This window comes from Ursus americanus, chromosome 5 (assembly GCF_024610735.1).
Source record: "Ursus americanus isolate L20-20 chromosome 5, mUrsAme1.1.p, whole genome shotgun sequence".
Taxonomy (NCBI): domain Eukaryota; kingdom Metazoa; phylum Chordata; class Mammalia; order Carnivora; family Ursidae; genus Ursus; species Ursus americanus.
In genome coordinates, this window is record NC_142131.1 from 81,109,576 (window position 1) to 81,181,664 (window position 72,089).

Consider the following 72,089-nt stretch of genomic DNA (forward strand, 5'->3'; position numbering starts at 1 on the left):
ATCATATGTATCTCTGCACCTATCATTGAACACTTACATTGCTTCCATATATTGGCTATCATTAATAACGCTGCCACAAACATGGAGTACATCTATCTTTCTGAATTCAATAGAGATATTATCTCAAAAATTCAGAATAACTAATATCAAAAAGACAAGTAATAACATGTGTGGATGAGGATGAGTAGAAAAGGGAAACTTCAAGCCCTTTTGAAGGGAATGTAAATTGGTGAAGCCACTTTGAAAAACAGTGTGGAGGTTCCTCATAAAATTAAAAATAGAAATATCATATAATCCAGTAATTCTAATGCTGGGTATTTACCTGAGTAAAATGTCATCTGTTTATTGATTTTCTGTCTTGATGACCTATTCTACATTCAAAGTGGGGTATTGCTTCCTATTATTGAATTGGTGTCTATTTTTTTCTTCAGGTATTTTTATATTTGCTTTATATATTATAATATTCTGATGTGTGGTTCATATATATATTTACAATTCTTCTATCAACTTGGTAAATTGGCCCCTTGACCATTATTTAATTACTTTCTTTGTCTCTTTCAAGAGTTCTTGATTTAAAGTCTATTTTGTGTGAAATAAGTATTGTTTTTTTTTTCTATTTTGCTTACCATTTGTATGACATTTCTTTTTCATCATTTCCATTTTAACTTATATACTCTTAAAGCAAAATAAGCCCTTTATAGGTAAAATATAGTTGGATATTTTTAATTTTTAGCCAGTATATGTCTATTTATTAGACAATTTAATCCATTTATATATAAAGTAATTATTGAAAGGTAAATGCTTTCCACTGTCATTGTTATTTTCTTCCCGTGTTGGAGATTCTTTGCCTCTTTGTTTCTCCTGCTGTCTTTTGAGTGTGTGTGTGTGTGTGTGTGTGTGTATGTGTGTATGTGAAAACTTTGGTTAGCTTATCCTAATCTTTTGTGTACCTAAATAGGTATTTTCTTATCAATCACTATTTTATATATATATATATATATATATATATATATATATGATCAGTCTATTTTTATCTGGTAACAACTTAATTTCATGGAAAAATATATTTTACATTTTATTTATTTATATTCTGTGTTATTAATGTCACTATGATGTTTTATAACGTTTAAGCATCAATGAATATTATAGCTAAGTTCTCTTAATACTTTTGTGTTTTAACTTTTGCACTCATGTTAAAAGTGATTTCTGCATAAACATTATAGCTCCAGAGTATTCTGAATTTTAATGTATTCACTTTTTACAGCTATACTGCATACTTTCACATGTTTTCTTTTTTGTTTTTAAGATTTTATTTATTTATTTGACAGAGAGACTGAGAGAGTATAAGCAGAGGGAGCAGTAGAAGGAGAGGGAGAATCATGACCTGAGCTGAAGGCAGAGGGAGATCATGGCTTGAGCCGAAAACAGACACTTAACCATCTGAGCCACCCAGAACCCCACATATGTTTTCATGCTTCTATTTAGCATACTTTTGTTCCAACTTGAAGAACTCCATTTCGCACTTCCTGTAGGGTAGACCTAGTGGTTTTTGTTTGTCTGATAATGTATCTTTTATTTATTTCTGATATACACACTGTCAGGTAAAGTATTCTTGGTTGGAAAGTTTGCTCCTTCTGGGACTTCCATAATACTTATACCATTTCATTCACTGATATTCAATTCACACTGAGTCTTTCTGTTTGTTTATTTCTCTGACTAGATAATTCTAAGATTTTAAGTTATTCTTTCTTCTGTTTGATTATATCAGTTGCAAAACTTCTCTACTTAGTATTTGGTTCATCTTTATTTTCTTGAGGACAGCCACGGAAGGATTATTTTGTTCCTTTTATGGGCTTATGTTTTCATGATATTTCTTGGTCCTTAAAGTCTTGAATTGCTATTTAACATTGAAAGAGTTTTTGTTTTCCTTCTCCTGTCCTTGATGAGTGGCTTGAGAATAGAAAGATATTTACCAGTCAGCCCTGTTAGAGAAAACGTGTCTCAGTCATTTTCTACAGATGCACCCATCTCACTCTTTTTTTTCCCCCTTCTTTATTAATTGGGAGAAAGTCAGGGATTGCGTGCCTTTGTTCAATCTCACATATCAAACTGGGTGCTGGAATATTTTCATTTATTTTTCCCAGGGCAGTGCTCTATAGAGTTCAAGATTGCACACCTTCTCTCAACTCCACAGAGTCAAGCTGGCCACTGATAAACTTGTGCTATCTGAGCTGGTTGCATGCCATCTGTTGAAGTGCATATGCACCTTATGTGGAAGTTAACACACTTCCACACTTATGTGGAAGTATCATCATGGAGGTGTGTCTACAGTTTTGAAGCATGTATCATCCCATTGGAAGGGCTGCAAATGAGTCACCCCTCAAAATTCATGGACAGAGTCCCCAAGCCAGTTAGCAGAATGTGCAACTGGTTTTTGAGGTCTATGTGGTGGTTGCTGTGAGCCCCCCCAACACCTTTCCTCTACTCTTAGCCCCTCCAGACTATTCATCTATGCCTATCATCTCAGAAATCTGGTAAGACAAGACATATATGAGCCTCTTGGTCAATTTTCTGTGAAGCGGGAGAATCCAGGTCCTGACTCTGCTCTTGTTTTCTCCCATGGCATAGATTGCAAGTCAAGTGTGTCTCTTCATTCTAAGTGATATGCCCTTAGGGGAAAATGTCATAAGTAAAGTGCAACTATTCTTCTTACCCTCTTCCACGTGTCTATTCTTGGATTATTTGCTTGATCAGTGTCCTGGAATTTTTCTTCTAGGCTCCTGTGTTCTCTCAAAGGCATCACCATTTATGGATAGTTGTGAAAATTATTATACCTATAAAATTATGGGAGCTGGAATCTGTTTAGTCACCTTGCTTCAAATCCCCTGTTTTATATTATATATTCAAATAGATATATGAGACAAATTTATAGCCATAAAATTATTTTCATTGCTGTTTATTTAAAGATCATTGAAGGTTTAGGCCTTCTTTATGTACTGATTAAATACATTTTTTAACCCAAATCATCTATGAATGACCTTTAGTTTTGCAATAGTTTTACTCTTGAAGCACCATATCAAGGGCTTAGGTTATCAATGTTTTATTTATTTCTTTATATAAAAATTATCATATTACTAATATTGAATTTATTATTTTTTTATTATTATTTATTTATTATTTAGCCAAAGACATGTTCAAAATTTCCTCTACTGCTTAACTGGTAATTCATAAGGTAATATGATTAAAGTTTTATATATATATATATATATATATATTTATATTTATATTTATATTTATATTTATATTTATATTTATATTTGAATGAAATTATATATATATACATATATATATACACACATATATATATAACTTCATTCAAAATGTAAAACAACTTGTTTAACCAATGTCTGAGTTGATCTTCAGTAAAAATGTCAAACAATATTGTAAGACATTTCAGTTAAAGTGTAGGCATTTATTTATTTATTGAATATGTATTTATTTTTGAGAGAAAGAGAGAGCATGAGAGTATGGGGAGGGGTGCAGAGAGAGAGAGAGAGAATCCTTTAGTAGACTCCTTGAGTAGACTCCCTGTTGAGTGCAGAGACCCATGTGCAGCTGGATCCCAGGACCCTGAGATCATGACCTGAGCTGAAATCAACAGTTGGATGCTCAACTGACTGAGGCACCCAAGTGCACTGGCTTTCTTTTTTTTAAATAAAAAATGTATTATGGATATTATTTTATCGATTTCACCAATTTCTTCATATCTAAATGCTTGGAAGGGAATCCTGGAGGTGCAGTATTTCTTTAATAGTCTTTTATAACTGAAAATTGGAAAGATATAGAATACAGCATCCATAGTTGCTTATGAGATTGACAATGTTATGTCTTTCCTATTCATTGTGTTAAATGTTACATTTATAGTAAATAGAAGACCCATTATATGTGCTTTGGGCAAATTATAAGACTATAACACAATTCTCTAAATTATCTGTCAGTCTGTTAAGCAGAAATCTTTTAAAAATTAAATAATTTCTAAAAATTGACTTAATCCAGTCAAACGTTTAGGCATTACCAAGTTTTTCTCACATTACTGATAGAATCAATAACTGAAATTTTATTTTTATATCTTTTGTGAACTCTTCTCTGTAAATAACTTGGTTGGTTCTGGCTGAAAAATCCTAAATGGACTCCATGTCTCCATTCCCTGGTGTTATTCTGTAAAATAAGAGTAAATTTATTGCGCAACCATAATTAAGATCTCAAATCAGTAGATTTTAAGAATTCAAAGATAGATTATCTTTGATTGGCATTTCTTAACCAGTTGACACGTTTCATAGGAGGACTTAGGCTTTCCCTGAAATCACAGAAATTCTCATGCTGGCTTTGAAAAATAAGCAGACATATGTTATTCAGCTTCATAGAAATGATTCATTTCAACAACCACATAATCTTAGAATGTGACCTTAAGCTTCAGATAAAACTGCAACCCCAGCCAACACCTCGATTTCTACTTTGTGATAAGAAACCCTGGCCTATATAAACTGTGACATAATAAATGTTTGCTATGTATAGCTGCTAAATTGGTGTTAATATGATATACAGTGGGGATGTTGTAACCCACTTTTAACAGAACAGTTCATATTTATTTTAGGGTATAAAGGTTTTTCCTCTTTAGCCACAATAGTCTTCAGCATTATATATCTGTATCATCTATATCTATATCTATATTGATAATTATATAGAGTTAGTCATATATGAATATCTTTATAAAAATAAATTTGGAGTTTCCTACATGAGATTTGAGAATATGCAGCGTACAGGAAACCAAGACTTCCTCATTGAACAAAATATATTATGTTTTCATGCAATTACAGTACACAATCCATACAAAGATCAAGATACCCAAGGAAAAGAACTCCAGATTTTAGGATTCATATTCATATTTTAGTTTCCCATGTATAAGACTGATATTCATAGAAAAGGAAAATAAATAAGAACACCCCAGTCATCCATCATCCTGAAGAATAATAATGTTCAGAAAAATTAAGGATCAATAAGCCTATATCTCAATACAATACCTCTCTTTTCTCCAACCAGTTATGATAAATTCATTTTCATAATGACCCTGCATTCATTCCCATAACTTAGTATGTACAGAGATTGGTCATTCATTTTTTTTTTAAGGATCACTCCAAATGAAGACATTGGATTATTCAGAATTCTGTTTTTTTCCTTTTCTTTTTTTTTTTTTTTGCTAAGGTTAAGTTTATGACATGTTAAAAACACAATAAGTTTAATCAATGCAATGAAACAATTGGATGTTATCATGGGCATTAACCTCTCTTTGTTAACTGATAATATAAAAAATGAATAAATTGTGGGTCTTGTCTTGCAACAAATATTTCATTATAGCAATTGCTTGAACTTACCATACAAATGTAAAATATTTGAAGAAAAAATGCAAAGTGTTTTGATTTCTAAATATTATGTTGTTGTTTATAGTTCTACAAAGATCAGTAAATATTAGTTAATTATATTGATTGAATACATAAATTAGAGCATAAATCAAAGAATATAGTAGAAAAAAACAAAGCATAAAAATTATCAGGCAATTTCCTCTGCAGACTTACCCTTCCCCAGCACCTTCTTGAATGCTCTGGCCACTTCCTTGTTGTGGAGGCTGTAGATAAGGGGATTCAGCATGGGAGTAAGGATGGTATAGAAGACAGAGACCATTTTGTCCTGGGTGGGGGAACGATCTGAAGTGGGCCGCATGTATATGAACATGGCTGCTCCATAGTACATTCCCACTACAGTGAGGTGAGAGGAGCAGGTGGCAAAAGCTTTTCGGCGACCCTCCCCAGACCCCATGTGAATAACAGCCATGATAACACGAGCATAGGAAACAAGGACTACTGCTACAGGGCAAAGAAGCATAATAATACAACAGATAAATATCATCCTTTCAAATAACAGTGTGTTGGTGCATGAGAGAGTGAGAAGGGCAGGGACATCACAGAAAAAGTGAGGTATTTCCCGGGCTCCACAATATGAGAATGATAATGCAACTGTAACTACAATTATACCATCAAGGGAGCCAAGAATCCATGAAGAAGCTGCCATGAGACCACAGATTTTCTGGTTCATGAGAACTGAATATCGTAATGGGTGACAAATGGCAATATAACGGTCATAGGCCATTGTAGCCAACAGGAAACATTCTGCTCCAAGCAGGGACAAATATAAGAATATCTGGACTCCACAACCAGCCAGAGAGATGGACATCCTGCCAGACAAGTAGTTGAAGGCCATCTTGGGTACAGTGGTGCAGATAAGCATGAGGTCCATGAGGGATAGTTGGCTGAGGAGGAAGTACATGGGTGTGTGAAGCTGGGTGTCCAGATAGATGAGGAGAACCATAGCAATGTTTCCAATGAAGGCCACTGTGAAGATGCCCAAGACCAGAGAGAAGAGGAAGATGTGGGTGGGGCTGTAATTGAAGATTCCCAGCAGAATGAAGTCTGAGTTGAAGGTCTGATTCTCCCATGCCATGATAAATATGTTGCCTGCATGGAATACAAGAAGTGACACATGGCTCGGATTGTGTTATAGAAATATTAAGCACTTCCCTCCTAAGTCACCCTTTCTACCAAATTGCCTAAGTAAGAGAAAATTGTTTCTCTGGTCATATTTTGTTTTCATTTTTAGACTACATATATTAAAGCATACTTTTAGCTTCATATGATTTTTAACACAACATGCATTGTTGACACACAGAGTAAGTTACATGGTAAAAATATGAGAGTTTTCTCAAGTCATATAATCAGGTTAGAGTAACTAATCAACCCCTATGTGTAGTGTAGATTATCCATCCATAAAAAACCCATTATGATCATGAAAGGCATACATTTCTGAGAAGTTGATGAGGTTTTCTTTCTTTATGTTTCCCATAAAACTGAGCATAACAATTCTGCTGAAGAGTAGAGAGAATCATGTATTGATGGAAATGAGACAAGGTTAATCAAATGTCAGATAAATAGAAGACATTGAGAAATCAACAATCGGATGTCCATTAAGTAATATTTATTCTAATAAAGGTGAATTGAGTGGAAATAGCTCCTCATAAACGTACCCTTTCCTCATTCATCTCTAAAAACTATGTGTGTATGGATCACTGTGGTGGCTCAGTTGGTTAAGCAACTGCCTTTGGCTCAGGTCATGATCTCAGGGTCCTGATATCAAGCTCCATGATAGGCTCCCTGCTCAGTGGGGAGTTTTCTTCCTCTCCCTCTGCCCCTCTCCTCTGCTCATGGTTTCGCCCTCTTTGTCAAATAAATAAGTAAATAAACTAATAATAAATAAAATCTTTATATCTATATTCTATATTTTCACATTCATTTCTGTTCCTTTTTTTACCTCACCTGTCAAGACACAAAACATTATTTTACTTTCTTTCCTAACGGTCCCTGACCGATTTGAAAATACATGTACTGGGTGTTTTACGCAAGTAATGACTCATGGAATTTTACATCAAAAACTAGGGATGTACTGTATGGTGACTAACATAATATAATAAAAATATTATTATTAAAAAAAAAGAAAATACATGCCATCTCTACCAACTTTGTGTCCTCCTAAGCTCTTTATTTCTGCAGTACTCATCAATTCTGTGTATGTAATATTTCAGTTATAATTCAGGTATTCAATAAAGCCTACATTCTTTTTTTTTTAAAGATTTTATTTATTTATGTGACAGAGACAGCCAGCGAGAGAGGGAACACAGCAGTGGGAGTGGGAGAGGAAATAGCAGGCTCATAGCGGAGGAGCCCGATGTGGGACTCGATCCCGGTATGCCGGGATCACGCCCTGAGCCGAAGGCAGACGCTTTAACGACTGCGCTACCCAGGCGCCCCAATAAAGCCTACATTCTTAATCCATTATAAATTCTCTTAGATATATTCCTTACATTTATAATGCTTATGAAGAAGCTAAACCCACACAGTGTAAATAAGTATAGCTTAATTTTTCAGGTATTATTTTCTACTCTTCATACATATAATTGCTAATTAAATGCTTCTGACACAATCTTTTAAATTTATTCAAACGTGCCTTTATGCATATTATAGAAAAACCTTCAAACATTCTTACTGAAAAATGCACATGAGTTTTCAAGCTTCCTTTTAAAATATATTGCCCAACAGAAAATTATCACATCATTTTACTCAGTAGAATTTCAGTTCTTCTAAAAAGCAGTACGTCATTTCTATTTCACTGTTAAGTTTTTGTGTCTTTACTAAGAGGAGGAGAATGACTTCCCCATTAACATTATGTAGTCTATCTAGAACAGCCATATTGGTTCAGTTATCCTAATATGCATTCAACTAAACTCTCCTGTCTCACTTTTCTCTCCCTTACTCACTATCCCTCTCAAATTTCTCTCTAACTCATTCTTTTTCTTTAATATGCATACTGTCTTCCCATGTTCAGCTGATATCCACTGTCTTTATTTAGTGAATATTGCTCCTTTGCTGTGCTCTTCCTATCCCAATTTTTTAAATCCCCTTTCCCCAGTATGCAGTTCTTGAAGCTGATGAGTATAACAAAAATAAGTGGTGATGCCTTTGGGAAAGGCTCATCAGTATTTCTAAAAAGCCCATCTTACATTAAAGAGGGCATGTGATATGATGGGCCCTGGGTGATTTACTCAGCTAACAAATCACTGAACATTATATAAAAACTAATGAAGTACAATACCTTGGCCAATTGAATTTAAATTTAAAAAGCCCACCTTATTTGCATCATACCTCAATATTACAAACAAAATTAACTTTCTATTCTTTCCTTCACCCAACACTACTTTTAGGTTTTCCCAAAGAATAATTGTATTGTGTTGCTCCTCTTAAAACCTTAATTCTCAAAAGTCTCAAATATCTGTAGAGCAGATTTTCATCTCCTTTCTGGTCTTCTTTTGAGATATTGTAGAAAGTCATTTAAGACTCTAATATTCAAACAGATATCTCCAAGATATCTGTTCTCCATTTCCCAATATGAACTTTATGCATTACTATTTACATTTCCCAAAGATACAAGAAATAAATCTGAGCTTAAGTCTCTTTTTAGGAATGTCTGCTCTTCCACAATCCTTCACCTTTATAAATCACATCTCCCTTCAAATTCCAACACAGCAGTATATTTCTCCATGCCTCTTTCTTCAGTTTATAGCTAGCAAGCTCTACACATACTAAACATACAGGAGATGTATGACCTCTTCCTCTATTCTATATGAAAGGAAAATATTACAGACCTTCAGGTCAGAGAAGCCTGAGCTTATAATCGTGCTCTATCACCAACTTGTATGTCAACAGGTAGGTTAACTGATATCTGAGATTATATTTTTAAGCCCCTCTATCCTTCACAGTGTTGTTATAAAGTAGAATGAGTTAATTCTTTAAAGCTTCATCAAAATATGTGTATCATACCTTGAATTAATCATATGAACATTACCATCATTATTCACATCCTTGTCACACACACACTCCCGTCTTGCAATAATCTCCATTGCTGTCCCCCTTCATTAAAAAAAAAAAAAACAAAACTCCATTTTTCTTACTAGATTGTTGGTTCCTCTCTAGTAAACTATATGCTTATTTTATATGTGTCGAATCCAACTAAAACGGTTTGCAGAAAGATGAAGGCCATAAGATCGTCACAAGTAATAGGAAGCAAGAAAAAATTGACCACAGGGGCGCCTGGGTGGCACAGTGGTTAACCGTCTGCCTTCGGCTCAGGGCGTGATCCTGGCATTATGGGATCTATCCCCACATCAGGCTCTTCCGCTATGAGCCTGCTTCTTTCTCTCCCACTCCCCCTGTTTGTGTTCCCTCTCTTGCTGGCTGTCTCTATCTCTGTCAAATAAATAAATAAAATCTTTAAAATAAAATAAAATACCCCTTTAAAAGAAAAAATAGACCGCATGCACTCTAGAGGCTTGCAATGATTCTCAACTTAGCATTTATAACACTGTTCTAAATAATGCCTACGTTATTTAACATCTTCACAGGTATTATTTAATTTTATCTTCAAAAAGACCTGTTTCAATTATAAGAAACACATTAATTTTACAGAGAATATAAAGGTGAAATTTGCAGATTGACATGAAATAGTGCCCTCCTATATAAATGACTTTAAAGTATCACAATTTCTAATAATATAGCTTTTGAATAAATTTTGATTCTATTTGGTTGAACTACAGATTGTCATAGATATTTTGCTATATACAGTTTCCCTTTCTTACCTTCTAGGTGTTTTCAAGAAGATACTACAAGCAGAGTAACTGAAAACCTTTAAATTTCCAGAAGAAACCTATGCAAAACAATTTTACTAAGTCATCAGTGATTTAATTTTACAGTCTCTCCAGAGAATTCAGTCCCTGATCTTCAATTATAGTACTTTATGTTAGCATCCACTTTTCCTCTGAAGGCCTCAAACATAATTAGTTTTCAACTTGAAAATATGACTTTTATTGATATTTAAGATCAAATCAAAAGTCATGTCACCTTGATTGATAATTTGGTTCTCCTTTGTTTCCCAGTTCCTACATATATTAATTATGACATTTCCAACCTTTACCTATGTATTTATGTATTTATTTATTTGAGAGAGAGAGAGATCACAAGCGGAGGGAAAGGGTAAAGGGAGAAGCACACTCACTGCTAGGCAGAGAGCCCAATATGGGACTTGATTCCAGGACACTGGGATCATGACCTTAACGAAATACAGATACTTAATCGACTGAGACACCCAGGTGCCCTTTTTAATTTTTTTTTTAATTGAAGTGTTGGTTTTTATTCCTATGGCTAAAAAAATTATGTCACTGATGATTTCATCTTTTGTCATTATTCTTTTTAAAGTTTTATTAAGTCTGATTTTTCATTATTTTCCATATTAATCTTAGAATTAGTTATTTGTTTCCTTAAAACTGTGTGGTTTACATTGCAATTGCATTTATTGTGGGTTAATGAAGACTTTGAACAACCCCATGTTATCTGCAAACTGCTTAAATGTAGGAGTCCCTGGGTGGCTCAGTTGGTTAAACATCTGCCTTCAGGTCAGCTCATGAGCCCAGGGCCCTGGGATCAAGCCCTACATAGGGCTCCCTGCTTAGCAAGGGAGTCTGCTTCTCCCTCTCTCTCTGTCCATTTCTCTGCTTGTGCTCTCTCTCTCAAATAAATAAATAAAATCTTTAAAAAACCCACCAAACTGCCTGAATCTAGATTTTAACATAATAAAATTAATAATTTTGTATTTCAGTCACATGTGAAGTCACACAAGATACAGATGTAGTGAAAAGAAGGGGCACATGAACCCCAATGTTCATAGCAGCAGTGTCCACAATAACTGAGATGCCCTTCAACAGACAAATGGATAAAGAACCTGTGGTCCATATATATAATGGAATACTACTCAGCCATCAGAAAGGTTGAATACCCACCATTTGCATCAACATGGTTAGAACTGGAGGGGATTAGCTAAGTGAAATAAGTCAAGCAGAAAAAGACAATTAGCATATGATTTCACTTATATGTGGAACATAAGAGTACCATGGAGGTCATTAGGAGAAGAAAGGGAAAAATGAAGGGGTGAGAAATCAGATCAGGAGATGAACCCTGAGAGACTATGGGCCCCAGTTAAGAAACTGAGGGTGTCAGAGGGTAAGGGGTAGGGGGAATGATTAGCCCAATGGTGGGTATTAAGGAGGGAATGTATTGCATGCAACACTGGGTGTTATACACAAACAATGCATCATGGAACACTATATCAAAAACTAATGATGTACCGTATGGTGACTAACATAACATTAAAAAAATAACAGTGGTGTGAGTGGGCATCTCTACCTTGTTCCTGACCATATAGGAAAAGCTCTTATTATTCTCCATTGAGGATTACATTGATATTAATTTTTTCATATATAGACTTTATTAAATTCAGGTATGTTCCTTTTTTTCCCTTCTTTGTTGAGAGTTTTTATTATGAATGTATGCTGTATTTTGTCAAATGCTTTTTTGCATATATTAACAGGTTCACATGGTTCTCATCCTTTATTTTATTAATTTGGTGTTTCATACAGATTTATTTGCCAATATTGAACGACCATGAAGCCTGGAATAAATCCCACTTCATCGTGCTGAATGATTCTTTTTCTCTTAAGATTTTATTTATTTATTTGAGGGAGAGAGAGAGCGTGAGTGGGGTAGAGAGGCAGAGGGAGAGGGACAAGCAGATTCCCTGTTGACCAGGAAGACTGACATGGGGCTTGAACCCAAAACCCTGGGATCATGACCTGAGCCAAATTCAGTCAATGAACTGACTGAGGCCTCCAGGCACCCCCTGAATGATTCTTTTAATGCATTGTTGGATTTGATTGGCTAGTATTTCGTTGAGAATTTTTGCATCCATGTTTATCAGGGTTATTGGCCTATTGTTCTTTTTTTAGTGGACTCTATTGCTTTGGAATCAGGGTAATGCTGTCCTCATTGAATGAGTTTGGCAGTTTTCCTTTGATTGATATATATTTTTTGAATTGCTAGAGAATAGGTATTAACTCTTTAAATTTTTTTTATTTACTTGAAAGAGAAAAAGACAGTGTGATTGGGGGAGTGGCAGAGGGAGAGGGAAGGAGAGAATCTGAAGTAGACTCCCCATTGAGTGGGGAACATGATGCAGGGTGCTCAATGCAGGACTTCATCCCCTGACAACAAGATCATGATTGGAACAGAAACCAAGAGTCAGATGCTCAACTGACTGAGCTACCCAGGTACCCCTAAGTCTTTTTAAAATGTTTGGTAGAATTATTTGCATAGCCATCTGATCCTAGGCTTTTGTGTGTCCATAAATTTTGATTACTGATTCACTATATTTGCAGGTTATTGGTCTGTTCAACTTTTCCCATTTTTCTTGTTTCAATTTCAGTAGTATATATGTTTCTGGGAATTTATCCATTTCTTCCAGTTTGTCTGATTTGGTGACATATAATTTTTCATAATATTGCCTTATAATTGTTTTTATTTCTGTGATGTTAGTTCTTATTTCTCCTCTCATTTGTGATTTTATTTATTTGGTTCTTTTCTCTTTTTGATAAGTCTGTCTAAGGGTTTATCAATTTTATTCTTTTTTGAAAGTACCACCTCCTGGGTTCATTGATCTGTTCTCTTTTTTTTCCTTTCAGTTTTTATATCATTTATTTCTCCTCAAATCTTTATTATTTTCCTTCTGCTCACTTCAGGCTTGTATATTGTTATTTTTCTAGATCCTTTGGGTGTGAGTTTAGGTTGTTTACTTGAGACATTTTTGTTTTTTGAGGTAGGCCTGTATTACTGTATACTCCCTCTTATGACCACTTTTGTTGCATCCTAAATGTTTTGGACCATTGTATTTTCATTTTCATTTATTTTCATATATTTTTTGGTTCCTTAATTTCCTGATTGACCTATTCTTTCTTTATTAGTATTTTTTTAACCTCCATGTATTTGTGATCTTTTCTGATTTTTTTTTTCTTTTGGTGGACTTCCAGTTTCATGACATTATGGTAGGATGTATGTATTCATTCATTCTTGTACTTGTTGAGGCCTGATTTGTGATGTAGCATGTGATGTATTGTGGAGAATGTTCCATGTACACTTGAAAATAATGTGCAGTCTGATGCTTTGGGATGAAATGTTCTGAATATATCTGTTAAGTCCATCTGGTCCAGTGTTTCATTCAAAGCTATTGTTTCCTTGATGATTTTCTGCTTATATGATTTTTCCATTGATGTAAGAGGGGTGTGAAAGTCCCCTAATGTTATTTTATTATTACCAACGAGTTCTTTTATTTTTGCTATAAATATAAATATAAATATAAATATAAATATATATATATATATATATATATATATATATATATATATATGAGTGCTTCCAAATTGGGGGCATAAATATTTATAATTGTTAGAGTGTCTTGATGGATAGACTCCTTAATTATGACATAATGCCTTTCTTCATCTCTTGTTACAGTCTTTGGTTTGAAATCTAGTTTGTCTGATATAAGTATTGCTACTCCAGCTTTCTTTTGATGCCCATGTGCATTAAAATATTTTTCCATACCCTCACTTACAATGTGCAGGTGTCTTTAGGTCTAAAATGATTCTCTTGCAGTCAGCAAGATGGGTATTTTTTAATCCATTTTGACATTGTATGTGTTTTGATTGGGGCATTTAGTCCATTTACTTTCAGAGTAATTATTGATAAATATGTATTTAGTGCCATTTTACCTGTTTTTTTTTATTGTTTCTGGAGATGTATCTAATCATTTCTTGCCTTTTGTCTTTGCCTTTTCTCTCTCTTATTCTGGGACTCCTATGATATGAATGTTATTACATTTGATGGAGTCACTGAGTTCCCAAGTCTACTCATGATCCATTATTTTTCTTTCTGTCTTTTGTTCAGCTTTATTATTTTCCATAATTCTATCTTCTATACCACTCTCTTATTTCTGTGCTTCTTGCATTCTTTTGGTCATTACATGCAGCTGATTTTGAATCTCAGTTGTTGTATTTTTCATTTCTGTCTGATTGGTTTTTGACTCTTTTTATCTCTGCAGTAAGGGTCTCCCTGATATTTTCCATGCTTTTCTCAAACCCAGTGAATTTCTTTATGTTTGGCTCTTTAACTACTCCATCAGAGATATTACTTTTATCTGTTTTGCTTAGATCTCTGGCTGTTATCTTTTATTGTTTTTATTTTTATTTTGGGATGAATTCCTGTGTCTTGTTATTTTGTCCACTTTTCTGTCTTCTCCTACCTAATTTCTTATTTTTCCTCCCGAAATTTAAAACTGTTCCAGGGGATTTGGTGAGATGGTGGTATAGTAGAAGGACACTAGCTTATTTGTCCCTTAAGCACAGCTAAATAACTATTAAGTCATTCTGAACCTGTGCACTGACAGAGCAAACTGCACAACTAGAGGGAGAAAAGAGGACACTTTGAGGAAGGTAGGAAGTGGGGAGATGTTGTTTTGGAGAGAAATGGATTGTGGGTGATGCAGAGGAGAGAGAGACTTGGTCCTGGGGAAAGACAAGAGAGAGAGGAACTTACAGGGGATTGTACAAGGAAAATACTTTCCCAAAGTCATTGGCTGGGAAAATAAGATGGGCTGATTTTTGTGAGTTTTTGCAACCAGCAGGGCTCAAGGATGAGTTTTAGAGGTCTGTGACTTGGCTGGGATAGAGCCCTGGAGTTGCTGCCCTACTCCTGGAGAGAAGCCAAACAAGCAACACTGGGGCTGACTGCGTGATGAGAGGATTGCTAAAGGCACACAGGGAGAGACTGTTCCCTCTTCTTGGAGTACATCTGTGAGAGGTGGTATTGACCTAACAAGGAAAAAAGAACTGGCTGGGTGCCATTTCCCTCCCCTGCCCTTCAGCATAGGCACACAGACAGCTGCCAAGGGTTGCTAACCTGGACACTAGGTATTTAGCCTGCTTTGCTCCAAATCCCATGTCCCTGCACTCTGGCACAACTGCCTTTCTGTGTCAAACCTGCATCAATCCCAGACCAGTGAGACCTTTCCCAGAAGACCACTGCAGGAGCTTGCCATACTAGTTACCAAAAGTTTGGAGTTTTAAAAGTCAGCAGGCTTGGTTGGGATAGAGCCCAAAGTATGCTGCACTGCTCCAGGCAGGCAAACAACATGGAGACAGTGTGAAAACAGCAATCTGAAAAATGTCTGGGATTCAGGAGGGCAAGTAATATGTTTTTCTGGGAGGGCTTCCCTAAGAGCAGCAAGCATGGACTCCCCTCTCCAGAGCTGGCAGGAACCATGTCCCCCCCCACCCCTCATCATAAACTAACTTCAGTAAATAGCACAAGGCCAAAACTGGCTGTTAACCTGCTTACACCAAGTCCCGCCACCTGTGCTCTGCTGTAACTGTTTTTTTTTTTTCCAGAAAGTGTGCCTAAAGATTAACCCTATATGCATCACATCTGCTAACCATAGAATTCTGCAAAGCTTCAGTTCTTGTGGAAATAGTATCAGGTCTTATTTAACAAGCAGACCAGAGCACACCTAGTTAAACTTGTCCTACTCTAGACAAGGTCCAAACGTTGTCCACTGCAGACAAGGAGACAATTGATGTGAACAACCAAACACAGCAGCAAATTGCACACAACACACACCAGGGATGCTTCCTGAAGTTCCAGGCCCTGGACATTATATGTCCTCTTCTTATAAAGTAATTACTCTCAGAAGCAGGAAATATGCTGGAATTGTCTAACACATTCAAGAAGACAAAAATAAAAAAGGTCCCTCTGCCTATATATATATATATATATATATATATATATATATGAAATCTTGTATTGTTTACTGCATGGAAATATTGCATTTAACACATTTTCTTCATTTGTTTTAAGTGTGTTGTAAATACCTTCTATATTTTTAATTAAAATCTATTATTTAATAATCTGGTTTAAAATAAAGGCAACTAAGCAAATTTTAATATTTTATGCTTGTCATTCTGTGCTCTTTAGGTCTGTTCACAACAATCTTTTTATTTACACGTTTTCATTTAAAACTTCCTGTAGTTTGATGGGCGCCTGGGTGAATCAGTCAGTTAAGCATCTGCTTTTGGCTCAGGTCATGATCCCACAGTCCTGGGATTGAGTCCCACACCAGTCTGTCTGTTCAGTGGGGATTCTGCTTCTCCCTGTCCCTCTCCCTCTGTGTTCTCCTTCTCTCTCTCTCAAATAAAATCTTTAAAAAAAAAGAAGAAAACTTCCTGTAGTTTGAGACCCTTGATGATTTTAAATTATCAATATTAGCCATAATTAATAATTTTTCTTTGTTAATGCAACATATATTTAATGAGTGCTGTGCCAAGGTTATAAATTAACCAAATATACACAATTCCTCCCTAATTCATACTTAAGTAAACACTAAGGACAATTAAAATATATCCTAATTTAATAAATTGAATTAACCTATAAGTGATTTGGTCCTTAGGTTTTATAGGGTAACTATAGATAGTTGTAAGAATTTGACAGAAGTGCCATGACCTTGCCTTAGAGATCAAATAAAGATCCCTGAATCTCAGATACTAGATCTAAAATTGTTAGATGGAGGAAGCCTTTACCTTGAGGGTGGGCTTGACCAGAGTTTGTCATGGTTGGGAAGAATAAATTGACATAATGAATTAGGGATATATTTGTTAAGAATGATAGTTTTTGTACCATGTTTAGTCACCCTATAAAGTATAAATATAAATAAACCTAAGTGTTTACATGTGGTTATTATTCCCACCATTAGTTCTTTAGAACAGCAAATTCTGCTTTCCCTTGTCCAATGTATTTCCTTCTTTTTTTAACATTTATTTTTTATTTACATATATATATTATTTATTTATATTATTATTGATATATTTTATTTATTTTAGAGACAGAGTGTGCATGGGGGAGGGGCTGAAGGTGAAGAGAAAGAGAGAGAGAGACCCTCAGTTTGTTTCCCAGAGTCCGTAGTCTCTCATGGTCCATTCCCCCTTCTGTTTACCGTCCCCCCCTTTCCTCTTCCCTTTCTTCTCCTACCGATCTTCCTACTTCTTATGTTCCATAAATGAGTGAAACCATATGACAATTGTCTTTCTCTGCTCAACCTGGAAGAAATGGATGCCTTCCTGGAAACCTGTAAACTACCAAGACTGAAACAGGAAGAAATTGATTTTTTGAACAAACCAATTAATTATGAAGAGATTGAAGCAGTGATTAAAAACCTACCAAAAAATAAGACTCTGGGGCCTGATGGATTCCCCAGGGAATTCTACCAAACATTCAAAGAAGAAATAATATCTCTTCTCCTGAAACTGTTTCAACAAATAGAAACAGAAGGAAAACTACCAAACTCATTCTATGAGGCCAGTATTACCTTGATCCCAAAACCAGGAAAAGACCCCATCAAAAAGGAGAATTACAGACCAATTTCCCTGATGAATATGGATTCCAAAATTCTCAACAAGATCCTAGCTAATAGGATCCAACAGTATATTAATGAATTATCCATCATGACCTAGTGGGATTCAACCCTGGGATGCAAGGGTGGTTCAACATTTGCAAATCGATCACTGTGATACATCATAACAACAAGAAAAGAGTCAAGAGCCATATGATCCTCTCAATAGATGCAGAAAAAGCATTTGACAAAATACAGCATCCTTTCCTGATTAAAACCCTTCAGAGTGTAGGGATGGGGGTACATTCCTCAATTTCATCAAAACCATCTATGAAACACCTACAGCAAATATCACTCTCAATGGGGAAAGCTGGAAGCCTTTCCCTTAAGATCAGAAACATGGCAAGTATGCCCACTCTCGCCAATATTATGCAACAGCATTCAGACAACAAAAAGGGATAAAAGGTATCCAAATCAGCAAAGAAGAAGTAAAACTGTCTCTCTTCACAGATGACATGATACTCTACATGGAAAATCCAAAAGAATCCACCCCCAAAATAGTAGAAGTTATAGAGCAATTCAGTAATGTGGCAGGATACAAAAATCAATGCTCAGAAATCAGTTGCATTTCTATACACGAATAATGAGACTGAAGAAAGAGAAATTAGGGAATCCATCCCATTTACAATAGCACCAAAAACAATACATTACCTTGGAATTAACTTAACCGGAGACGTAAAGGATCTATATTCTACAAACTATAAATCACTCTTGAAAGACATTGAGGAAGACACAAAAAGATGGAAAAATATTCCATGCTCATGGTTTGGAAGAATTAACATAGTGAAAATGTCCATGCTACCCAGAGCAATCTATACTTTCAATGCTATCCCGATTAAAATACCGATGACATTTTTCAAAGAACTGGAACTAATAGTCCTTAAATTTGTATGGAACCAGAAAAGGCCCCGAATTGCCAAGTAACTGTTGAAAAGGAAAAACAAAGCTGGGGGCATCACAATGCCGGATTTCGAGCTGTACTACAAAGCTGTGATCACAAAGACAGCATGGTACTGGCACAAAAACAGACACATAGACCAAAAGAAGAGATTAGAGAACCCAGAATGGATGCTCGGCTCTCTGGGCAACTAATCTTTGATAAAGCAGGAAAAAACATCCGGTGGAAAAAAGACAGCCTCTTCAATAAATGGTGCTGGGAATATTGGACAGCTACATGCAAAAGAATGAAACTTGACCACTCTCTCACACCATACACAAAGATAAAATCCAAATGGATGAAAGACCTTGATGTGAGACAGGAATCCACCAAAATTCTAGAGGATAACATAGGCAGCAACCTCTATGACATTGGCCAAAGCAACCTTTTTCATGACACATTACCAAAGGCAAGAGAAAAAAAAAAGATAAAATGATCTTGTGGGACTTCATCAAGATAAAAAGCTTCTGCACAGCCAAAGAAACAGTCAAAAAAACTAAGAGGCAGCCCATGGAACGGGAGAATATATTTGCAAATGGTACTACATATAAAAGACTGGTATCCAAGATCTACAAAGAACTTCTCAAACTCTATACGCAAGAAACAAATAAACAAATCATAAAATGGGCAGAAGATATGAACAGATACTTTTCCAATGAGGACATACAAATGGCTAACAGACACATGAAAAAATGTTCAAAATCATTAGCCATCAGGGAAATTCAAATCAAAACCACACTAAGATACCACCTTACACCAGGTAGAATGGCAAAAATTCACAAGGCAATAAACAACAATTGTTGGAGAGGATGTGGAGAAAGGGGATCCCTCCTACATTGTTGGTGGAAATGCAAGTTGGTACAGCCACTCTGGAAAACAGTGTGGAGGTCCCTTAAAAAGTTAAAAATTGAGCTACCCAATGACCCAGCCATTGCACTACTGGGTATTTACCCCAAAGATACAGATGTAGTGAAGAGAAGGGCCGTATGCACCCAATGTTCATAGCAGCATTTTCCAGAAGAGCTAAATTGTGGAGGGAACCGAGATTCCCTTCAACAGATGACTGGATTAAGAAGTTGTGGTCTATATATACCATGGAATATTACTCAGCTATCAGAAAGAACGAGTTCTCAACATTTGCTGCAACATGGACGGCACTGGAGGAGATAATGCTAAGTAAAATAAGGCAAGCAGAGAAAGACAATATCATATGATTTCTCTAATCTATGGAACATAAGAACTAGGAAGATCAGCAGGGGAAGAAAGGGATAAAGAAAAGGGGGGTCATCAGAAGGGGGAATGAAGCATGAGAGACTATGGACTCTGAGAAACAAAGTGAGGGCTTAGGAGGCGAAGGGGGTGGGGGAATGGGATAGACTGGTGATAGGTAGTAAGGTGGGCATGTATTGCATGGTGCACTGGGTGTTATACGCAACTAATGTATCATCGAACTTTACATCAGAAACCAGGGATGTACTGCATGGTGACTAACATAATATAATAAAAAAAACATTAAAATATAAAAAAAAAACAGAGAAAATTTTGCTTTCCCTTGTCCAATGTATTTCCTTCTTTTTTTAACATTTATTTTTTATTTACATATATATTTTATTTATTTATATTATTATTGATATTTTATTTATTTTAGAGACAGAGTATGCTTGGGGGAGGGGCTGAAGGTGAAGAGAAAGAGAGAGAGAGACTCTCAAGCAGACTTCTTAGTATGTTTGGAGCCCAATCCTGGGCTGGATCTCACAGCCTTATTATTATGACCTGAGCTTAACTGAAGAGTCATACGCTTAACTGACTGAGTCACCCAGGTGCTCCCATTGTATTTCTCCCTAATAAGGTTTATATTCTTTGTTTTTATGTTTTATTTTACTGTATGCTGCCATGTTCCCTGTGTCTCCCTTAGAATCTCTATTTAGTTAAGAGCTGCACCACCATCAACTACTTCTGAGACTTTATCAACCATACGGGTAAGGGGAACATCAAAACAGGACTTTCTTCCATTTTCCACACCATCTACATTTCAATCCTTTAATGCAAGATTAGGGTCTTAATACCTTACATATTATTTGAGTAGAGGCAATTCATGAGTAAAGCTATAACTAGGTTGGACGTATGTAGAATTGAGCAGAAAACAATTGTTAAAATTGTATTTTAAAGTCTGATGGTGAGGTGCACTGGGTGTTATACATAACTAATAAATCATTGAACACTACATCAAAACTAATGATGCACTATACAGTGGCTAATTGAACATAATAATAATAATAATAATAATAATAATAATAATAAAATAAAGTGTGATGGTTGCTTCATTGAACACTTTACATTTATCTCATATATGAAATGAGTGCTTTAAGCCACTATTATTTTTCAAACATGAAATATTCAATAAATATTTTAGAGCTTCTTTTCTGGCCAAGATATAAAGATAAGCTCACAGTCATTGATTTTGAATGACTAACAAATTTGTTAAGTTAAAAACACATATTCAATGAATAAGAATAGGATTAAGTAAGAAAGTGTACCATAATTGTTATTTTTTTTAATTGTGAAAATAAAATATGAAAATATATTATAGTGCAAAGTGCTACATATTTTTTCATGATAGACCTGTAAAGCAGATAAGAGGATTGTTACTATTATTTCATTATCACAATTATACAGTTGACATAATAAGAATTAAATAATTTAATGGCATATGCAAGGTCGAGTGTTCATATAGATCTTTCCTCTATTAGTTGCATAACACAGAAGAATGCACTTGCATTCTAAAGTCAAAAATTTTAATCCTATACCAACATCTTATATATTTCTGTTTTTGTATGTACTCTTAAAGTCTGTATACTTCTGAGGCAATTATATATAAAATATATACATAAATATATTATATATAATGAGCATATGCATACATGTATAGCTTTTAACCAGAGTTCTTCCATGTAATGTTGATCTTCAACAGCACAATAAACAATTATTTTCCTTAATTTGTGACCCATTTTAATGTTCCCATTATTTTTCACAAAGTTTTCTAAATTTAAACAACTGATCTTAGATTAAAACCTGAAGCTTATTGTATTTTCAGTTACATATTTTAAGCACCTTTTTCTTTTGTGCTACCAAAATTCAAACATGATTGGTCTGAAAATAAACTCATTACCTTCTTCACTTTGTCTATATATGGAGCTCCAGGATTAGCCTCTAACACTTCCTCCACTGTTTCCTCCTCTCTCGCCTTCCTCCTCCTAATTCTTCCTTTCTCCTTTTTAAAAATTGGTTTCAGAAGTCAAATTTAGTGATTCATCAGTCGCACATAACACCTAGGGTTCATTACATCAAGTGCCCTACTTAATGCCCATCACCCAATTATCCCTTCCCCCGACACAGCTACCCTCCAGCAACCCTGTTTGTTTCTTAGAGTCCCTTTCAATTTTTAACTTATTTTATTTTTCTTTCCCTTCCCTTATGTTCTTCTGTTTTGTTTCATAAATTCCACATAATGAAATCATATGGTTTTTGTCTTTCTCTGACTGACTTATTTTGTTTAGTATAATACCCTCTAGTTCTGTCCACCTCATCTCAAATGGCAAGATTTCATTCTTTTTGATGACTGAGTAATATTTCACACCACACCACCCACCCCCCCCACACACACACACATTTTACTTCTTTATGCATTCATCTCTCAAAGAACATCTGGGTTCTTTCCATATTTTTACTATTGCAGACATTTCTGCTATAAACATTGGGATGCAGGGGTCCCTTCAAATCAGTATGTTTGTATCCTTTGGATAAATACCTAGTAGTGCAGTTGCTGGGATGTAGGGTAGTTCTATTTTTAACTTTTTGAGGAAACTTCATATTGTTTTCCAGAGGGGCTGCACCAGTTTGCATTCCCACCAACAATGTAGGAGGGTTCCCCTTTCTCCACATCCTTGCCAACATCTATTATTTCATAAGTTGTTTATTTTAGCCATTCTGACTGGTGTGAAGTGGTTTCTCACTGTGGTTTTGATTTTTATTTCTCTAATGCCAAGTGATGTTGAGCATTTTTTCATGTGTTTGTTGGCCATTTGTATGTCTTCTCTGAAGAAATATCTGTTCACATATTCTGCCCTTTTCTTGACTGGATTTTTGTTTTTTGGGTGTTGAGTTTGATAAATTCTTTATAGATTTTAGATACTAGCCTTTTATCTGATAAGACATTTGCAAATATCTGTTCCTATTCCATAGGTTGCCTACATTTACTATAATGTTCATGTTCTCCCTTTTAATTTGATTTCCCCCTACCAACTAAAAATAGCTGCCTTTTACTTCCAGAATGTATGCCAGTTCTAGACAATGTATCTATTGAAAATCACCAGTAAACTCTTCATGTATCACTTACCTTCATGCATCATTGCCTGACTGAAAACCTCCAATAAGCACTTACAAATTACCTATTGGATTGATTTCAGAGTGTTTTACCAGCTAATCATAAGTCAACCTTGTAAACATCTGTCTATGAGAATCCCTTTGGCAGCATGAGCAAAGATATAAATGCAGATATAGGACCAGTATACTGTGAATGTGGAGTACTCAGCTAAAAGACAATGTGTGAGTGGGAATAAAAAAGGAAAAGTTGGGACTTAGGACAAGAAAAGAGAAAATGGAATTAATATGAAAAATGGTGAGGGAAGGAAAAAAGGGAGCAAATAAGGTAAGAAAACCAAGCACTCCATAAGAAATCATCTCAGCTGATATAGAACTAAAGGAAGTCATTGAAATTTAAATAATCTAATTAATGCATACGCTTACTGATGAAAAAATAGATTTTACCCATATACAAAAATGATTTTCAAACAAACCAAAGTATGGAAATGATTGGAAAGAACATGGTGTGGTCCAAACATACTTTTTATTCTCCAAATATCTGTAAGTGAAAAAAGTGGGTAGATTAGCCCATTTATTGGTAAGGATTTTGGGGAAATAGTACCTAGTATCTAGTAATGACTGGGATGACCATGAAGAATTGTAAGATTTCTGTATTTTTTATTTATTTACTTTTTTATTTTTTAAATATTTTTTATTTATTTGTTTGATAGAGAGAGCAAGAGAGCACAAGCAAGGGGAGCAGCAGAGGGAGAGGGAGAAGCAGGCTCCCCACTGAGTAGGAAGCTTGATGTAGGGCTGAATCCCAGGACCCTGGGATCATGAACTGAGCCAAAGGCAGATGCTCAACTGACTGAGCCACTCAGGTGCCCCAAGATTTCTGTTTTTGAATTGGAAACAGAATCAAAACCAATTACTGCCAAACACACAGATTTTATTATTTAAGAATTATGAATTACAGGATGTAAATATGAAAGTGATAATAAAGGTAGAAGTTTATGTGGTATTTACTTAACGCTTCTATAATTTGTCATATATATTCTTTGTACTTTTTCTCCTTTCCTTATTTTTGTATCAATATTTGACTACTAATTATTAAAGATAACATTTTAACTTAGAAAATATTTGTTCAAAGCTACCTAAAATTGCACATCTAGAAGAATAAGGTTAAATTGCCTTCATGAAAGAATAGAGCAACTCAGTTCCATTAAGGAACAAAAAACACTTATTTTTCCACAATAGTGCATACACATTTTACAAGAAAAAATAAGGTATAAAAATGTTACCTTTAATTTCTATGTAAATTAGAAATCTACATGATGCTCATGAGAATTTTACTGTAATGGAAACCTTCACTTCATATCCCTATCAAACTTTGTAGGTTTAGTCTGAAAACACAAAATTTTATTTATTTTTTTAATCTTAGGAGAATGTATGGCTATAGGTCATATTATATTCTTCCCAGCAGCATTGTTTTTATTTTTGCAATTATAATTTTGATTTTTTTTATTATGTTCAATTAGCCAACATATAATGCATCATTAGTTTTGATGTAGCGCTCAAAAACACGAGAGACTAAGGACCCTAAGAAACAAACTGAGGGCTTTAGAGGGGAAGGGAGTGGGGGATGGGATAAGCTGGTGATGGGTAGTAAGGAGGGCACGTATTGCATGGTGCACTGGGTGTTATGCGCAACTAATGAATCATCGAACTTTACATCAAAAAATAAAATAAAAATTAAAAATTAAAAAAAATTCCTTAGTTGCCTTGTTTTTAAATAAAAACAAATAAATTATTAGTGGGAAAAATGAAGTGATACATGATACTCTGGATAATCATTCTTAATATCTTCCCAATTTACATTACATAGGGTACCCCTTTCCTGCCCCATCTTCAACTAACTCACATATCAGTCAACAATATGTGATGTGAAATGTTTCCTTAATAATAGTAAATTTCCATTTGAGGGTAATGTATGCACTAAATGCATTAAGAGAAAAAGCTACCCTCCTCACTCTAGACTTGGTGCACAGCCAATGCATTGCTGTGGTAGTTGTAGTCAAGGACTCAGGACCCATTGGCTGGTCATGCTATTATGTGTTTCCTTTCCTGGCTCTGATGGCTCTTTAACTGCTAATTCTATTTATCAGAGTTCCTCTTCAGGTGGCTCTTCCAAGACCTCCTTACCGCAGGAAAAATGGGGAAAACCGTAAGATATTTTTCCCTGTTCAGACTCAACACCAGGTACTTTTCCATTCCTAGGCTTTTACTCTTACCATGTCCCCCAACTCTAGAGTCCATAAAAGAATTTCTTAAATTTCCATAATCAAAAAGTTCTCACAACACTGACAGGAAGAGTTATTATAACTACCTTGTTATATCGTTTATAAATAGCAGTCTGGAATTTATGTGGGTGTGTGTGGTAGACAGAACCCTAAACATTCCCCATGATTTATTTCTTCTGGCATTGCTCCTATGATGAGGTTATTATATAAGGAAAGAGTTAACTGAGTGTACCAATGTAATTAAGATCCCAAATCAAGTTATCTAAGGTAGATTATCTTGAGTTTGCTTGTCTTAACCAGTTGGTAGACCTTTAAAAGAGGACTTCAGGCTTTTCCTTAGGTGACAGACTCTCCTACTGGTCTTGAGGAAGTAAGATAATGAGTTTTTCAGGTGCAAAGAAATGAATTATTTCAACAGCCATATGAGCTTGAAAGATGACCCTGAGCCTTAGATATAACTGCAGCTTCGGCCAACACCTGGATTGCCACCTTGTGATACCTTAAGCAGAATACTCAGGTTAGCCATGCCAGAATTCCTACCTATATACACTGGGACTTAATAAACAGTTGTTATTTAAAGCTGCTGAGTTTGTGTTCATCTGTTAGGCAGAAGGAAAAGTAATTCAGTTTCATTTCATTCAATTTCAAAACAATAGAGTTTAAAGAAAATAGCTAAAACTCAGATAATGGTTGCTCCTCATAAAACAAAAGAATCCCCAGAATTGCACTACATTTCATATAAATATTACAGCACTACCTATAGTGATGTCAAACATGACATGTGATTTATAAAAAAAATCCAGACTTCAGAAAACCTAAACTTTTCTATTTATAAAATTGATCACTTTTCCATATAATTATAGTACACAACCCCTATAATGATCAAGACATGTAAACATGAAAAGACCAGACTTTGAGGAATCACATTTCATTCTCTCATGTTGAAGGCTGATGTCTGTTAAAAAAGGAAATAAATAGGCATTCCCTAAACCTCTGATATCCTGACATAGACTCAATATGCCTAAACATCAATCTGATGCCTCTTTTCTCTATCTAGGTAAAGTATATTAATTTTTATAATAATCTTATAAATCTATAACTTGGAATATAATTAAGTTGGTTTTTCACTTTAACAAATTGATCTATCCAATTCCAATGTATGATATTGGACTCTGGAGAATTTTTTGATTGGCCAAATGTAAGACTACTATATATTAAAGAAAGTTTATTAGTGCCCTATTTTATTTTTTATTTTTTTTATTATGTAGTATTGTGATTGGGAAATATCTTTCTGTTGCTAACTGGTATTGCATAAGACAGTCAGACTATACATTGTGCATGTTACCTTACAGCAAATATTTACTTATAGCCACACTTTGAAGTTTCCATAATGAAAGAAATATAATATTTGAATAAAAAAGCATGCAGACAGTTTTTCACTTTCTAAATCTTGTGTGCTTGTCTAATAAAACTTTTGATACAAAGAGGTAAATATTGGGGGCTGAATTGCACCAATTGAATACATGAATTTCAGCATAAAGCCAAGAAGATAGAAAAAAGTTAATTAAGCAATTTGATCCCCAGACTTGCCCTTCCCCAACACCTTCATGAATGCTCTGGCCACTTCCTTATTACGGAGGCTGTAGATGAGGGGATTCAGCATGGGAGTAAGGATGGTATAGAAGGCTGACACCATCTTGTCCTGGGTGGGGGAACGATCAGAAACAGGCCTCATGTATATAAACATGGCTGCTCCATAGTACATCCCTACCACCATGAGGTGGGAGGAACAGGTGGCAAAAGCTTTTTGGCGACCCTCCCCAGACCCCATGTGAATGACAGCCACAATAACACGAACATAGGAAGCAATGATTACTGCTACAGGAAAAAGAAGCATAATTACACAGCAAATAAACATTAACCTTTCAAACAGCAATGTATTAGTGCATGAGAGAGTGAGAAGGGCAGGGACATCACAGAAAAAGTGGGGTATTTCTCGGGCACCACAATATGGAAAGGACAGTGCAACTGCAATGACAATTATACCATCAAGAAAGCCAACAATCCAGGAAGAAACAACCATAATACAACAGATTTTCTGGTTCATGAGAACTGAATATCGTAATGGGTGACAAATGGCAACATAACGGTCATAGGCCATTGTAGCCAACAGGAAACATTCTGCTCCAAGCAGGGACACGTATAAGAATATCTGGGCTCCACAACCAGCCAGAGAGATGGACTTCCTGCCAGACAAGTAGTTGAAGGCCATCTTGGGTACAGTGGTGCAGATAAGCATGAGGTCCATGAGGGACAGTTGGCTGAGGAGGAAGTACATGGGTGTGTGAAGCTGGGTGTCCAGGTAGATGAGGAGAACCATAGCAATGTTTCCAATGAAGGCCACTGTGAAGATGCCCAAGACCAGAGAGAAGAGGAAGATATGGGTGGGACTGTGATAGAAGATTCCCAGCAGAATGAAATCTGAGTTGAAGGTCTGATTCTCCCATTCCATGATATTCACTCTAGAGAATATAACATATGAAGTGGTCAAGACTGTGCTCATGGAAATATCAAGGACTTCTAGCTTAAATCACCACACCTACATTTCTACATATAGAAAAATATTTCTCTGACCATACTTTTTTTATTTATAAACCAGGAATATTAAAGTTTATTGTTAGCTTTATGTGATTTTTAAAAAATAAATGTAGATAACACACATAGTAAGTTTCATCGTTAGAACATAGGAGGTTTCCCAAGATGCATATAATCTCATTTTAGCAACTAGTGAACTCAACTGTGTAATGTGGATTATCACTTTGGAAATGCACTAAGAGTCACAAGAAAGCTCATGAATTGCTGGGAAGTCAATGAGATTTTCCACTGAATTTAGCACATCACCCTATGATACTAATATAAATGTTGTCTACAAAAGTGTAAAAGGAATCATGTACTAGTTGAAATGAGATGGGATTACTCAAACACCAAGTAAACAGAAGACATTGAGAAATCATCAGTTAGAACTACACAAACAATGAATCATGGAACACTACGTCAAAAACTAATGATGTACTATATGGTGACTAACATAACATAATTTAAAAAAATTACCTTAAGTAATACTTACAGCTAATAAGGTAAGTTGTAGTGGAAGCAGTACCTCACCAATATGCCCATCCCTACTCCATCTCTTAAAATCTGATGTACCTATGAGATATTCTGGCATGGGTCATTTTACAGGAGAAGTAGTCCAGGGTATAGTGAAAAAGCATAGTTCAAAGGGCTCAAACATTATTTTTCTGTGTAATCTTATATAATTAATTTCTCCAAGCCTCATTCTCCACTCTCTTAATTTTAGTATTTGTGAATATTGGCATTGCAGGTGCTATTAAGACAAATGAGATCACATTTGTAAACTACAAACATAACTTTGAATATATTTTGTAACATATTTTTAAAATAAATACTATTGAAGAAAAGAGAGAAGTCTCCTACTTTATCTTTAGACTATTTTCCTTTGTATAAAATAATCTCTCTCATTTCCTTAGCAAGAGTCTTGGAGGGGATTTCTTCACCTATACAATAGCATATTTTTTATTTTTCCTACTTTCACAATCATTTTTTTAAATCTCTTGTTGCGCTCTTCAATGATCAAGGCACTGGCTTACTTTATTTTTATATTTATGGATCTACCCACCTCCAGAAGTCAAGGAAGTGTGCTTGATGTTTTAGTTTGAGGCTTTGGAAAATGAAAAATTTCCATGTGTTTCTGCCCAGTTTACTAAAAATGTACATTTTATTTGACAAAAACTGTAATTTAAAACATGATTTTACTATCCATTGTTTTACCTGTTTTGTAATATTTTAAAATTCTAAGTAGAACTTTAATAACTTGGGTGTGGTTTAGTACTTAAAGGTTTAATGGTCTAGACTATAGGAACAGAGAGAAGGGATCAGTTACCTGTTTTGTATTAATGTCTAGCAAAAGCAATGATGTTAGCTTAATACCACTAAAAAGGCCCTTTTATTTTTTATTTTTTAAGATTTTATTTATTTATTTATTTGAGAGAAATAGAGACAGTGAGAGAAAGCATGAGTGGGGAGTAGGAGAAGCAAGCTCCCTGCTGAGCAAGGACCCTGACACAGGCCTGATCCCAGTATCCTAGAATCATGACCTGAGCTGAAGGCAGATGCTTAACCAACTGAGCCACCCACATGCCCCTAAAAGGGCCTTTTTAGATTTAAAATTTACCCCAAAGGTATGGACCTAGTGAAGAGAAGGGCTATATGCACCCAAATGTTCATAGCAGCATTGTCCACAATACCTAAATTGTGGAAGGAGCCGAGATGCCCTTCAACAGATGACTGGATTAAGAAGATGTGGTCCATATATACAATGGAATATTACTCAGCCATCAGAAAGAATGATTACCAAACATTTGCAGCAACATGGACAGGACTGGAGGAGATTTTGCTAAGTAAAATAAGTCAAGCAGAGAAAGAATTATCATATGGTTTCACTCAGATGTAGAACATAAGAAATAGTAGGGAGATCAGTAGGAGAAGGGAGGGAAGAATGAAGGGGGAGTTAACAGAAGGGGGAATGAACCATGAGAGTCTATGGACTCTGGGAAACAAACTGAGGGCTTCAGAAAGGAGGGGGTTGGGAGATTGGGCTGGGCCAGTGATGGGTATTAAGGAGGGCACATATTGCATGGAGCACTGGGTGTTATATGCAAACAATGAATCATGGCACTCTGCATCAAAAACTAAGGATGTACTGTATGGTGACTAACATAACATAATAAAGAATTTAAAAGATAATAATAAATAAATAAAAATGAAATACATCAAACTGTAATGAACATGTTATCATGCAAATAAGTGTGAACATGTTTGAAATTAAGATCATTGATTTTTCAGTGTATTGAAAAGTATTTCAACCAATGTACCTATACTTTAACAGGGAAGGAATGTATACATTATATATATAATATTGTATGCTACATTAAAGTATTGTATGTTACATATACAATCTGATTACAGCATATTCTGTGCTGCTAAATTATTTTTTTGTTTTGTTTTGCTCTTTTGCTGCTAAATTATTTATGAAAAATTGTTGTACCATAACTTTCACATATGAACTAATTATATAAAATGTTTTAAATGAATTGCTAATGAAATAAATGTCTATGGCATAAAAATATTGCTGCATACTTATTTTTCATCTTTTAACATCATCAGTAAATAGATGTATTAATTTTATTAGGGATGGCTTATATATAATATGGCAATTTTATGTTGTTGTCTCCTGGTATTTGTACAAACATCTTATGGAAGTGAAACGTATGTGTGTGTGTGTGTGTGTGTGTGTGTTTATCTATCATCTATCTATCTATCTATCTATCTATCTATCTATCTATCATCTATCTATCTATCTATCTATACATATACATATACATATATAGAGGTTAGGTGACTGAATTCATCTTAAGTATACCATGGATGAAATTTGATACATGTTTGAACCTATGTGGCTACCACTAAGATATAGATATGGATTTTTTCCAAAAGATTTCCTCCTATCCTTTCATAGTCCATCACCCCCCCCACATGATACATATAATTTAATAATTATCTCTAAAGTATGTTTTGCCTGATTTTTTACCTTGATTGCACATAAATAATAGAGCATATTATCTTTTGTGTCCTCAATATGGAACCTATCACCCTCTTACCTTCATCCCCTCTACCTACTGATTCTTTGACTCGCCTACCACCAGCCACACTGGCCTCCTCATTTCTGGAACACACTTGGAATGCACTAACCCAGTGAGTTTGTACTGGCTGTTCCCTCTAACCATTCTCTATACCTTAGACCAATTACTCACCACTTTCAGGTTCTTACCTAAATGCTTTCTGCTTCATAAAGCCTTTATGGCCTCTTGCTAAATATTATTTTGTTTTTATTCTCCTCAGTATTTCCCACATCTGGCACCAAACTAATTTATCTGATTTTTTCCTGTTTTTCCTCATTAATACGTAAATTAAATGAAGGAGGAGATTTAATGAGTCATATACAATAGATACTTAGTGAATCGAGGCATACTTTTATAGGAAATGATTGTGATTTTTATTTGGGGGTCAGATGTTTTCCTTTCTGCTCTAGCCCTGGCTTTCCTGCAAAGGGGGTGACTGGTTTAGAAGTCCTGTATTGTGTGCTGGTCTGAATGATTTACTAAACTTTATGTTGTGGCTGTGGAAATGGATTGTTGAACTGGGGGGACAAGCATCAAAAGGAGAAAAGCTTTCTTGGGCTGCTTATATTAATCCTAGAAGCCTTAGCACCCCCCGAAGTAGTCTGATTAATTTAATTCTAACAGAACTTTGGCCATTTTTTTCCCTACAGGGTATGATTTTAAGCAATTGGGCTGCATCCTTGAATTATACACAGCATGTCAGATTCATTGACTCTTTCAAGTTGGACCAGAACTATATAATTAACTAGTCTTTAAATTAGGAGATTAGGGGTGCCAAGAAAGCTACAGAGCCTGAGAAACTCCATGGACCAGGTGCCTTTTTCTTTTCTTTTTTTTAACCTGTATCCAATTGTCTTTTTATTTATCTTTCTGCTTAATTAGGGCCATGTACTGCTGTTAAGACCCAATCTTCTTCCACAGCTGGAATCATTGGAGGAACTGAAATGTTTCTAGCGTCCCGCAGTTCATTCTATGTTCAAACTCATAGATTAAATTTCTTTGGAGTAGCTTATGAAAGAGAAATTGCTTAAGGAAGGGTTGTAATCATTTAGCACTGTGCTGCCCTTGACTCTATTATTAATAAATGACAGGAACTGACTCTATAACTAAGTCTCATTTGCCATCCCATTTTCTGCTCCTAACTGTATTTTACAATCCATGTGCACTAACAAACTCTAGTGTATTTTAATACTATGCCTCTTCACAGTCTCTTCACATAAGCAAAATCATCTTTTCATTTAGTCCACAAGAGACCCATTGAATAATAACAGCGTGGGAAAAGTAGGACTAATCAAGACTGGACAGTCTCTATTTACAAGACACAGTTTTGAATTGTTATTTATCAACAGAACACTGCAATATTTAAGTTTAGTAAGTGGAGAGATAGAGCCTGTATACTCCATCCTCTTTTAGATATATAATATATGAAGGCTTGCTACAGATGTTAGTGGTATGCACTTCAGGATATAATGCACATCATTTCACTATATATGTAGTATAATAGTTTCCTCACAAACTTATTAACATCATGAATTATCAAATCCTCACATTTTGGAATAAAAAGTCATTGTTTGCCAAAAATACCTTGAAAAATATACAACATAACTATAGCTAAACAGTCGTGTGTGTATATGTGTATATATATATATATATATATATATATATATATATATATATATATATATATATATATTCATATTTATACTTACAGGTTAAAAGGGAAATTAAAGTGAGTGAGGTGGGCAGAAAAGAGGAGAGTCACATTGGCTAAGTAAAGACAGCACACAACAGAATATTGAAAGGCAGTGAATAATAAAGGAAAAAAATCTTCGACTGAAGAGAAACTGAGAGGAACAAGGGAGAAAAAAAAAGCAGGAGATTTTTTGTTTGAATTCAGATCGTGGTCACTGAGCCCATTTCTGTGCTAAATGTGATGCATTCAATGAGTGATCATTATGATCCCACCACCAGACACAAGGACTAGGCACTTATGTATAAAACAACATGCAACAACTGCCTTTGCCTCCTAATAGAAGATTAAACCACTTCTCACAAAAAGGATTGCTGATGCCTTTTGAAAAAATTCATCAGTACTTCAGGGAAAAAAAATCTTATTTGCATCTGTACCCACTGACATTATGCATAAATCTGATTTTCTATTTTTCAGTCATTTGACATAGTCCTTTTGGGTTTTCCCCAAAGCACCATTGGATTATATTATTCTTTTTCTCAAAAGCATTAAATGTCTCAAATCTTCTGCAGCATCTCCTTATTGATCTTGTTTGTGAGGTATTGCAGAAAGTCATTCAAGCCTTTATTTCAAGTCATGTGTTCTCCATTTCCCAATATCAACTCCACACATTTCTGCTTAGAGATCCCAAAGATACAACACATAAATCTGAAGGTAGATTCCTACTCAGGGTTTACTCAGAATGTCTTTCCTCTGGGCTTCTGGGTGGCTCAGTGGGTTAAGTTCTGCCTTCAGCTCAGGTCATGATCCCAGGGTCCAGGGATCCAGTCCGCATCAGGCTCTCTGCTCAGTGGGAAGTCTGCTTCTCCCTCTGACCATCCCCCCAGCTCATGATCTCTCTCACCCACTCTCTCTCTCTCTCTCTCAAATAAATAAATACAAGTTTTAAAAATCTTTTAAAAAAGAATGTCTTCTCTGTTCCACAATCCTTTGCCTTGGTAAATCATATCATGTTTGTCCTTCAAGTTTCAAAGCACATGCATCTTTCTTTATTTCCTTCTTCATTCTGTAGACAGCAAGCCTGAATATGTTAAATTTACAGAAGATGTGTCATCTACCTCTGTTCTATATAAAAACCTAATATTGTGGACCTTAAGATCAGATAAACATGAGTTTTCAGCCTTGCTCTACCATTAACTCCTGCATCATCAGGCAAGTTAACTAACCTCTCTGAGATTGTTTTATGCTCCTGCCCACATCATAGAGTTGTTATAAGATAGAATATATTAACGTTTACAAATTCCTCATGAAAGTGTCATTCAGGCTATGTTCATGAGATCAGAATTACCTTTATTGTACATATCTTATCACACTTTTTAAAATACTTGCAGTAAGTTCCACTGTTATTCACTTGCAATTATTATTTTTTTAATATTTTGTCTTCCTTACCAGAGTGTTGGTTCTTGATTGGTAAACTATATATTTAATTTTTATGGAATGAATAAACAATAGATGTGTGCATACAGGTGGAATTCATAAGATTCCCATAAGTGATTGAAAACATGAATAGAGTAGCTCCACTGGAGTCTTGCAAAGGTCCATAACTAGCATATATTTTATTGCTCTCAATAATGTCTTACACTAACTTTGCATCATTTCAGTTATTATTTAACTTAACATTCACAATTCCCTGTATTAAATATAAGAAATACATTACTCTAATTTTACAGATAATATAAAAATATAAGTTGCAGGTAAACTTGGAAAATTACCTCTCTATTTGGAGGACTTCAAAGTAACAAAATTTCTAATATGTAACTTTTGAAGGACATGTAGTTCCAGCTTACTGAACTTCAGAAAGGCAGTTCGAAATATATACCATCTTCCTTGGACTTACCTTCTAGATGTTTCTAGGGAGAGAGATATGGAACTACTTACTAAGCAACTGAAAACATTTAAATTTCTAGAGAAAACCTAGTAACACATCTTGCTAAGTCATCTGTGATTTCAATTTGCAATCCCTCCAGGTTATCCAGTCCCTAGACTTTAATTATAGTAATGTATGTTATTACCTACTTTTTTCTCCCAAGGCCTCATATAAAATTATTTCTCTATTTTGAAAATGTGGATCTTTTTAAAATAATAATATTTTTATTATATTATGTTAGTCTTATTAATATTTGTGATCAAAATAAAATGCAGTTACATCCTAGATTAATAGTATGACCCCCTTATTTTTCTCCCTGTGTCTCTTGGCTCGTTCATATATTGATGACTCCATTTGCAATTGCCTTTTAAAATTATTTTCATAATTTTAAAATATTTCACTACTAACTCCACAAGATGGACAAGTGACAAACAGGCAATTGGTTTCCTGATTCTAAAATAAAATGAATAGAGATACTCATTGAGATTTGGGCTTTATTACCTCTAAGTAGAACTCTTTTAAAATTCACTATTATTTCCAAATTGATTATTCAAGTGCTTCCATTTGAGGAGTCATTTGACTTGAGATTTCTACACTGGAGATTTCAACACAATTTTAATTTCTTTACCTTTTCTTATTTAAACACTTGCTATTTGTGGTTATTCTATTCAGATTCTAGTACTGGTTATCTTGTCATTATCTCCAAATATTATGTGCCTGGTTAATTTTTCCTCCGTGGATAATCAGACTCCCCCAAGTTTTCAAAGTTGTCCTTTTCGTTTTCTTTGGTTCATGTTTATGATCACTGCATCTATATATCTTCATTTAATAGTTTTTTTCCCCTAAATTCCAGAGGCTACTCAATGCCTGCTATTTATATTGTTTTGACATTCTTTCTGCATCTCATATTGATCATGTTCAGTTCCAAACCATTACTTCCTTATGAATCTACTGCTCATTTAATATTGACTTCAGCTTCTAAGTAACCCTTCATTTTGTTAATGATGTTCTCCACTTAAGAGTTATATAGGATAGAAACAATATCCGAAAAGGAAGATGTCTGGGTTTCCAAAAATACCATCCACTTGTATGCAAGAGAATTTGGTAGGATTTTATATTTTCTCCAGCAATACAAAGAAAAAAAGCATTTTCTTTCACTACATTGTCAAAATCATTTGTTACTGCTTTTTTTTTTTTTTTAACTTTTATGAACCTAGCGTTGCCTGGGTGGCTCAATTGATTAAGCAGCTGGCTCTTAATTTCGGCTCAAATCATCATCTCAGTGTCCAGGGATTGAGCCCCACATCAGGTTCCTTGCTTGATGGGGAGTCTGCTTGAGATTCTCTCTCTCTCCCTCTGCCCCAAATCATGCTCTCTTTTTCTCTCTCTAAAATAAATAAAATAAATCTTAAAGAATCAAACTTTTGTGAACCTATTTGTGAGAGATTGTTTCTCATTCTTATATTAATATGCATTTTGTTTTTACTGATACAGGTATTTGTCTCATATATTTACTGGGCATTCAGATATCCTCTTCAATGAATTGTCTTTAAAGTCATTAACATATATCTTGTGAAAGCAAAATGATAGTATAATTTCATATTTTTATATGGATTTTCCTAATCCACAAAATTATGTCTTGCATTGGACCCTCTTTCTACAGTGATTTATAATGTCATTTAATATTTATCACATTTCCACACATGAAAGTACCTATTTGAAGCCATTGCTTAATTTATTTATTACAATATTACCTAGTTTTTATTTCCATGGCTTGAAAACAATTCGTGATGTCCTTGAAGATGTCATCTATTGTTTACTTATTTAATCTAAGATTTCTTAGGAAATGCTTAAATTTTATCTCCCATCACAAACTGCTTAAATCTAGGCATTTTTATTAAAAAAAATAAATAATTTTGTGATTAAATCACAGATTTTGGGGAACCTGTTATTCATAACTGGAAGCAAATTTGAAGTTATTTGCATTATTTTCATTATTCAGGTATTTCTGAGAATTTATTTTTGTGTAAATGACCATGAGCACAATTGCCGAATCTTAAATATAAATTAACCGATACCAGTAGATTGTACCAAAAGATGCCAATATCCAATTATGTTACAAGTGGCAACTGAGAAAAATTTTATATGCCCCCTTTCATTGCACCATTTAACATTATTCAGCCTCCGGAGTTTTGCTATTCTATTTAACACAGTGGTACTTCATTGTTATCTAAATTTTATTTCCTTGATTTTTAGTTAAATTGAGGTATTTTCAATGATATGCAGACACCTCTTTTTTTTTTAATATTTTATTTATTTAACAGAGAGAGACAGCCAGCCAGAGAGGGATCACAAGCAGGGGGAGTGGGAGAGGAAGAAGCAGGCTCACAGTGGAAGGGCCCGACGTGGGGCTCGATCCCAGAACGCTGGGATCATGCCCTGAGCCAAAGGCAGATGCCCAATGACTGTGCCACCCAGGCGCCCCCAATATGTAGACACTTCTTAAACATTTTAGATTTTATTGTTTTGTTTGTTTTAGGCAAGTAGATTATCTTCTTTCAGTCCGTATCATTGTGTTGACTTTGGCCATGATATTTTTTACTAGATAAATGTTCATAATTTTAATGTAATTAAATAATATTTCCTTAATCTTTTGTTGAAGAAATCTGTCCATTCCTTATAAGAAGTAGATTATTTTATGTTACGTTCAAATAATTACATAATACAGCATTCCTTATTGAAACATTTAATCAACAGGGATCATTTTTCTGTATTTTTTTAAATAGGAACCTAAATTTATTTTTCTCTGTGTCTGAGCAAGTTTTCTCTACTCAAGATAATAGTAATTTTTGTCCTTTTAATATATAATTTCTCCTTTATCAGATTTTAAGATTCTATATACTCTAAGTCAGGTTTTGAGATCGATAGTGTCCCAATGGTTTCTTTGTATACTGTTATGATTTAACACTGAGTAATATTAGATGTGTAAAATAAATATTAAAAATATATATGAAAGAGAATTGACATTGTGAAAATATTGTAATGCCATCCTTGAACAGAGAATGCCTATTTCTTCTAGTCATCTTGCACATCCTTTATTTTATCCATATAGGATATTTTTGTATTGTAAATTACATTGAAATATTTATTTTATACTAACTTTTTATTGTAAATAGTATTTTATTTTCCTGAAATCACCATTGCTGGTGTAAAGGAAATGCTAAGGAATTTTGTATACTGATCTTTATGAACCCTCTTTTTAGGCTACTAAAAGGATCTGTTGATTTGGTGTTTCTAGTTAGATGATTATTTCTTTGAAAAACAGGAGTTTTTTTGCTCTATCTGAATCGTAAAGCTCATATTTCTCCTATTTTTCTCATGATAACAAATATGTTCCTGAATACCCATCACCCATCTAGCCTATCCTTCTCACATGTCCCTCCTTCAACCCTCAGTATCTTCTCTATAGTTAAGAGTCTCTTATGGTTTATTTCCCTCTCTCTCTCTCTTCCCCCCCTCTATGTTCATTAGTTTTGTTTCTTAAAATTCACCTATGAGTGATATCATATAGCGTTTGTCTCTATGTTTTGTTTCTTAAATTTCAGCTATGAGTGAAATCATATGGCTTTTGCCTTTCCCTGAGTTATTTCACTTAGCATAATACACTCTAGCTCAATACATTGTGAATGTAATATTTCATTTTTTGATGGCTGAGTAATAGTCCATTGTGTATACATATCACATCTTTTTTTTACCCATTCATCACTCAATGTACATTTGGTTTTTTCCATAATTTGGCTATTGTTGATAAGGCTGCTGTAAACATCAAGGTGAATGTAATTAGTATTTTTGTATTCTCTGGTCAAATACTTAGTAGTGCATTGCTGGATCAAAATGTAGTTGTATTTTCAACTTTTTGAACAACTTCCATACTGTTTTCCAGAGTGGCTGCACCAGTTTGCATTCCCACCAACAGTGTAAGAGGGCTCCCCTTTCTCCACATCCTTGCAAACACCTGTTGTTTCCTGTGTTGCTAATTTTAGCCATTCTGACTCATTATAGTTTTGATTTGTATTTCCCTGATGATGAATGATGTTGAGCATCTTTTCATGTGTCTGTTAGCCATCTGGATGTCTTCTTTGAAAAAAATGTCTACTCATGTCCTCTGCCCATTTTTAACTGGCTTATCTGTGTTTTTGGGTGCTGAGTTTTATATATATATATATATATATATATATATATATATATATATATGTGTGTGTGTTTTAGAAACTAACCCTTTACCAGATATGTCATTTGCAAATATCATCTCCCATTCTGCAGGTTGCCTTTTAATATTGTTGATTGTTCCCTTTGCTTTGCAGAAGATTTTTATTCTGCTGAAGTCCTAATAGCTTATTTTTGGTTTTGTTTCCCTTGCCTCAAGAGACATACCTAGAAGTAAGGTGCTATGGCAGATGTCAAAGAGGTTGCTGCCTGTGTTCTCCACTAGTATTTTGATGGATACTTTAGGTCTTCCAAGCATTTTGAATTTATTTTGGTGTGTGGTATAAGAAAGTTGTCCAGTTTAATTCTTCTGCATATAACTGTCCAATTTTCCCAGCACCATTTATTGAAGAGACTGTCTTTTTTTCCATTGGATAATCTTTCCTGCTTTGTCAAATAGCAGTTGACCATATAGTTGAGAGATAATTTCCAGCTTTTCTATTCTGTTCTATTGATCTCTTTTTCTATTTTGTGCCATTACCATACTGTCTTGATCACTACAGCTTTGTAATATAACTTGAAGTCTACAAATGAGATGCCTCCAGGTTTACTTTGCTTTTTTAAGATTGTTTTGGCTATTTGGGGTCTTTGGTGGTTCCATAGAAATTTTAGGATTGCTTGTTCTATCTCTGTGAAAAAAATGCTTGTGGCATTTTGATGGGCATTGCTTTAGATGTGTAGATTGCACTCGTAATATAAACATTTTAGCAATATTTGTTCTTCTAATCCATGAGCATTTAATGTTTTTTTCTCCCATTTCTTTTGTCATCTTCAATTACTTTCATCAGTGTTATGACTTTCAGAGTACAGATATTCTACCTTTTTGGTTAGGTTTATTCCTATGTATCTTCTGGTTTTTGGCACGATTATGGATGGGATTTATAACTTGATTTATCTTTTGGCTGCCTCATTATTGGTGTATAGATATCAAACAGATTCCTGTATATTGATTTATACACTGCAACTCTAGGATTCATGTATCAGTTCTAGCAATTATTTTGGTGGAGTATTTTAGGTTTTCTATATAGAGTATCATGTCACCACAAATGATGAAAATTTGACTTCTTTTTTCCAATTTGGATGTCTTTTATTTCTTTGTGGTTTCTGACTGTTGTGGTTACAATTTCCAGTATCATGGATATTACTGTCTTGTTCTGACCATGAGGGAAAAGCAAAAAACTCTCATTTGTTCCACATTGAGGATGGTATCAGCTGTGGGTTTTGTATATGGACTTTATTATGTTGATGTAAGTTCCCTCTTACACTCTTTTTTGAAGGTTTCCATCATGAACGAGTGTTGTACTTTGTCAAATGTTTTTTCTGTATTAAAATTATCATATGGTTCTTATCCTTTTGTTTATTAATGTGGTGTATCACCTTTATTGATTTGTGAATATTGGACCACCCTTGCCTCCCAGGAATAAATCCCATTCGATCATGATGAATGATTCCTTTAATGTTCTGTTGGATCAGTTTGCTAGTATTTTGTTGAGAATCTTTCCATATATGTTCATCTGGGCTATTGGCCTATAGTTCTGTTTTTCAGTGTAGTCTTTGTCTGGTTTCGGTATCAGGGTAATGTTGGCCTCTTGGAATGAGTTTGAAAATTTTCTTTTGATTTCTATATTTTGGAATAGTCAGAGAAGAATTTGTATAAATGTTTTTAAAATGTTTTGTAGAATTCATTTGTGAAACCATCCAGCCCTGGACTTTTGATTGTTGGGAAAGTTTTGATTACTGATTCAATTCCTTAACTGGTTATCAGTCTGTTCAAGTTTTCTATGTTTCCTTGTTTCAGAAAAGCTGTGAATTTTTAAAGTTGTTATTTTCCTGGCCAGCATGGACTATAGGGAACTATTCAGTATTGGATTAGCCTTTCTTAAAGGAATGTTTACAATACAGATCCTGTATCATAACTTATAAGCCCTTCAAATTTCCAGCCTCATACATTTATTTGTTTTCCGGGTCTTTGGGCAACTTGAAATATTGTATCCCTTGGCTAATTTGGATCTATATCACTTTTGCTGTAATAAAACATAACTGTGCACTGGGTGTTAGATGCAACTAATGAATCATCGAACTTTACATCAGAAACCAGGGATGTACTGTATGGTGACTACCATAATATAATAAAAAAAAAACATTAAAAAGACATAACCATTGGCTAAAGGCTTTTCTGAATTCTGTGAGTATTTATAACAAATTACTGAATCTGAGAATGGTTTGGGGGACCCACAAACTTTCAGTTGGCATCAGAAATGAAGATGGTCTTTTGAAGTTCATACACTGTGCAGGAACAGATATTTTATACAACAACAATGACAACAAACGGGCTTTTAGATTACTTGAATTTTGTGAAACTCCAGCTGAAAACTATACTCTGTTCCAAAGTCAGTTTATTTATTCCAAATGAAGTAGAGAGAAAACCCAAGGACTCAGAGAGTGAAGTCCTGAGCTGTTTAGAAATATTCCCAGGCCATGATACTAAGTTCTAATAGATCATCTGTACAGAGGATCAATAGGTAAATGAATAACATGAACATGAACACCACTATAGACTAAATGTACTTAATGAGCATATATAGAACTTTCTACCCGACAGCAGCAAATATACATTTTTCTCAAAGATACCTGCAACCTTCTCCAAGATATATCATACATTAAGTCAAAGAACAAGTTGTAACAATTTTGAGAGCATTGAAATCACACAAAATATATTTTTTGATCACAATGAAATAAAACTAGAAATTAATAACAAAATAATATTGGAAAAGAGTCAACATTTGGCAATGAAACAGCACACTCTTACAACCTATAGGACAAAATAAAATCAAATTTGAAATCAGTACAATCTTATAAATACAGAAATGTAACACAACAGAGCAAAACTTGTGTTACTCAACAAAATCATAATTTAGAGGGAACTTTATAGTATTAACTCTGTCTGTATCAAATAACCTCAGTTTAGGACTCAAAGACTATTTTTTTAAGTACAAACTGAGCCCAAAGTAGGATGAAAACCATAGAAATTAAAGCGTAAATAAATACAATAGAAAATAGACAAACTCCTATATTTCTAAACCAAGACACTAATCTGTACAATGTGGGAACATTATCAGTTACATGAGGTTATTGAAGAGTTGATAAGATAATGCATTAAAAGGCTTTGTACAATTCATGCTACTTTCTGTTGCCCTCATTTTGCTCTGAAAAATTTTGTTATGATGTGATGGCTTAGAATATGTACAGTGATCATAATGCTAATAATAACTGCATGGACAACAGGCATTCAGAATCTCACATTTCATCCTTTCAGTTAGGAGATATAAATCATTTCTCATACTTAATGGCATTATTGTTCATTTCCCCTTCTTAGAGTTTGTGTGGATTGCCCACCTCTCCCTTTGACAGCAAGTGTGGCCATGTGACTTATTTGGTCAATAAAGTGTGAGCAAAAATGACTGGTAGAGACATAAAGAACTGGTGTGTGCTTCTCTACATTTTCTTGCTCCCTGTGACTGAGTCTTGACTATGGTATTCTGTTTTCCCATACTTAAAATTATTTTGTTTTTTAAAACAGTAAAAATTCTGCCATGACTCTCTTTGTTTTCCTATATAAGTCAAAATTTCTTTTCACATGAATGCCATATCTTTGGTATTGTGATTCTCCTTGAGGTCAAAATATATGTTTGAATCTCTTCTCAAATATATAGCTTACATTGTTTACTACTAAAACCTGTTTTCAGAATGCATACTTGGATTTCTTTTTAATATTTGTTATATGTTTGTCTCCTTGAGAGTTCAAGTTTCTCCACTGTAAAGCCAAAATCCTCCTGGAAGGTGTCCAGAGTTACTTTAAATTATATCCATATTTATGAAAGAACCCACACAGCTGATATTTTCAGGTCAGCAGTAGTCACATGGCTTCTGATTGGAGAACACTCCCACCCGTTCTATTTGCATTTTTTAAAGTAAATGTTTAAAACTCATACTTCAATGTGACCGAATTCTTATTTTCAATGTCTCTGTCAAATGTATCCAATTCAGGGAGCCCCCGTTGGCTGCCATTTGGCATATGCTATGAGCTAGAGGTAAAGCTTTGTTCCATTAAACTACTAAAACTCTGAGGTTGCTAATTCTTGCAGCATAATCAACCATATAATGGCTTATAATATTGACAAAAAATATAAATATTTTAGATGACGGTATCAGAAAGCAAAGTAGCATTATATTCACTTCTTAGTGGTCTTAATGGATGTATGGAGAAGCATATGATGATAAGTGGCGAGAGAAAGTTTGTATATTCCTGTAATCAATCTAGCAAATAATGTTTAAAGCATAAGCAAGTAAATGTATTCCTAAGCCACTTGAAAATACTTTTTAGCAAAATTTTGGTCTGATGACAAGTATAATGTATCTATATTTCCCTTGCCATGTGAACAAGTTGTATAAAATATTTCTGATCCTCTCATACATGACTCTACATTCCCGCCAAATTCACTTCTCATTTCATAGCTACACTGCATTCATATAAAGTGGTATTCAGAAAAAAACTATATTTTCATATTTATTTTTGAATGATTGTGACTATTTCTTCTATACTACTGTTTAATACTAGGTTTTTAAATATTTAAATTGTGAATAAATACAAAACAGTAGTTTAATAGAAAATACTTCTAAGGATAACTTTTTTGTCTTTTTAGACTAAAATTTTTAGCAAGTGTTCTTAAGTTGTCAAAGCATGAATAGGGATTTCTTATTCATAATACCAGATCCTTTACCCAGTGGCATATTCAGATAAGTCAACACTTCAGAAGGGAAATTATATTGATAAATGATATATTTTAATGACATTATATATTAATGTCAGTTATATTGATAGAATTCCAATCAATTTCTCAATTTATTGCTGAAAACATGAATTTTATTCAATAATTTAGGGTGAGCCTCAGCAATTTCCTATACATTTCCTGAATAAACATTCTCTTCATTTTATTAATGGCATATTTTATTTGCTCATTTCTAAGACCATAGATAACAGGGTTGAAGAGTGGGGGGATTATGGAATAGAAAACAGAAAGGACCATGTCATGAATAGTGGAAGAGTTTTCAGATGGCCTCAAATATACATAAAAGCCTGAACTGAGGAAGACAGACACCACCAGGATGTGAGGGACACAAGTAGAAAAAGCCTTTTTCCTGTCTGCTCCACTTGGAAACTTGAGAACAGTAGAAAATATGTGAATGTAAGACCTGATGATGAAGATGAAACAGCCACCACCAATCCCCAGACCAGAGGCAATGGTCACCATCTCTTTGCTAAAGGTGTCAGAGCAGGAGAGCTTTAGAAGAGAGGGGATATCACAAAAAAACTGATGGATAACATTGGATTGACAGAAGGGCAGCCGGAATGTGTTGCCAGTGTGCACACCTGCATAGATGAGACCACTGAGTATGGAAGCCAGAGTCATTTGGATGCAGATTTGAGGGTTCATGATCACAGGGTAGTGAAGGGGTTGGCAGACAGCCACATGACGGTCATGGGCCATGATAGTCAGAAACAGAAGCTCCACATATACAAAGAAAACCACTAGGAAGACCTGAGCTACACACCCAGCCTTTGAAATGGTGTTGCTGTCAAGCAGGGAATTGATGCATGAGTTAGGAACAGTTACAGAAATGTAGCAGGCATCCAAGATGGATAGATTTCTGAGGAAGAAGTACATGGGTGTGTGAAGACTCCTGTCAAGGGTGGTGACAGTAACAATGAGAATGTTCCCCATCAGAGTCACTGTATACATCAGAAAGAAAGTTATGGCATGCAAAACCCGTAGTTCCCATACATCAGAAAACCCCGTGAGGAGAAATCCCATCATTATTGTGGAATTTAGCATCTGTGGGTAATGCAATTTGTACCTGGAATGTAAGAATGAACTCTTGAGCTCATGAAGAATCAAATTATGGAAATATGGTTCTTAAATATTTTAGTCTTGACCCCTACCTAATTTAACCTATATTGAAACTTCTAATATTTTTGAAAGAAAATTAGGTGGTCCTCCTTTAGTCTACAAGATATTATTATTTGTACATATTATTTTATTCCTACTGTAGTAATGAAATGACAATTATAACCTACAATAAATATATAAAAGTTCAATACATATTTCTACACACTTCCATTGGAGGACACAATGTTCTCATGGTCAGTTACATATAAATATAGATACAGATTATGTAAATACAGTTGCGTTTGAATGAAATTTTGGAGAGAATGTCACCGAACACTGGATAATTAGAATAAAATATTTTGGTTGTTTTCAGTCTTACATTTTTATTTGAGGGTACAGAAAATACGGGGTAAAATGATTTTTTTTCTGGAACTAATGTTTTATGCATAATACTGGAAAAGTTCTCTTCCTGTGACAAAATATTAATATCATTTTACTTTACTGAACTTCACTGAATATTAATATCATTTTACTTTACTTACTCCAATATCTCAAATGCAGTATAAACTAATTAGCTGATACATTTACCTACACTGACTTTATTCCTAGTTTTTTAAATTACATTTTTATACTTCAGATTATTTTTTCTAGTTATTTCTTTCTGCTTTTAAAGAGAGAATTAATGACCAAGTATTATTTGCAGAATGCCTCTTGAAACTTCCCCTAATGTTGCTTCTTTATCATCTTCAATTTTTCAACTTTTCATAACTTCTTTGATTCTACTAGCTGAAAAAAAAACAACAAAATTATAGCACAATATCTTATGATACTAATTCAGCTTTTTTTCTGTTAAATTACAGATTTTGTTTTTCTCACTTTAATCTTCAGCTTGTTCAACAACTTTTCTAGAATTTCTTCCTGTGATTCTGCATCACTTAAAAAGTTGTTGGTCATTGCTACCACATCTTGATTGCTTATGTCATCAGTCCTCTGTTTTTTTCAGTAGCGTATGTATTAACCAACTTTCATCTTAACTTACCTGGGTAACATGTATTTTCCTGGATCTCCTTTATTATTCTTTTTTTAATAATATTTTTAATATATTATGCTAGTCAGCACACAGTACATCCCTAGTTTTTGATATAACATTCCATGATTCATTACTTGCGTATAACACCCAGTGCACCATGCAATACGTGCCCTCCTTAATACCCATCACCATCCTATTATTCTTGCACAACTTTTTCTTCCAATTCCCAATAATAATAATAATAATAGTAATAAATAATTGAACCATGAACAACTCACAGTTTATTTGAAATTAAATTCTTCTACATTCTGCTCAAAATCTTACAATGCAGACTCCTTCCTATTGATCAGTTCCCTCAAACACAATTTTGTTAGTATTCTCTGTCATAAACTTATTAAATAACTTGTATATGAAGTCTTTGCTGACAACCTGCCCAGTCTCATGACCTCTTTTTTATCACATCAGTTTTAAGACTTGTCTCACAAACTGTCTTACATCAAAAAGAAATCAAACAGATGCCCTTCCTATTTTGTTGTTATTGTTGTTGTTGATAAGTTCTTCAAGGATTAAATTGTATATAACTTTGTGTCCTTCAAGGGTCAGGTGAAGTGTTTTGGGTTTTTTTATACAAATATTTGATATTAACTGTAGATTTTAAATATTGAATAAGCTGTCACATTACTAATGTATTCTTATTATTTATGTATATGACTTCTGATGAAAAGGAGAAAACTGTATCTTAATTACCAGGATACTATCTCTACATGTTTAATAAGTAAACTTAAACAACTTATGTTCTCAATATTTTTTGAGGTTGTGTAGAGAGGAAACAATAATTTGTAATGTTTAATAGTATGGCTTTAATTTCCAGTTATCTGGATCAAAATATTGGTTTTCATCAATGTATGACATGGCCATTTCAAAGTATAAGCTCGGTCCATATATCTTTATCAAACTGGGTTGGTTGTACTTTATCTCACAGCATCTGGTCAAAATTAGATGGGACAAGATGCTTAAGACAGTATGTTTAAGAAACGTGCCCAAGATATCACATCCCTTGATATGGTTTTCAGAAATGTTATGATTATTATTTCAGTTCCATTATTTTCAAGGCATATACTAATGTTGGACATTTTCCCAGTAAAATTTATACATCAGTTTTAAATCACTCAAAAGTAGTATTATATTCCTATTTTATAGACAGCAAAAATCCTGCCTAAGTTTAACAGCTGCTGTTTCATCACAAAAACTTTTTCTCACATGGTTGGTTCTCAAACACAAGATACGTTAAAGAGACAGATGGGAATTGTCCAGTTCAATGTTTCTATAGGTTTCCAAAAGAATGTGTGTACACCTTTATGATAATGCAGTAATTATAATTTCCCTTATGTAAATTTTATATATGATTACATTAGGCATATATAACATGTATCCAAAATTATTTTATGGAAGAATCATCAGGACCTTGGCTCTAAAATGAATAGACAGTAGGTTTGGGAAACATCACCACCACTTACCAGTCTTGTGAAGTTGGAAATATACTTCACCCAAGATGTATTTCTTTTATCTGCAAAAGCAAACCTATATTTTTAATATTATGTTTGTTTATTCCTTGAATCAATGATTCAACACACACACACACAACACTCACACACAGGTCAAGAGTTTTGTGATTAATAAAAGAAGCAAAATAAGTCCCTACTCTCATGAAATCTGCATTCTGTTAGAAGCTAACAGAGAACAGTTAAAACGTGGTGAAAAATAAAATATTTCAGTTAGTTTTAAGAATTTTGGTGAAAATTAATTGAAGAAATTTGGTGAAAATATGTAAGAAAGTGTGTGATTGGGGGAAGGGATCTGGGATTGGTCAGGTAAATGAAATTGTTTGGAAACTAGGAAACACCTATGGAAATAGAGACACATATTTTTACTTTTCCCCACCAGACTTCTGTTTTCCCATTTTCTTGTGCATAGAGAACCTGTACATATCTCTTGAATCAATTTTAAAAATAAGATTAACACTTGATTTTCCAGACTAGATAATACTTTACACATTCTCTAACTTGATTTGTCCCACAAATTGGTTTGAGTGAGAGGTTTTGGAGTTTAAATTCTAATCTCACAAAATATTTAAAAACTGTTTTATTCATAACACCCTGGTTCCTGAGTAAAGAACTAAGATCATGGCAACAAAAAAAAATTTTTAAAGTTTCATTTTTGACTAAAATTTCGTTCTTTTACAGATTTTTCTCATTGTTAGTAAAACTCTGAATTGGTTTATCTGAAACTGTTTGTATATTAATTGTTTAGAAAGTTACAAAAGAAATCCCTTTTGTCATAAAATTAGCATCCCTTACACTGTTGACACTCTGAGAACTTTGTAACTTTTATCTGGAATATTTCCTAAAAAAGCCACCATTTGTATCATTTAAATAACAATCATTTTAATTGTCCTATGAATAGACTTCAACACTTAGGGAACTTAAGTTTTTGTTTCATTTGTTAGGAGCTAAAAATTTACTGTAACTTGTTGTCCTAATGGGAAGACTAGGTGTGAATTGGCTACACTTAAGTTTATGCAACTTATGATTAATAAAGAAAACCTGGACTATACAGAATTCACTTCATTTTGTTAACATATAATTTGAAAATTTGCAAACACTTCTTTCTATTTTTAATAAATTGCAATTTTATTTTATATCCATTCCCTTATAATACATTTAAACAATCTTTGTGGTTTTTTGTTTTGTTTTGTTTTCCCCTTGAAGACCACAATTTTTTAATTAGTCAAAATCTGGATATTTAAAGCATTTGTATATTCACAAGTAAAACACATAAAAGCTTTTCTGAGTTAAATAGTCATTCACCATCAGTAAACAGTCTGTTTTATTCCTAACTCACAAAAGAATTATGTGATCAGCTATTTTGAAGTTAGATCACTCAACCTAAAAAGGTAAATATTGTACCTACTCGTCTCCTTTTATAGTTAGATATTTGAGGACTTCTAAAAACAGACATCAGCTTTCCAAAATAAAAACTCAAGTCTTCATAAATGAATTAAAATTAGCAAAAAGCTCCAGACTGCCTCAAGTGGAAGTCATTAAATACTTGAAGCATCAATTTCTTACTTAAGAAACAACATCTTGTTTTAACTCGACTTTCTCTGTGGTAAAGTAACATATTCCAAGAGCAGACAATTTTGGATTTCAAGGAAATTGGTTTATTGCATTTTACACATTCAAAGCAATGCTTATCGAAATACCACCAGCATTTTGCACAGAGCTGAAGCAAACAATTCTAAAATTTGTAAGGAATCAGAAAGGACCCCGAATAGCCAAAATAATGTTGAAAAAGAAAACCAAAGTGGGAGGCATCACAATTCTGGACTTCAAGCTGTATTACAAAGCTATAATCATCAAGACAGTATGATACTGGTGCATATGTGTGTGTGTGTAGATAGATAGATAGATAGATAGATAGATAGATATAGATACATATCTATCTATCTATATATATATCTCTATCTATCTATATCTATATATCTATATATCTATATGCATGCATATATATATATATATATATATATATATATATATATATATATACACACACACAGAGAGAGAGAACCCAGAAATGAACCCTCAATGCTATGGTCAATGGTCAACTAGTCAACAAGGAGGAAAGAATATTCAATGGTAAAAAAGAGTCTCTTCAATGAATGGTGGAAAATGGACAGCAATATACAGAGAAGTGAAACTAGACCATTCTCTTACACCATACACAAAGGTAAACTCAAAATGGATGAGAGACCTAAATGAGAGACAGGAATCCATCAAAATCCTAGAGGAGAGCACAGGCAGCAACTTCTTTGATCTTGGCTGCAGAAACTTTTTGCTAGACATGCCTCCAGAAGCAAGGGAAACAAAAGAAAAATGAACTATTGGGGCTTCATCAAGATAAAAAAACTTCTGCAAGGCAAAGGAAACGGTGAACAAAGCTAAAAAGATATTTGCAAGTGACATATAATATAAAGGACTTCTATCTAAAATTTATAAATAACTTATCAAACTCAACACAACAAAACAAACAAACAACAAACAAAAATCAGTCAAGAAATGGGCCAAGGTCATGAACAGACATTTCTCCAAAGAAGACATACAAATGGCTAATAAACACATGAAAAAAGCTGACCATCACTTGGCATCAAGGAAATACAAATCAAAACCACAATGGGATACCACCTCACACTGGTCAGAATGACTCAAATTAACAACACAGGAAACAACAGATGTTTGCAAGGATTGTAGAGAAAGGAAACAGTCTTACACTGTTGGTGGGGATACAAAGTAGTGCAGCCACACTGGGAAATAGTATGGAGGTTCCTCAAAAAGTTAAAAAGAGAACTACCATATGACCTACAAATTGCTCCACTAGGTATTTATCTAAAGGATACAAAAACAGTGGTTCAAAGTGGCACATGCACCCCGAAGTTTACAGAGGCAATGTCCACAATAGACAAAATTTGGAAAGAGCCCAGATATCCATCAACAGCTGAATGGATAGAGAAGAGGTAGTATGTATATATATCTGGAATATATACATACATACATATGTACATACATAAATACATACATATATGCAAACATACATAGATACACACATACACAAGGGGATATTACTCAGGCATCAAAAAGAATGAAATCTTGCCATTTGCAATGATATGGATGGAATTAGAGGGTATTATGCTAAGCAAAATAAGTCAGTCAGAGAAAGACAAATACCATATGGTTTCTCTGATATGTGGAATTTAGAAATAAAAGATGAACATAGGGGGAGGGAAGGGAAAACAAAATAAGGTAGAGAGGGTGACAAACCATAAGAGACTTTTAGCTATATGAAACAAACTGAGGGGTGTAAGGGGGTGGTAAGTGGGAGGATGGGGTAACTGGGTGATGGGCATTAAGGAGGGCACTTCATGTAATGAGCACTGGGTGTTACATGCAACTGATTAATCACTAAATTGCACCTATGAAACTAGTAATACACTATATATTAGTTATATTGAATTTAAATAAAAAATTAAAAAGTGGTCTGTCTCCTACCTCAATCACTTATTAGTTCTATAAATTATCCTAATTATTTTAACCATAAATCATGGTAGTGCTACATGTTTCAGAATTCAATTTTTTAATGTTTTTATTATTTTATGAGAAGATATTTTATATTTTATAAACTCTAGTTAGTTAACAGACATTGTAATATTAGTTTCAGGTGTATAATATAAGGATTCATCACTTCCATACATCACCCTGTGTCATGACAAGTGCCCTCCTTAATCCCCATCACCTATTTAACCCATCTACCCACCCACCTGCCATCTGGTGAGCATCAGTTTGTTCTCTATAGTTAAGAGTCTGTTTCTTGGTTTGCCTCCCTTTTTTTTTTCTCCCCCTCTGCTCATTTGTTCTGTTTCTTAAATTTTGTTGACTTAAATATAAGTCAAATCATATCATGTTTGTCTATCTCTGACTGATTTATGTCACTTAGCATAATACTCAGCAGCTCTGTCCATGCCATTGCATTGTTAAGATTTCATTCATGTTTTAGAATTCAATTGTATAGAAACATTTCCAAAACTAGCAGACAATCAACATCGTAGATGATTTAAAATCAACTCTTATGACTTATTGGTCATGTGATATGGGTAGGTGTTCCCTTAGAAGTTATCATTGTTATATTAAATTAACAAATCAGTAATAAAAGTTTCTATTTAAGTAATCCATTCCTGGGGCACCTGGATGACTCATTCGGTTAAGCATCTATCTTCAGCTCAGGTTATGATTCCATGGTCTGGGGATCAAACCCTGCATAGGGCTTCCTGCTCAGTGGGGAGTCTGCTTCTCCCTCTGCTGCTCCCCCTGCTTGTGCTCTCCCTCTCTCTCTCTCTGTCAAATAACTAAATAAAATCTTTAAAAAAAAAAAAACATTAACAAATAATCCACTCCTTAAATTCACCAACAGTAACTTAAATTGTCTAGGTTGTCAAATTTATCCCCTTAAGTAGAAATTTAATTAAAACAGCCTAAACTAGGGGCGCCTGGGTGGCACAGCGGTTAAGCGTCTGCTTTCGGCTCAGGGCGTGATCCTGGCGTTATGGGATCGAGCCCCACATCAGGCTCCTCTGCTAGGAGCCTGCTTCTTCCTCTCCCACTCCCCCCGCTTGTGTTCCCTCTCTCGCTGGCTGTCTCTATCTCTGTCAAATAAATAAATAAAATCTTAAAAAAAAAAAACAGCCTAAACTAAAAACAAAGAAAAGCTGAACTAATAATTTACAATTTCTGCCCCCTGTAATCATCTAATGAATGTTCTACATGGTTTACAAATTAGAGTTTCTTATTTATAAGAAAGTAAATAAATAATATATAACCTTTTATGTAACAATATAAAGGATATATTTTTCTATCTTGTAGAACTTGAAGATAATTCATTGATTATTGCTTTAAGTTACTTACGAAATTACACACTTATTTATATATTTGCTTATTTATTTAGCCATTGCAGAACTTAATGATTGAAACCCTAAAATATCCCAGTTCATGATCAGTTACAAGGAACTCAACAGTAAATAAGAGATTAAGCCTGGTATTTTAATAATGGAGATATGCTTGCAATGTAGCATATTTTAAATGTTCCTAGGATAAATTCTTCTAATTTATATAGTTTATATTACATATATATTCTTTTATCTTTCTTTTAAATAATAACTCTTCTTTCCAAGGCATTCATAGGCACATTCACTCCCCACATTCCTCAGCAATTTGGAAAGACTCAATAAGTAATTGTTTTTTGCATTTTCAATTGATACTGCAAACCACACTACCTTTTTTTTTTTTTTGACACTTTAACCCACCTGAACTTCCATGGCCTGTGAAACAATAGGAATGGTGGTAACATTTAGCTCATTGGTTTACTGAGCTGATCTTGAATGAGGCCAAAAGGTAAACTTTTTCTTTACATTGAATGAACTATTTCAGTTTTATAATTAGCTTTTTAATTTAAATATAAAATATTTATATTTAGTTTGTGTTTATCTTTATATGCATTTGGTTTTATAATTAGTTCGACTTTTCACTGAAATGCTAAACTAGGTAGGTTATGTCAACACTAGTAGACAATATGGTTTTCAGCTCTAATTCATTCAGACAACATTAATAAAAATAGTACTACTACTACTACTAATAATATAACAACAACAATATACTCACTATGTCTCTACCTGGAGAAGAACAATGCCTTTTATGATAATATCTTTCAGAAAAGGCGATTGAATGTAGCTGAAGCAATTTTTCAAAGTCCTGACAAAAACGTGATTATTGCTTCATTTAAAAACTTTGACAGGAATTCTGTGGTCTAATTATGATTATACGATTCATGTTTATATAAGTATGTAACAATTACTATGTCATTCTGAACAAGTCTTTTGGGATCGTGATCTTAAATATCTACAGATCACCAGAATCCCAGGAGAAATTCAGGAGAACATTGTGTCTTGAAAGTAAATGAATTTGGTCCAGTTAAATTACATGTATGGATACTGACATTGTACACCTGGAAGTACTAATACACATGAATCTTACACACTCAGATTAATAGCTTTCCACTATTCAGTGTGGTAAGAAATCATGGAAGCCCTGGTTATCTCATCATTCAGAAGGTTTGAAAGTGAAGAACACAGATGTTACTCAGATTTGGGAGTTTAGAAAGAACTCTGTGAAGAAAGTCAGAAAACTAACTCAGCAGCAAATTGGACAAATAACTAATGTCTCACCCCTCTCTTCTAGGAGATCTGCTATACAGAAATGAGACAGTAATAAGTATACTAAAACCAGGAAGCACATATTTATTTAGCTATGATAAAAAAAATGATATAAATGGCTATTAAAAAATGACTCACTATGGGAAGGGAGTGGATATGGCTTTTCTGACCTGACCATGGTTCCCATAGTGCCAGCTTGTGTAGGATAGCACAATGTGGATGAGCTTTACATTAGAGGAATGCAAGCCTTTTCACTGTGTGTATTTCACATATTATTAACTTGGTGAAAATACCACCATTCAATGAGCTTTTATTGAATACCTAATATTTATTCTTTGCTATTTTATAAAATGTAAAAAAATAAAACAGAAAAAGAACCTCTTCTGATATCATGAAACTTTAAATTCTGTTGTGGTTGAGGAGGGACTAAAGCTTTAAATTGAATAAGTAAACAATTACTATAATAGAAGATGACAATTGTACTAAAAAAAGAGGAGGACTGAGGTGACATGCAAAGACTATTTTAAGTTCAGTAGTGTTAAGTACGTTCATATTTTTTGTGAACTATATCTCCAGAAATTTTTCTTATTGGAAAACTGAAACTATATATCCATTAAGGTATAACTACTTTTCCATTTCGCCAGCACCTGATACCCACAATTACAAGTTTTGTTTCTATAAATTTGACTACCTTAGATCTCTCACGTAGGTAGAATCATACAGTATTTGTGTTTAGCTCTAGCTTATTTTTATTTCTTTTTATTTTTTATTATTATGATACGTTAGTCACCATATAGTAAATCATTAGTTTTTGATGTAGTGTTAAATGATTCCTTCTTTGTGCATAACAACCAGTGATCCATGCAATATGTGCCCTCTCTAATACCCATTACCAGGTTAGCCCATTCCCTCACACCTCTGTCTTCTAAAACCATCAGTTTGTTCCTCAGAGTCCATAGTCTCTCATGGTTTGTCTCCCCCCTGAGTCCCCCACTTCATTTTTCCCTTCCTTCTCCTAATGTTCTCCCTGCTATTCCTTATGTCACAAATAAGTGAAACCATATAATTGTCTTTCCCTGCTTCACTTATTTCACTTAGCAAAATCTCCCCCAGTTCCATCCATGTTGATGCAGATGTTGGGTAATCATTTTTCCTGATGGCTAATATTCTATTGTATATATGGACCACATCTTTATTCATTCATTTGTTGAAGGACATCTTGACTCCTTCCACAGTTTAGCTATGAACATTGGGGTGCATATTGCCCTTCACTTCACTACCTCTGTATCTTTTGGGTAAATACCCAGTAGTGCAATTGGTGGGTCATAGGGTAGCTCTATTTTTAACTTTTTGCAGAACCTCCACACTGTTTTCCAAAGTGGCTGTACCAACTTCCATTCCCACCAACAGTGTAAGAGGGTTCCCCTTTCTCCACATCCTCTTCAACATTTGTTGTCTCTTACATTGCCAATTTTTGCCATTCTAACTTGTGTAAGGTGGTATCTCAATGTGGTTTTGATTTGAGTTTCCTTGATAGCTAATGACGTAGAACATTTTTTTCAACATTTTGTGTCTGTTAGCCATTCGTATGCCTCAATGTGAGGCAGGAATCCATCAAAATCCTAGAGGAGAACATATATAGTAATCTCTTCGACATTGGCCACAAGAATTTCTTTCATGACATGTCTCCAAAGGCAAGGGAAACAAAAGCAAAAATGAACCTTTGGGACTTCATCAAGGCAAAAAGTTTCTGCACAGCAAAGAAAACAGTCAACAAAGTAAAGAGTCAATGCACGGAATGGGAGACAATATTTTCAAATGACTCTACAGATAAAGGGCTGGTATCCAAGATCTATAAAGAATTTCTCAAACACAACACCCCAAAAACAGATAATCTAATAAAAAATGGGAGGAAGATATGAACAGACACTTTTCCTAGGATGGAATATTTTATATATATCTGTGAAGTCTATCTTGTCTAGAGTGTCATTCAATACCCTTGTTTTATGTTGATGTTCTGATTGGCTGATCTGTCCATTGCTGTGAGTGGAGTGTTGTAGTCTCCTAGTATTCATGGATTATTATCAGTATGTTACTTTACTTTGGTTATTAATTGGTTTATATAATTGGCTGCTTCGATGTTGGGGGCATAGATATTTACAATTGTTAGATCTTCTCATTGGATAAGCCCTTTAAGTATGATATAGTGTCCCTTCACATCTCTTACTACAGTCTTTGGTTTAAAATCTAGTTTATCTGATATGAGGATTGCTCCACCCACTTTCTTCTGAGGTCCATTAGCATGGTAAATGAATCTCCATCCTGTCACTTTTAGTCTGGAGTTTTCTTTATGTTCAAAATGAGTTTGTTGTAGATACATATGGATGGGTCCTTTGTTTTTATCCAATTTGATACCCTGTATCTTTGATTGGAATATTCAGTCCATTTACATTCAGAGTGTCTATTGAAAGATACAAATTTAGTGTCATTGTACTGCCTATAAAATCCCTGTTTCTGTAGACTGTGTCTGTTATTTTCTTGTCTATGTTACTCTTGGGGTCGCTCTTTGCTTACAGTATCCCCCTTAATATTTCTTTCAGCGCTGTCTTGGTGGTCATGCATTCTTTTGGTTTCTGTCTGTCCTAGAAACTCTTTACCTCTCCTTGCATTCTGAATGACAGCCTTGCTGGATAAAATAATCTTGGCTGCAGGTTCTTTTCATTTACCACCCTGAGTATATCTTGCCAACCCTTTTGGCCTGCCATGTTTCTGTGGATAGGTCTGATGTTATTCTGATACCTCTGTATCCAAGGAATTTCCTCTCCCAGCTGCTCTCAGGATAGTTTCTTTGGCTCTAAGATTGGCAAGCTTCACTATTATACGTTGGGTTGTTGATCTGTGTTTATTGATTTGGGGAGGGGTCCTCTCTGCCACTTGGATGTGAGTGCTTGTTTCCTTCCCCATATTAGGGAAGTTCTCAGCTGTGATTTGCTCAAATATACCTTCTGGCCCTCTCTCTCTTTCTACACCTTCTTGTATCCCAATGACTCTGACATTGGTTCTTTTCAAAACATCATTAAATTTTTTAAGCCTTTCTTTTTGGGCTGTGTGTTGTTCTTCTCTTTTTGCCTCAACTTTCTTCCTTTCCATCAGCCTGTCCTCTAGATCCCTTTTTCTCTCTTCTGCCTCATTGAACATAGTTGTCAGAGTATATAGTATAGACTGCATCTCATTCATAGTATTTTTAATTTCTGCATGATTAGTTCTCATTTCTGCCCTTAGAGATTCTTTGTTGTCATGTATGCTTTTTTCAAGCCTGGTTTATAATTGCTATCCTGAATTCTAGCTCTGACATCTTGCTTATATCTATATCTATTAGCTCTGTGGTAGAGAACATTGCCTCTGCTTCCTTACTTTGTTGTGAGTTCCTTCTTCTAGTCATTCTGCTCCAGGAAGGATGGGTGAGCAAATGAACAGAGTCCAAAATATCAACCACGACCCAAGCAAAATGCACCCTAGAAAAAATCTGAAGTGAACTGCAGCCACTACAGAAGAGCTTACAACGACAACATGAATAAAATGACTAAAAGAGTGGATGACTGGTACCTGGGTGGCTCAGTTGGTTAAGCAGCTGCCTTTGGTTTTTCATGATCCCAGGGTCCTGGGATTGAGCCCTACATCAGGCTCTCTGCTCAACAGGAGCCTGCGTCTCCTTCTTCCTGCTGTTCCCCCTCCTTGTACTCTCTCTATCAAATAAATAAATAAAATATTAAAAAAATAAAAAGTATTGGGGAAGAGAGAGTGTAATCTCACAATGTGTACAAAGCAGTGATGTACTTGTTCCTGACTGAATTTAGGTATGTGTGTTGGAAGACACACATCCCAAAAATGCAAAGTAAACAAAGTTCATGTATGTCTAAAAAATAAAACTGAGTAGAGTAAAAAAGGGCTAGAATGAGGTATAAATATATAAAATATAGATGTGAAAAAAAAGGTTAAAAGTGATTTCTTTTTTTTAATTATGATATGTTAGTCACCATACAGTACATCATTTTTGATGTAGTATACCATGATTCATTGTTTGTGTATAACACACAAGGCAGGAAACAACAAATATTGGAGAGGATGTGGAGAAAGGGGATCCCTCTTACACTGTTGGTGGGAATGAAATTTGGTACAGCCACTTTGGAAAACAGTGTGGAGGTTCCTTTAAAAATTAAAAATAGATTTACCTTATGTCCCAGTAATGCAACTGAATTGCTATTTACACCAAAGACACAGCCGTAGTGAAGAGAAGGGTCATATGCACCCCAATATTCATTAAAAGTGACTTTAAAACAAATTGGTAAAATAATATCTATTTTGAATGAGAAAAAAGGTTAAAAAATTAAAATTTTAGACTGAGGGAGAAGTGCATAGTGAGGAAATACCTAGAGCTCAATATGTTATTTTCCCCTGTTGCGGGAATTTTACAGTCCTACGGAATCTAAAAGCTTGTTATTCACCTGTTCTTCCAGTCTGTCTTCAGGGGAAGGAGCCTGCTGTGTTGATTCTCAGGTTCCTTTGCCTGGGTTGAGTTCCACCACCTCTTGTCTGGTTCTCTGTGTTGCTTTTGTTCCTTACTGGTTTTCAGAGCCTCTTCAGAGAGTCAGAGCAAAAATGGCTATGCCAGAATCTCCGGCCCAGAGCTGCAAAATTGCAGTCTCCCTTCTTTAATAAGACCCCCCAGGTCAAACCATCTCCATTTCTGTGTGCACCAAACCCATAGACTCCCACAGTTCACCCTCACTGCAGTTCTCCCAGGGAGAGTCCCAGGGGCCCACAAAAATCAATGAGCTTTGTGTCTTTGTGACTGCAAGTGGTTATGGGCTGGTGTGCCCACTCTGCTCCCCCCTCCAAAATCACACCTGGGTGGATCCCACTGTCCTTTCCAGGGCTACTACCAACCTGAAAGCTGTTGCCCAGTCTTGGGCACAGCCGTTTTGTCTCTCCCAGGGGTTGTTAAATGGCCCACAGGTTCCAGTCCTCTTCAGAGTGCTCAAGCAAAGAGTGGTCTTCATTCTGGCCCAGCTTGTGGTCTATGGTGACAGGAGCTGAGAGTCCCTTCTGGGCTCTTGACCCTAACCAGTTTATTTACTCCACTCCTTGGGCCTTCTGTTGAATCAGACACACTCATTCTTTCTATGTTCCCTGGGATCCTGAGACCACCATGATCCACCTAGAATTCTGCTCTAGTCACCCCTTTTCCTCTTTCTAAAAGGGATATTTCTCACTGGAGCAGATTTCTGAGGGTACCAGTTTTGCACTCTGATGTTATATCACTTTCCCCTAGCCAGCTTATGGAGGCTCCCTCCCACCTCCATTTATCTTCCAATATTTCCCCAAAGAGTCATGATTCAGCACCGTTTACCTTGCAAAAAACAGTCATTTTACTGCTTGTAGAGATCCAGATATATTTTCCTATATCTCAGGCTGAATTCAAGTGTGTTCAGAATAGTTTCATAGATATCCAGCTAAATTTGAGGGGTCAGATAAAATGAGGTCCCCTACTTTGCTATCATCTTGCCTCCCCACATTTTTTTAACATTATATATCTGTAATTGAAAATTTCACCCTTTTTTGATTACTATGATACCTATTATGCTTAAAAAATTAACAGAATTTTCATAGTGTAATCTAATATCACATCTATATTCAGATTTCTTGATTACATTAATAATCTTATATCTCTTTGGCAATGTCAACTGCCTTATTTGGATAAGGAAACAAAAATATCCACATACTGCATTGACTTGTCATGCCAAGTGAGTGTTTTGTGTTTTTTTTCTTATAAGAATTTCCAGTAGCACACTCAGCCCCAATCACATCTTTTAAACTTCTATGAAAGGCCACTCTATCCATGTGTATATACACAGACTGTAAGGGCAGAGGGATGAGCACACCCATTAAAGAAGTCCTGACCTAATCATTGGTGAGTGTCAAGATCTATGTCCTCTCTCACTGCCAAAGTTGACTCTGAGGAGTGTGTGGTTTACACACCTTCCCAGAAATGAGCCATTGGATTAAGTTGCTTACTGGTAGATTACTGAATAAAATACCCTCTTTAGCTTCCTTAGCTTCTGCAAATCAATTACTTATGCCCTTAGTGTCAGTTAAACAACTTACACCAAATCTCCATCTTAAGATCGACTTCTGTGGAAAACCAACTAAGAAAAAATTGACCCTCCCACTTTTCAGTAATGCTATTTATTTCCTAGAGACACTTCATTCGATGGAATGTCTTATAATCTAGGGTGCCTGGGTGACTCAGTCGGTTAAGCAGCTGGATCTTGATTTAGGCTCAGAACATGATCTCAGGGTCCTGGAAGCTAGCCTCTTGTGAGCATGCTCCATGCTCAGTGGGGAGTCTGCTTCTTTCCCTCTCCATCTTCTGCCCTTCCTCCACTTGTGTGGATGCTCTCTTAGTTTCTCTCAATAGATACATCTTTAAAAACAAAAATAAGATTTTGTATTGAAGTATACTTTACACAAGAAAATGATATTTCAATAAAAATTTTTCATCAAGCAAACCCAGGGTCCACCTCATGCGTTAACCGGTAGTCACATTCTGTCTGTCTGTCTCTCTCTTTTTAATTTCACCTTTTAAGCAGAATGCCCTCCTCCAATATGACCTGTTGATAAATACACTCTGATGTCTTCTGAGCACCTCAAACTCAATACAGGACAAAATGGCCTTTACATTACCAGGAACCACCCTTTGCTGAACCATTGCATTTTCATGACTTTCACAAACTATATCTATGATCCCATTATATTAAACTGGATAAATGCAACAGCTTCTTAGCTGGTATCTTGGACACCAGATTCACCTGGTTTCAGTTCTTCCTGCAGTCTTCTGCCAGCATTATAACTGGAGTGATAAAGACTGTCTATTTTGCTCACAAGAGAGTACCTGACAATAACAGATAGAGGAAAATATTTTTAAAAAATGAGTTAACACACAACTACCTGATCAACTAATCTTTGACAAAGCAGGAAAGAATAACAATTGAAAAAAGACATCCTCTTCAGCAGTTGTTTGGAAAAATGGGCAGCAGCATGCAGAAGAGTGAAAATGGATGACTTTCTTACAACATACACAGAAATAAATTCAAAATGGATTAAAGAACTAAATGTGAGACATGAAACCATCAAAATCTTAGAGAAGACAACAGGCAGCAACCATTTTTACCTCAGCCACAGCAACATCTTGCCAGATGCATCTCCATAGACAAGGGAAACAAAAGCAAAAATGAACTATTGGGACTTCATCAAGATAAAAAAAATAAGAAAATTCTGCACAGTGAAACAAACAATCAATAAAACTAAAAAGGGAGCCTATGGAATAGGAGAAGATATTTGCAAATAACGTATCTGATAAGGGTTAGTATCCAAAATCTACAAAGAACTTACCAAACTCAACACCCCCAAAAAAACAAACAATCCAGTTATGAAATGGGGAAAGGCCTGAACAGACATTTTTCCAAAGAAGACATCCATGTGGCCAATAGACACATGAAAAGTTGTTCAACATCATTCATCATCAGGGAAATACAAATGAAAACCACAATGAAGTACCATCTTACACCATTCAGAATGGCTAAAATTAAGAACACGGGAAACAGCAGATGTTGGCAAGGATGTGGAGAAAGGGGAACCCTCTTACACTCTTGGTGGGAATACAAAGTAGTGCGTCCACTCTGGAATATAATATGGAGGTTCCTCAAAAAGTTAAAAAGAGAACTACCGTATGACCCAGCAATTGCAATGCTAGGTATTTACCCAAATTTTACACAAACATTGATTCGAAGTGGCCCATGCACCCCAATTTTTATAGCAGCATTATTGACAATAGCCCAGTTATGGAAAGAGCCAAAATGTCCATCATCCATCAACTGATGAATGGATAAAGAAGTGTATATATATGTATATATGTATAGGTGTATATATACATGTGCATATTTGTGTGTGTATGTATACACATATGTACACACATATGCATATATGTATACATATATAGTGGAATATTACTCAGTCATCAAAAAGACTAAACACTTTCCATTTGCAGTGACATGGATGGAGCTAGAGTGTATTGTGCTAAGTGAAATAAGTCAGAGAAAGAAATACAAATGCCACATGATTTCACTCACATGTGACATTTAAGAAGCAAAACAGATGAAAATAGGGAAAGCGGGAAAAAAAGAGAGGTAAACAAACCATAAAAGACTCTTTTAACTATAGGAAACAAACTGAGGTTTGATGGGGGTGGGGAATTGGTTAAAGGAGTGATGGGTTTTAAAGAGGGCAGTTGTGATAAGCACTGGGAATTATATGTAAGTGATGGATCACTAAATTCTATTTCTGAAACCAAAATTACACTATATGCAAACTACCCAGAATTTAAACAACAATTTTTAAAAAATGAAAAAAAAAAAAGGCAAACCCGTTTATGCTTAATGAGTAGTACATCATCAGCAGTGTAGTATGCATGTCATCTTAAAACCAATAAATACCCATCTTCTCCAGTGGAAGCACAGATAATTTTAAACATATTAAATAAGTAAAGAATAACAAAATTTTAATAATATATTTTATTTATTCTCATATATCTAAAATATTTCAATATGTAATCATTACAAAAAATACTGAAATATTTTGTTATTTTTACATATAAAGTTTAAAATATACTGTGCATTTTACACTTACAGTGCACCTCAATTCTGATTATTTCAAGTGCTCAAGAGTTTCATGCAGCTGGTATGCAGTATTATGCATTGTAAGTGATAAGTGCCCATTGCTCAAACATATTTCAATTTATATATACATATATATTTGGCTATTTTTCCAGGTACATAGAGCTATAACAAATATACAATAAACTTCACATAATAATGTATAAATTCTAGTGAGTATATATATATATATATATATATATATATATATATAGAGAGAGAGAGAGAGAGAGAGAGAGAGAGAGAGAGAAAGAATATTTTTATTACTTGGAATGTGGTGATGGTAACATGAGATTATATATTCGATTACTGATATACATTTAGGTTCCTTTGGATCTGAGACTGTTAAAAGTGGAGCTGTCACATTCATATCTATGTCTCTTGAGACACATACAGGATCACAAGGTTTTTGTGTTCAAATTCAATAGGTGATGCCAAATACATTCATTCAGCGCTGTCGGTTCTTTTTAAAATGTTTATTAGTTATAGAGAATAACTAGGGCTATCTAATTTGGAGTTCAATTTTCATTTCTCCAATGACTAAAATGTGGAGCAACTTACCTTATTGGTAATCTGTGGCATTAATTTGTATTCCCATAACGTCCAATGATGGACAATGCATGAGCCTTAAAGACATGCAACATCATTTTTTAAAAGATTTATTTATGTATTTACTTACATACTTATTTACTTTATATTTTTATTTTATATGCCTTTAAAATTTGTTATTATGTTATGTTAGTCACCATACAGTACATCATTAGTTCTTGATGTAGTGTTCCATGACTCATTGTTTGTACATAACACCCAGTAGTCCATGGAATACGTGCCCTCCTTAATACCCATACCAGGGTAGCCCATCCCCCCACCCCTCTCCCCTCTGAAACACTAATTTAGTTTCCCACAGTCCATAGTCTCTCATGGTTCATTCCTCCCTCTGCTTACCCCCCCTCATTCTTCCCTTCCGTCTCCTACCAATTTCCCTGCTATTTCTTATGTTCTATAAGCGAGTGAAACCATATGATAATTGTCTTTCTCTGCTTGACTTATTTCACTTAGCATAATCTCCTCCAGTCCCATCCATGTTGCTGCAAATGTTGGGTAATCATCTTTCTGATGGCTGAGTATTATTCCTTTGTATAAAGGGGCCACATCTTTATCCATTCTTCTGTTGAAGAGCACCTCGGCTCTTTCCAGAGTTTAGCTATTGTGGACAATGTGGCTATGAACATTGGGGTGCATATGGCCCTTCTGTTCACTGTATCTGTATCTTTGGGGTAAATACCTAGTAGTTCAATTGCTGGGTCATAGGGTAGCTCTATTTTTAATATTTTGAGGGACCTCCACTCTATTTTCCAAAGAGTCTGTACCAACTTGCATTCCACTAACAGTGTAGGAGGGTTCCCCTTTCTCCACAGCCTCTCCAACATTTGTTGATTCTTGTCTTGTCAATTTTTCCCACTCTAACTGGCATAAGGTGGTATCTCAATGTGGTTTGGATTTGAATTTCCCTGATGGCTAATGATGTTGAACATTTTTTCATGTGTCTGTTAGCCATTTGTATGACATCATTGGAAAAGTGTCTGTTCGTACATCTGCCCATTTTTTGATTTGATTATTTGTTTCTTGTTTATTGAGTTTGAGAAGTTCTTTGTAGATCTTGGATACTAGTCTTTTATCTGTAGTGTCATTTGCAAATATATTCTCCCATTCCTTGGGCTGCCTCTTCATTGTTTTGACTGTTTCCTTCGCTGTGCAGAAGCTTTTTATCTTGATGAAGTCCCACAAGTTCAATTTTGCTTTTGTTTCCCTTGCCTTTGGAGATGTGGCATGAAAGAAGTTGCTGTGGCCTATGTCAAAAGGTTACTGCCTATGTTCTCCTCTATGATTTTGACAGATTCTTGTCTCATATTGAGGTCTTTCATCCATATGGAGTTTATCTCTATGTATGGTGTGAGAGCGTGGTCAAGTTTCATTCTTCTATATATAGTTGTCCAATTTTCCCAGCACTATTTATTGAAGAGACTGTCTTTCTTCCATTGGGTGTTTTTTCCTGCTTTGTCAAACTTAGTTGACTATGGAGTTGATCCACTTGCAGAGTCTGTATTCTGTTCCATTAGTCTATGTGTCTGTTTTTGTGCCAGTACCATGCTGTCTTGGTGATCACAGCTCTGTAGTATAGCTTGAAATCTGGCAACGTGATGCCCCCAGCTTTAGCACAGCAGGCCCCTCCCAAGAAGGCAGGCTGAAAAAACAAGAAGTCCACATCTCTAAGGTCCCTATAAATCAATTGCACCTTGCTTGGGTCCATTTCAATAATTTGGCCCTGTATATCCCTGCAACCACACCTAATCAGAATGACAAGGAGCAGGAACCCCCAACAAATGAAAGACGCAGAGACTGTGACCTCTGCCACAAAATTAATGGATATGGATATAACCAAATTGTCAGAAATGGATTTCAGAGTAACAGTTGTCAAGATGATGTGTAGGCTTGAAGAAAATATTAAAGAAAATATAGAATCTATAAGAGCTGAAATGAGAACGAATCTGGTGGAAATTAAGAATGCTATGAATCAAATGCAGTCTTTTTTTAAATAATATTTTTTATTATATTATGTTAGTCACCATACAGTACATCCCTAGTTCTTGATGTAAAGTTTCATGATTCATTACTTGTGTATAACACCCAGTGCACCATGCAATATGTGCCCTCCTTAATACCCATCACCAGCCTATCCCAATCCCCCCTCTCCTATGAAGCCCTCAGTTTGGTTCCCAGAGTACACAGTCTCTCATGGTTCATGCCCCCTTCTGTTTACCCCCCTCTTTACATTCCCACACCGATCATGTATTATTGGGCTGCCTTGGGCAAAGCAGTTTTCTACAGGTGAAACAATCCCCTAATGTGTGGGTAGCTGAAAGTTGCCTGCCAGCAGCACTCCTAATGGCCAGGCAATTAATCAGTCAGGAAACAGGAAGCCTGGCAGATTCAAGTGGTCAATGTCCTGAGGATAGTTATGACACTTTCCCAATAAAGACATAGAAATGGCTAACAAACACATGAAAACATATTCAACATCATTAGCCATCAGGGAAATTCAAATCAAAACCACATTGAGATACCACCTTGTGCAAGTTAGAATGGCGAAAATGCACAAGGCAAGAAACAACAAATGTTGGAGTGGATGTGGAAAAAGGGGATCCCTCTTACACTGTTGGTGGGAATACAAGTTGGTACAGACATTTTGGAAAATAGTGTGGAGGTCCCTCAAAAAGATAAAAATAGACCTACCCTATGACCCAGCCATTGCACTACTGGGTATTTACCCCAAAGATACAGACATAGTGAAGAGAAGGGCCATATGCACCCCAGTGCTCATAGCAGCATTGTCCACAATAGCTAAATTGTGGAAGGTGCCAAGATGCCCTTCAACAGACGAATAGATAAAGAAGATGTTGTCCATATATACAATGGAATATTACTCAGCCATCAGAAAGAACGATTACACAACATTTACAGCAACATGGATGGAACTGGAGGAGATTATGCTAAGTGAAATAAGTCAAGGAGAGAAAGACAATTATCATATGGTTTCACTCATTTTTGGAACATAAGGAGTAGAAGAGAGGTTGTTAGGAGAAGGCAGGGAATAATGAAGGGGGGTAAACAGAACTGGGAATGAACCATGAGAGTCTATGGACTCTGTGAAACAAGCTGAGGGTTTCAGAGGAGAGGGAGCTGGGGGGATGGGCTAGCCTAGTAATGGGTATTAAGGAGGGCACATATTGCATGGAATACTGGCTGTTATTCACAAATAATGAAAAATGGAATACTGCATCAAAAACTAATGAGGTATTGTATGGTGACTAACATAATAAAAATGAAAAAAAAAAGATCCTCCTATTCTGCAGTCCTCCTAACCTCCTCTGTCCCCACTAATTATATTTCTGTAGTAGGCTTTGAAATTCAGAGTTGTAATCCTCCAACTCATTCTTTTTTGGCATCATTTTGTTGATTCTAAATTACCTGTATTTCCATAAGAACTGTCCGATCTTCTTGTTGGACAGACCTTTTAAGTATGCTATCATGTCCCTCTATATCTCTTTCTACAGTCTTTGGTTTAAAATCTAATTTGTCTGATGTGAGGTTTGCTACCCCAGCTTTCTTTTGAGATCCTTTGACATGGTAAATTCTTCTCCGTCCCCTCAATTTCAGTCTGGGTGTGACATTAGATTCAAAATGAGTCTCTTGTAGACAACATATGGATGAGTCCTACTCTTTTATCCAATCTGAAAACCTGTGTATTTTGATGGGAGCATTCAGCCCATTTACATTCAGAGTAGTATTGAAAGATATGAATTTAGTGCCATTTTATTGTCTGTAGAGTCTCTGTTTCTGTGGATTGTCTCTGTTACTCCCTGGTCTATGTTACTCTTGGGGTCTCTCTTTGCTTACTGTATTCCCCTTAATCTATCTTTCAGGGCTGTCTTAGTGGTCACATATTCTTTCAGTTTCTGCCTGTGCTGGAAGCTCTTTATCTCTCTATCCATTTTGAATGACAGCCTTGAGGGATAAAGTATTTTTGGCTGCATGTTCTCCTCATTTAGCCCCCTGATTTTGTCTTCCCAGCCCTTTCTGGCTTGACAGATTTCTGTGGATAGGTCTGATGTTATTCTGATGTTCCTACCTCCATATGTAAGGAACCTCCTCTCCCTAGCTACTCTCAGGATAGTTTCTTTGGTGGTAAAATTTGAAAGCTTCACTATTATATGTTGGGGTGTTGATCTGTTTTTATTGATTTTGGGAGGGGTCCTTTCTGTCTCTTGGAGACAAATGCTTGTTTCCTTCCCCAGGTTACGGGACTTCTCAGCTATTATTTGCTCAAATACACCTTCTAGCCCTCTCTCTCCACCACCACCTCCCGGATTCCCAATAATTCTGACATTGTAAAATTTCATGGCATCATTTATCTCTCCAAGCCTTTCTTAATGGACTTCTATCTGACTATCTCTGTTTTCCTCAACTTACTACCTTTCCATCAGCTTATCTTCTAGATCACTAATTCTCTCTTCTGCCTCATTTACCCTGGCTGTTACAGTATCCAGTTTAAACTACCTCTCATTCATAGCATTTTCCCCCCAAAGGAGCAATATTTATTTAGATTACAGAGAAGATACAGATTACAAGGGCCAAGCTCCACCTGATCTGATCTCATTTCTGCCCTTAGAGATTCTATAATGTCACTAATTTTTTTTCAAGCCTACCTATAAACTTTATGATAGCTATCCTTAATTCTATCTCGGACATCTAGCTATATCCATATCTATTAGTTCTGTGACAGAGGACATTGTCTCTGGTTCTTTTCTTTTTGAAAGTTCTTCTTCCTAGTCATTCTGTTGAGGGAAGTTAGAGCTAATGAACAGAGTCCAAAATATTAACCATGACACTAGCAAGATGCACCCTAGTGAAATCCACAGTGGTTGGAAACCACCAAAAATAAACAAAGCCAAACTGAAATAGAAGAATAAAATTTTTAAAAATAAAATAAAAATAAAAAAAGTGAAGAAGGGAAGAGGGACTATAACCTCTCAGTGTGGACAAAGTAGGGTGTTCAACTTGTAGCTGGGTGAATTCTGGTCTCTGTGTTAGAAGATACTACTTCCCAAAATTGCAAGAAATGTAAAATTTATATATATATATATATATATATATATATATATATATATATATATATATATATATATAATTGAATAGAGTGAAAAAAGGACTAAAATGAAGCATATATCTGTAAAAATACAGGTGTGAAAAAATACAAGTTAAAAAGGGACTGTTAAATATAAGCTATATAAGAAACATCTAGTTAAAATGAGAAAAAAGGCAAAAAAGAAACAAAAGGGAAAAAGCAAAAGAAAAAGAAAAAAAAAAGAAAAGGAGTAAAGTAAAGAAGTTTTGAGGCAACTCCTGGAGCTCAATACACTATTTCCTCCTGGCATTGGAATTTTACCGTTTTAAAGGATCCATATGGTTGTCATCCAACTGTTCTTCCAGATTGTCTTCTGGGGGAGGGGCCTGCCAAGCTGTTTGTTAGGTAACTCTGCCCTTGTGGAGTTGTCCCACCCCTTGTCAGGGGGATTGGTTCAGTGGAAACTGGTCCTTTATGTGGCTTTTGTTCACTGGAGGGTTTCCAAGCCTCCTCAGAGGATCAGAACAAAACTGGCCACACCCAAACCTCTGGCCCAGAGGAGAAATAGCACTGTCTGCCTTCTTTAATAAAGCCTGCAGGACAGTTTCCAGTTCTGTATGCACTTCCAAAAACCAGCCTCCCATGGTGTGCACCCATGGCAGCTCTCCCAGAGGTAGTCCCAGAGGCCCAGGAGTGCCACTGCCCTTTGTGATTCTAAAACAGTGAGTGGCTGTGGGCTCATGCAATTCCTGAAGCTCCTGGATCCTGTCTGGGTGTCACCCTACTGCCCTTTCCAGGCCGCTCCCATCCTGTGAGTTTTTGCCCAGTTGGGCACAGGTTCCTGATTTTTTCAGATTGCTCAGGAAAAAAACAGTTATCAACTGGCCTGGCTCATTGTTTATGGTGATCTAAACTGAGAGTCCTTTCCTGGGTTTGCTGACCGTAACCTGCTTCCTAGCTCCATTCCTCAGCCACTCTAGCCATTCAGGACCCCCTTTGTTCTACTCCTTGTATCCCAAGAACACAATGCCCTACTAGAATTCTGCCTTTTCATTTCCAGAGCCCCTTTCAGAGAGGGATGTCTTTCACTAGAGCAGATTTCTAAGGGTTCTGATTTTGCATTCTGGTGTTATATCACTTTCTAGGAGCCAGTTTATGGAGATTCCCTCCCCCTTCTGTTTATCATCCAATATCTCCCAGCAGATTCATGACTCTGCATGTCCTACCCCACAAAAAGCAGTTGCTTTTCCGCTAGCGGAGATCCAAATATATATTCTTACATCTCAGGGTGATTCAGTGGGTATTCCAAGTGGTTTGATATATAACCTGCTAAATTCAGTAGACCAGTTGAAATGGGGTCCCCTACTCCTCTGCCATCTTGCCACCTCTTTGGATGGTTTTATTAACACACACACACACACACACACACACACACACAGATACCAACAGATGTTTTTAAGAATGTAGAGAAATTTGAACCCCAGAACACAGGTAGCTGGAATGTAAAGTAATAATTTTTAAGGTAGTTACTTTGAACAATGGAGTGTCATTTCCTTAAATGCTAAGACATTCAGGTACCATTGGACTCAGAAATTTCATTCTTGGGTATATACCAAGATAAATGGAAACATATTTCTAAACAAAATCATGTAAACTAATATTCATAGTGGCATTATTCATAGTAAATTAAAAAGTGGAACCAATGCATGTATCTATCAACTGATATATTAAAAAATAAGTTATATTCATAAACTACAGTATCACATGAGAATATAACGTATGAAGTGCTGATACTTGCAACAAAATTGATGGACCTTGAAAACATGCTATGTGAATGAAACCAGTTACATAAGACTAAATGATACTTGATTCCATAGGAAATATTTTGAATATTAAAATCAATGGAGACAATATGTAGATTAGTGTTTGTGTAAGATTGGCAGTGTGAGGTACAGGATGAAACCTACAAAAACAGCAATCCTTTTTGGGGTTCTAAAATTGTCTGTGTTGATCATCACACTTCCCTGAGACTCTACTACCTATTGAGCTATACACACTGTGCACTATTACTTGGTGAATTTTATGATATATGAACTCTATCTCAATAAATCTTTCACACAAAAGAATGAATCCAAAACATAAGGAAGAGATCTCATTCTAGCTCAAATTGTTTATTACATACTTATTCGATGGTCTAATTCCCTCTGCTCTGGTAAGAAAACAAGAGGCTAAGGATAGTTAGCCTTTATCCTTTATGCTCTTATCTATAGTTGACAGTGCCATGTGTGATATTTTTCTGTGAAAATGTATTTGTTCATCTAATAACTTCTTATGATCACTGTTTTTTTAATGCCCTCTAAACTCATGTATTCATCATTTCTAATTCTTAAAAATAGTCAGTATGCAATTGCTTACTTATAGTATTCCAATGTTTCACATCCTTATTTTCTTATTGTATATACTTCAGTTGTTAAATCCCAGCATATACATTGCCATTTAATCTTTTAAATACTATATTTGTTCTCTTTTCACTCTTCTATTTTAATCCTAAACATGTTTATGTCAGGTTTATTAGTGGTATTCTTAAGTAAATCATTATGAATTTTATCTTCTCTAAATTTTTACATTATTTTGATGCAGTCCTTATATCACTTTAATTTCTAATTTATGCTGAGTACATGTCATAATTCCTTTTTATTTTTAAATTTTTTAAAAGATTTTATTTTTTTTTAAGTAGCCTGTGTAGTTAATATGAGGCTCAAACCCATGAGCCCAAGAAAAGGACCACAAAGTCCACTAACTGAGCTGGCCAGTCACCACTCCCCTCCCCTGAAACGTGTCATTTTTCAGTGTTCCTCTCCTTAGACAACAATTACTAAATTATATAAAAATTAAACTACTTTCATATTAACAATAAACTTCAGTCACCCACGGATTCAACAGACTTCAAAACAGAAACACAAAATGTTACTGACAAAAGCAAAAAAAAAAAACTATTAAATTTAGGAACTCATGCTTGAATAGTGTGTACAGGACTACCTCACCTCAAAATATACTTGAAGGATTGAGCAGAGCTTGATACTACAGTAAATAATTTAAAAAATAAGTCACTGGTAAAGACTATATATGTATAATGTTCATAATATTTCTTTCATGTTGTGAAATTTTGTCAGTGTGTAATGTGCTGTGGAATTCAGCATGCTAATAATTTTAGAGGAATTTAAAATTTGTGGTCCTCAAGAATGTAGGCCTGTGATTTTAATTTTCTTTTAAAATCCTCTGGCTTTGGTATCACATCAACATTTTTCTCATAAGTTTGGAAGCATTCCTTGCTCTTCATTTTTTTAGAGTTTGAGAAGGATACTTAGCTTTTCCCTTAAATTTTTGGTAAAATTCACTAGTGATGCCATCTGCTCCTGAAATTTCTGTGTTGTGAAGTTTTGGTTACTGATACAATCCCTTACTTGTTAATGGTCTACTTAGATTTTCCATTTCTTCATAATTCAGTCTTGGTAGATTGTATATTACAGAAACTTATCTCTTTCTTCTAGGATA

At 35.1% G+C, this 72,089-nt stretch overlaps 3 protein-coding genes across 3 annotated transcripts; all 3 read right to left on the reverse strand.

Annotated features, from left to right (window-relative positions):
- Positions 1 to 5,607: 5,607 nt before the first annotated feature.
- On the reverse strand, positions 5,608 to 6,555 carry LOC123791213 (olfactory receptor 2M3-like). The gene has a single exon (XM_045795837.2). The coding sequence runs from the start codon at positions 6,553 to 6,555 to the stop codon at positions 5,608 to 5,610; it is 948 nt and encodes a 315-aa protein (XP_045651793.2).
- Positions 6,556 to 27,205: 20,650 nt separating this feature from the next.
- On the reverse strand, positions 27,206 to 28,153 carry LOC123791214 (olfactory receptor 2M3-like). The gene has a single exon (XM_045795838.2). It carries the CDS (start codon positions 28,151 to 28,153, stop codon positions 27,206 to 27,208), a length of 948 nt encoding a protein of 315 aa, XP_045651794.2.
- Positions 28,154 to 44,211: 16,058 nt separating this feature from the next.
- LOC148110167 (olfactory receptor 14C36-like) lies at positions 44,212 to 45,177 on the reverse strand. The gene has a single exon (XM_087862465.1). The coding sequence runs from the start codon at positions 45,175 to 45,177 to the stop codon at positions 44,212 to 44,214; it is 966 nt and encodes a 321-aa protein (XP_087718591.1).
- Between the last annotated feature and the right edge of the window lie 26,912 nt (positions 45,178 to 72,089).

Bases quoted from the DNA above. Each gene is read 5' to 3' on its own strand.
- LOC123791213 (XM_045795837.2), bottom strand. From the start codon at position 6,555: ATGGCATGGGAGAATCAGACCTTCAACTCAGACTTCATTCTGCTGGGA.
- LOC123791214 (XM_045795838.2), bottom strand. From the start codon at position 28,153: ATGGAATGGGAGAATCAGACCTTCAACTCAGATTTCATTCTGCTGGGA.
- LOC148110167 (XM_087862465.1), bottom strand. From the start codon at position 45,177: ATGCTAAATTCCACAATAATGATGGGATTTCTCCTCACGGGGTTTTCT.